Genomic DNA, 71,852 nt, shown 5'->3' on the forward strand with positions numbered 1-71,852 from the left:
CACTCAGTCATGGAGGTGACCCTGGGTGCACGCTGAACCCCTCTTTTCCTGTCCCCGTCTGTGGTCTGTGATGGAGGTGGTCATAGGCTCTTTCTGGGGTGGAGGGTGAGACTTGGGGAGCTGATGGCAGGGACCCAGCCTGGGCTGTGCTCTCAGGCCCATGGGCCACCGGTGCTTAGGGCCTGAGGCAGCATTTGGTTCTAGTAGGTGGGGACAAAGCACTGTCACTTTATTCATAAAGTAAACATTAGGGGAATGCGTTCCTGGCTCTCTCGGGAGCCAAGCTGGGCGCTTCCCAGCCCTGAGTGGAACCCCGCGTCCTGGTGCTTCCAGCACCCTCTGCTGGTGGCTTTGGGAGACTCCACAGCCTACTGGGCAGAGAAGGGGGGCTGAGCTGCCTCTGCTGCCCTTTCCTTTGCGTGGCCAGTCCTGTGACCTTGTGGGGCTGATGATCAGCAGGAGGAAGGCTGATCACAGAGACCTGGGATTTAGCTGCGAACCCATTCACTGTAACTCAGGACTGGCAACAAATTTATTATTATCTTTTGTTAAATATTTTATATTTTCAGAGCATATGTTCTACAAGGGGGGTGGGGCTAGATTTTCTTCCCAGTACATTTTTGTGTGTGCAGTTATGTGACAGGAGAATAAGTGACACAAACAGGTGGTACACATGTGAGAGGGGTCTCAGGCCTGGGCCCCTGCACGCAAATCATGAGTTGCTCCTCTGATTGAAAACAGCCTCTGGACTTCCACCAGGTAAACCTGAGACCCAAATCTCACAGGCAGATGACATCAGAGGAGGTCCACTGGGGACAGTCATACCTGCATTCACCATATCTTAAAGGAACAATACACAACGTGGGGGGGTTCCTGCCGGGCAAGCCCCTGCTCGCTGCACGGCCGCCTGTCCTGCAAGCGTCTCATGGGGTGGGGGTGGGGTGTCAAACATTGTGGTGCTAACTGGGATGAGGGTCTTTCTCCTGCTAGGGGTGTGGGTAGCTAGGGAGTGTGAACTGGGCTGGGGGGGTGGGCCCTGGGCAGAATGGCTCCAGCCTCCAGATGGTCCTCTGCTGTTCTGTGAGAGTAGAGGCTCGACCTGCCTGACTCACTCCCCAGGGCACTGATGTCAGGTACAGATCAGGGGGCAGAAGACAGGGCCTTCCTGGGGCCACAGGGACATCCACTGATTGCCTCCTGGTACAGAGCTATGCCGGTGGGTCCTCTGGGCCAGCCCCAAAGCCTTCCTTGGTGGAACCCACAGTGTTTGCCTCTCATAAGGATGTTCACAGCTTGGATGGTGCCTTGGGTGGCAGATCTAGGTCCCAGAGGGAAGAACCAGGTGATTCTCAAATGGGGCAGCTCTAGACCATCGGGTGATTCTTCCAGTTCTGGGGTAGGCAGGTGAGGCTGGGGACTTTCTACAGAAAGAGGTGGCCACAGTGGGGTCTGTTATGACAGCACTTGACTGGGTGTCAGAGGCAAGGATCATCCAGATTCAGAAAAACCTTCCCTGGGATCCCTTCAGACTGAAGTTTTAAAAAGTAAATTCTTCACAGCAGCTCAAATAGTCTCTGAAGTTCTAAGGAAGAAAACAATGTTGAATAGTACTTCTCAACACGCAGGAGAAGAAGGCTTGCTGTAACTGGCTCGGCACTGCAGAGATGGCTACTCTGAGCTGTTTGGCCAGGCTCAGGAGAGGACACCCCCATTCCCCCCACAAATTTCTCATTTGTTGCTTTGAGGTGGAATGCATCTTTGAGCCATATGCATCTTCTCCTGAGCCTTGGAGTGGCAAGTGAAGAAAGCCATTCCCACGGGAAGAGAGGCTGCATGGAGGGGGCAGCATTTTGGGTGGGTGCTGGGAGACCACAGCTGAACCTTGATTACTATGTGATTCTCAGACCCTCATATTCCTCATCAGAAATCAGGGATCACACCACCCACCATGCTAAGAGGAAGCACCCAAAGAGATATTTCCCATGAGAGTGCCTGACCCAGGGCTGGCCCCTGTGGATGTTGAGCTAAGTGGAATCTGAATCTGAAGGGGAGAAGGGCCCCAGGGATCAGCAGGGTGCTCGTGGGCAGGCATGGTGATGGAGTTCAAGAGAGCCCTGAAGCCTGGGTTTTACTCTTCCCCAGACTGAATGAGATGAGTTCCTGGCCTGGGCCTCCAGCCTTCTGCTCGCTGGCCAGGCATGGTCCCCATCAACTGTTGGAGCCCAGGGTCCAGTGGACCTTGCCCGAAGCTGCTTTAGTAGCTGCTGTCTGTGAAGAAGGGCACTTGGGCAGATGGGATGCCATCGCTCTCCTCTGGTGGCCCTGCCAGCTCCCCGTACTCGCTGTTGTAGAACACCTGGCCCTGGGTCCCTGGGTCTGGCCTCTGCCGCCTCCCTGGGGGGTCAGGGTGTGCCATGGTCACATCCATATTCCTGCCTGGTCCTTTACAGCTGCTGAGACAGGGAAGGTGATGTCAGTAAGAAAAGAAGAGAAGAGTGATTGAAACCATGTTGGGTCTTATAGGAATCACCAGACACAACCGGAGCAATAAGAAAAGCCAATGGAAGCACACACAGACTTGACTTAAATACAAAAACAAACCGATGTGACTGTTGGCAAACACCAGAGCTTTCTTTGTCTCAAGGCTGGGTGTGGGACAATGGAGAAAGCCCAACTTCATCCCCCCAAACCTGCTTCTCTCCCAGTCTTGCCCATCTCTGTAAATGACACCAACGCTGATTCAATGACTCAAGCACCTGGATGTCATCCTTTCTTCCTCCCTTTCCCTCATCCCTTATATCCAGCCCACCCAGAAGTCCTGTCCTGTCTATTCCAAAATGCATCCATGCCCCTCAATCCATGCTCTTCCCCTCCTTTAGAGTGAGCTGCCATCACTGCATGCTCTGGGCTGCCCTAGCACATCTCTCTTCTCTCACTCATGCCACCCTATAGGCCAGCCTTCAGAGATCCTTCAAGTTAGATGGTGTCCTCCTCTTGATACACCCTTCAGTGGCTTCCCATCACCCTCAGAATAAAATCCAAGCTTCTCCCCCTGGCCCAGGAGGCCTTGCTGCTTCCAGTCCCCACCTGCCTCACTGATGGCCCTATGATTCTCCCTCCTTAGCACTCATTTGCTTTGAGATTTTTGAAAATTTGTTTCTTTGCTTTTGCTTCTGTTTTTGCTTTGCATGGTGCTATTGAAAAACCTGATGCCAATCTCTCTCTCTCTCTCTCTTTTTAAGTGACTTGGCCTTTTTGCCTGAATTCCCAGAATGTTTATCTCTAAAGTCTAATAGTTCAACTAGGATATGCCTCAGAGTTTACTCTTCTTGGGCCAGTTTTCCCAGGTACCCTTCCAATATGTAGATTCAGGTCTCCTTTTATTTAAGAGTTATCTTGAATTACATATTTAAAATATTAGTTCTATTTCACTGTTGGCATTCTTCTTCCTCAGAGACACCCATTGTACATATTTTGGATCTTTTCTATTCAACTTCTAAATTTTTCACGTTCCTTCTGACACTTTTTTACCTCTTTACTTATTTCAGTTTTAATTTCTTGACTTCTTTTCGTGTCTATCAAATGTGCCCTCCACTGTAAGTCTGATCATATCTAATTGTCCCTTGGGCACTCTGCTCTTCATTTTTGAGAGGATTTGTGTTTTATTTCAATTTCTTCCATGAATTTAGTCAGCTCCCATTTCATATCTTCACACTGTTCATCCATTTCTATTCTGAATTTTTGAATTTATGATTCATTGTGCAGCTGCTTATTTAATTATAAATTAATTCATGTTGATGTGTTGTATCACAGTTTTTCCATGCTTTTGTTTTTTGGAGTGTTTACAGCTACTGAAAACTTTTAATTCTAATTTTCTTTTTTATTCTTATATGGATAGTGCTTATTTTTTCACCCTGACACCCTGACAGACACAGGTGTCAAAGGTGGAAGTGAACGGTCTGAACACAAGGATCTGAAGAAAAGAGCACAGCTTTATATAGGTAGGTAGGTAGGTATAGACAGGTAGGTCCTGTCATTTAAACAGCTATGAGCAAGTCAACTAGTAAAGTGGATAAGTAGATGTTTAACTACTTTATATATACCCTTAAAAGTTTAAATATTCAGTTTTTTCATTTGTTTCTTTGTTTTTTTAGAGACGGGGGCTATTTTCTTGGGCAAATGGAGGTCACTGTTTTATGCAGGTCACCCCCCCCCCCCCCCCCCATGCAAGCACACAGGAGGATTTCTCTGTAACCATATTCTTATCAAGGTAGGACACCAGCCAGCTCTAGGTCACATGATCTGTGGCCTCCCCTGGCTGGGGGAAGGGTGTTACACGCATTGGGCATGGTGGATCTTTCCTGGTTTCACAAAGAGATATTGTCTGAGCATCTGTCGAATGGCAGGGAGGTTTGGGGACCAGCACCAGGCGTACTGGGTCAGGACAGTGATCAGGGAGAGGGGGCCTTTGGTAAGGCTGGTGGACACAGGCCTCAAGTCCCAGAGTGGCCTGCCTTGAACACACAGAAAAGCACTATGGAGCCATGAAAGGATTCAGGTAAGAGAGTGACAGGCACATGCCGGCCTGGCCTCCCTTCCCTGGCCCCTTCCAGTAGAGGAGGCTCCAGAAGCCCTACCTGAGCCCACTTTCTTGTCTGTGCCTGCTCTCCAGCCGCTCAAATTCCTCGGAGGCCAGCACCATCCCACTGTCCGTCTGGCTATCCTGTGCAGAGAAAACAAGCTAAGGCTGTGGGCCCCAAGGACCTGCCCCGCTGCCAACCTGACACTCATCCTGCGCCAAGTGTGTGGGAAACAGGCATCCGTTCCATCACCAGGGCCTGTAGGTTAGGGTCACGTGCCCCCACCACAGAGGGAGAAACTGAGGCCTGGCGGGGCCATGCCTCACTACTCAGGAGGGTGGCAAAACTGGAACGCCCCACTGGGAGACATAAAAGGTGGCTATACACATGCTCAAGGCACAGGCAGAGCAGAAGCATGGGGAGAAACAAGGAAGTATCGAAAGGATCTGGCAGCTCATAGTATAGAAGAATGATCCTTAGACACATTCCAGGTTTAGGGGGCCTAGGTCACCTTTAACCTGACTTGGCGTGGTTTTCATTTTGATTTCCGTGGAGGGGAACTGCACTCTTGTCAAAGATGGGGGTCCCCCAGCATTTTCATCTGGCCCTGGGAATGGGAGCCCAGGTCTGCATGGCTCTGGTCCAGGGCACCCACTGCCGCCTCTGCACCCAGCCTCCCCTGGGCCTGCGCTCACTCACCAACCCCATCTGGAGGGAGGCTGGGAGGCTGTCTGTGCCTTCAGCCTCACGGAGCTGTAAGAGGTCTACTCTGCTTGACCGCATCTGAGAACACAGGTGGTTTTCCATGCCCCTTACCCCAGCCTCCTCCTCTAGTGACACAATCTCCTCCTCTCTGGCCATGCGGCTTGATGACCAACAAAGGGGGGTCCTGACTCAGGCCGATCCCAGGAGAACCATCTAGAAGGAGTCATCTTTCCACTGGGTTCCTACTGGGGTTTCTACCTTGCTGGGAGAGAAAGGGGGTGCTAGGGAGGTGAGCCCCTCTGTGAGGGAGGTGAAAGTACAGGTGAAAGCAGCAGAGACATGGTGGCACTGCATGGGTGCCCAGACCCCACCATGCCTGAGGCACAACCTGGACTTGACATTTTCAAGCTGGTTTCTGCTGCTGGCCTCAGGACTTCCTGACATCTGACTCCCTGTGGAAAGAGCCCAGTGGGCCTGACCTGGGGTGCACAGGTGCACCCACCCCACTTACCACTGAGGCCTTGTAGGTTGTCAGGGTCATGGGAAATTCTTCGAACGTTTTCATCCTGAAGGGACCCTGGGTCTGAGTCCCCCTGGCAAGGCATCCCGGAAAGGACACACAATTATAATATCTGTGGGGAGAAAACGTTAAGTGCTGAGAAACGCACTCCAGCACCCTTCCTGAAAGCTCTTTCCACCTCTCATTCTGCACCCCTCTCCAGTGGGGAGGGTGTGGAAGGTGAGTGGAGGGCACCCAGCTTATGTGTGACATGGAACTTGAGAGAGACTGGAGGAGGACTTCACCCCAGGATGGGCCACCCTGTACAAGGCAGTCAGTCCCGGTGCTGCAAGCTACTGCCTGACCTGCACGTGCGTGTATGTGTGTGAACATTCGAGTGCCTGTTCGGGGGCTGGTGGAAGGAGCCTGCCAAGAACCAGCTGGGTGTTCCTGTCCTCCAGGCCTGGCTTTGCTCTATGCTGGGGAAGATGGGGTGGGGAGTCTCAGAGTCCTTCTCCCAGCAATGTCAATGGGAATGTGGATACACGACTTTCTTGGACTGTAGACATACACTGGCAAGAGACTTCTGACCCCAAACTCTGGGAACTTAGGCTGCATTCTAAATCCTAAATACAGGTTAATGAGTGACCTGCCCTGTTCCCAGGGTCCCTACCAGTGGCTCTTGAGACTCGCCCCTCTCCCCACCAGCTCCACTTTCTTTCCCTGCAGTGTGGAGCTGGCCAGGGCATTGTGCCTGAGATGGGCACTTCCTTGAAATTGTCAGTGGGAGGGCCTCTCAGGGGCTAAGAGTGCGGGCAAGCAGAGGATGGCAGAGGGAAGAACTGAGGAGGTGTGGAGAAAAGCAAAGTCGCAAGGCTGCATGGCCTTGCGGGGGCCCCGAGACTGACCAGGTCCACCAGGGCGTCACCGACACTGGCACTGTCATTTAATGTCACTTTGTTGAGCTGGTATACAATGGCCTCTCAAGTCCTTGTAGTTCACTTTTCCTGATGACTGATGAGGATAAAACATACTATGTCCCCCTTGCCTGGGGGACCCCTGGACCTGGAGAGGGTGGCTAACCTGGCAGCCAGGCTGTGCCGGTGCAGGCTTGGTGGGCTGTCCTCCATGTCAGCATCAGTCTCCATGACATGCAGGGCCGTGGTGGACGCCTGCAAGAAGCTTCCCTCCTCTGAGCTCTGAGAGCCACAGGAAACCACGCAGTCCTCCTCTTCCTGGCAGGAATGGCACAAATGGCCAGGGTCAGAGGCCCCTGTGCCCCCTTAGCCCCACGCCTGCACTCAGGACTGCTGGAGTTCCTCACCCTTCAAGTGCTGTGCTCAAGGGCACCAAGGACTAAAGGAGCAGGCAAATTCTCTCCACAGCCCTCCCAGGTGCCCCATCAAAGGAGGAGGTAGGCACAACAAGAGCATCCTCACTCCAGAGCCCCAGCTGCTCCACAGCCTCAAGAACCAGCACTAGTGCTTCCCACCCTCTTCCTGGGCAGAAGTGGACCCAAGTGCCAGTCTCCAGCCCCTGAGGCTGGGGCAGCAGCAGCTCCCTGCTCCCTCCTCCAGGTCCCAGGGCACTTGCTGAGGCCCTGAGCTGCCCTGAGCCAGCCCTGAGCTGCCTTTGTTCCCCACCCCTGTGGGGGGAGATACAAGTCAAAGGCAGGTGAAGGGGGCAGAGGGACAGAGAGGGAGGTAGAGGAACACATCACTATTCTGCTGGGAGACAGGGCTCCTTGTAGGCTCCCTGAGGACCAGCCTGGGGCTCTTCATGGGCAAAGTTGGGCTCTGACCATCCATGTGATGGTCCCTGGGTTGGAGCCAGAGGTTGCTGTAGCAGGACAGGGAGAGTGGGGGCTCACCTGATGACCCCTGCCCTGAAGCAGGTCCCCCAGGATCTCCACCAGATCTGAGAATGCAGGCCTCTCTTTGGGGTCTCCGGCCCAGCAGCTCAGCATGATGCGGCGTCTGCGGGTACAGCCGGATGCTGGATTGTGTTCTGAGTGCACCCCTCACCCTACCCCAGCAAACCCCAAGCCCCCTGCCTAACGATCCCTCACACCTGCTCTGCCTCCCTCCCTCCCCAGGGCCTAGGTAGGGCTGTCCCTCCTGCCTGCAGGGAGGAGAGTTGTCAATGGACCAGTGGTGGAGTGAGAGACTGTGTCTGCAGGCCTCCACCCCCACCCCTGTGACTGAACAACCTCCCACCTCCCACCCTTGCCTGCATACCGCCCTTCCCGTGCCCGTACACAACCCCTCTTCCCCTTTCCTAATGCCCACCCACCCCTCTGGCCCCCCAGTGCCTCACGGCTTCCCAAGAGACTCACATGGCAGGAGTGGCCAGCTCTGGGGCCCTCATCCGGGTGCCTTCTTTCAGCCGTTGGCAGAACTCCTCATTGATCTGCACCCCAGGGTATGGGGAGGCCCCTGAGGGCAGGAACAGGATGGGTGGGTGTGTGGGGAGCAGGCTACTACTGTTCAGCCCAGACCCCACATCGCCTCTGTCCTGGTCCTCCATGGCAGAGGGCTTGGCCTGCTGCTCCCCTCCCCCACTGCTAGTTCTTCATCTGGTTAAGAGGACGGTGGCACCCGCTTGCTAGAGCTGCCATGAGCATCACCGCTTATTACAGGCACATTAGCGAAAACATGTCCCATCCTGGGATCATCAGGGTCAGTAGAGCTTCGACAAGCCAGTTGAGCTGTCTTGTCACAATGACCCCTCTTAGGAGAAGCTTTCTCTAATTCTTCCTTAAGTCCTGTGGCTGTACCAGCAAACAGGACCTAACCCTGCCTAGCTCCCTCCTTGCCTCTCCTGACCACGGGAAAAACAGCTCCTGCAAGCCATACAGCAGTGGAACAACCCTTTTAAGACAAGAGTCAGACTGCTCTATCCCTCCCCCAAAACCCTGCATGGCTCCCAGTAGACTTAAATTTCAGGTCCTCAGCCCAGCAGGCCTGCAGAGGCTGCATGAGCCACCTCTCCTAGCTCTCACTGCATCTCCCGATGCCACCTGCTTATACCATGTCCACCTCCAACACGCGGGGACCATGGCCATGGCTAACCCCTCACCCTGGACTGCTATCCTCCCAGGCCCACCTGCCTCTACTCCACCCACCTTCATCAGCCTGGGCCCTCCTGGCCCCTCTGGCTCACACACAGTGCTGTCCTTCCTGCACTCTTCCATGCTCTTTTATTTTTAGTAACAGCATCAGTCACGGCTGCCATTCAGTGTTTTCACTTTCCCACTTGTTTACCGCCTCACCCCTACCCTGGTGCGGGGGGGCTTCACCTTGGTCCCAGCAGGGCCCAGGTTCCCATGTGAGGTTCTTGCAGGTGTGGTCATTGAGTGAGCACCCTGTCTCCTCCCAGCTGCTCCCAGTCCTGCAAAAGCAGGAGCAGCATCCCTAATGGCAGGTGAGGAAGGGGCTCAGCCAGGGAGGGAGAGATCTGGGGGAACTCGTATGGTGTTACCCTCTGTGACCTGTGTTGACCCCAGGGGCTGCTGAGTGAACACAGGGTTCTGCCCTGGCATAGGCTGGAGGTGAAGGGGAGAGGCAGGGGGCTCTCCAACCACCTGCCTCAGAATGACCTGGGCTGCTCGCTCCAGGTTTGCACAGCCCCCTGTGCAGAGGGGCTGGTGGAGTGACCTGGAACCTGTGATCCTGCCTCCCCCCTCCCCTGCACCCTGCCCTGCACTCACCCAGGGAGAAGATCTCCCAGAGCAGCACCCCAAAGGACCACACATCGCTCTGTGTGGTGTACACCTTGTCGAAGATGCTCTCGGGGGCCATCCACTTCAGGGGCAGTCGGGCCTATGGGAGGAACATGTGTCCCCAGTGGGGGAGGGAAGAGAGGGAAGAGGCCAAACGCTTGGGCAGCCCTCCTCCTGCCCCCAGTCTCCCCAGGACTCTGTGGAGTCACATCCCAAGAAAGTCTTTTTGGTTACATCCACCTTGTGTGTATTCAGATGGCTCTTGCAATTTGCCCCTCCCCCATCCTGCAGGTAGGATGCAGAAGCCTTCATTCCTCCCTTAAAGGCTTCTGCCCTGCTACTGTTCTCCTGGGTCCATCTGGGCCCCTCTCTTCCTCTGTGCTCTCCCAGGGAAAACTTGCAGCCCTCCTCCAGCTCTAGACCCTTCGGCCCAGCATCCTGAGGAACACCTGTATCCCTGCACACCCTCACCAGCTCCACCTTTCTCCACTCACTTGGTCCCCAAGCTGGAAGCATGACATCATTCCTGACCTGTGGCTTCTGATGTGCTTTTCCTCCTATGGCTTCTACCTGGGAGCCCTGAGGGCCATGGCCCTTCCAGAATTGCCTCTGCCTCCACCCCAGCACCCCCACTCCCCTCTCCTCATAGCCTGCAGAGGGGGGTGCTTCTGGACGGCACACCTGACTCTTACCTCCACACCCCTGCCAGTTAGAATGAAGGACAAAAGCCTTCACGGTGGGCCTCTCATAGCCTGGACCCATTTTGCCTGTTGACCTCCCTCTAAGCCTCTTCTTTCCTCCCCTGGGGCAAGACTCTAATCAGCGATGGATGCTCAGATGCCTGCCTCTGAGCACCACCAATGAGACACAAGTTGCACCTAGCACCCATGTACTTTGCTGTGACCCTGCTACACCAGGTCTGTCCACCTCCAAGACAGACACCATGTAGGGTCCACCTCTGCATGTCCAGCCCCTCGTGGGCAGGCATGGGGAGTCAGTGCCCACCTAATGGACCAAGGTACGGGGCCAAACACAAGCTCCAGTTGGAGCGCTGTGGTCCCTGTTTGTCAGCTCCTGTCTCCACTCACCTGCTCCAGGTGCCTCAGCAAGGTCACCAGAATCCCCGTAGGCGCAGGCCCTCAGACCTTCCATGTGGATGGCAGTGAGTCCACCACCCTGCTCCATGGCCCCCAACCCCCATCCTTCCTCTGTGGTCTGCACTCACACTGCCCTTGCGCACGTAGTCAGGATCTTTGTAGATGTCCCGGGCCAAGCCGAAGTCACAGATCTTCACCACATCACTTTCTGACAGCAAGATGTTCCGAGCAGCCAGGTCTCTGTGGATGCACTAGGGGTGCAGTGAGGTGCAATGCAGTGATCAGTGCAGGCCCCTGGGGCCACACCCACACCTAGAGCTCCAGGGTGCCCCACCTGAGCCCTGCTCTTTGAGAACAGATTTCTGTGTGCCCCCAGGACTTGCCATGGAGAGAGCTTGTGGAACCGTGTGGACAGCAGAAGAGGCTATGCAGCGGGACAGACTGATTCTATATCTAGCTCTGCCTCTGACTAGCTGGAGACCTTGGGAAGTCAATTCCACCCTTTGGGCTCAGTTTATAACTCTGTGAAGTGGGAGAGATGCGCCTTGATCATAGCTGTGCTGTGGGGTGAGCTGGGACCAAGCTTGACATGCTGGTGAGTTTTGGCCTTTCTCCCCTCTGAAGAGCCTGCTGGGGCAGTCACCTTGCGAGAGGCCAGGAACTCCATCCCTCGGGCCACCTGGAAGCTGTAGCAGACAAGGTCTTCCATGGTCAGTGGGCTCAGCCACAGGTCCTCAGCTGCACAAAGAAGCGAGGTTGGCTCAGGAGGGTCCTTATCCATGACTCCCATCTTCCACCCAGCCCCAAAGGGAGTATTTGTTCACTGAACCTGGCTGCATCCCTCCTGGCCAGGCTTAACAAGCATGTTGGCCCCCTCTCCTGCCCCTCAGCTTCCATTCTCTCTGTGACACCCACTAACCACTTTCCAGAGCAATGAATACTGTTGCCACACTAGACCTCTGTTCCTGCTACTTCTGCCTGGACTGCTCCCCACCATGTTTGCAGGGCAAACTCCTGTTCATGTCTAGATGTCCAAATCAAACATCAAAAGTCTCTGTGAAAACTGTTCCTGAGGTGTCCTCCCTTCCTAAGGTAGAGTGCATTACATGCTCTCCCACATAATTCTCTCCAGGAGGGCCCCAGGCTGGCTTATCCCAGGGTCCCTGATCATGAGGTATGAGTGTGCCAGCCAACTCAGGCAAGGGGAAGCCAGACTCTTACCTTCTTGGACCGGAGGGGCTCGTCCTGCCCCACCCTTGCCCATCAGGAGCCTTGTGAGGAGGGCCCTGTCGCTGCTCCCTGGCCTCCTCCGGTCAGCCTTGGCACCCTCCACCATGGAGCAGAAGCACCTTCGCTGCTCAAGGGACTTCTCCTGCGATGCACGAAGCAGGTCCGAGGGGGAGGAGGCTGGCCATCTACTGCAAAATCACTCCCCACACCTTCTCCCCAGCCTATCTAAGAGCCTTGCTTGCTCACCAGCAGAGCTCTGGCCCCTGGTGGGGCGCCTACCTACCGCGTAGGGGTTGAAGGCCTCCCGCTTGGCACGCAAGAAGTTGGAGAGGTTGCCGTACTTGCAAAACTCCACGATCACCATGAGGGGGCCTGGGGCAGGGCAGGAGCCAGGAGCTTGTTGACTGAGGGTACGCTGGAGGGCAAGCACCACAGCCACGGCCCTGCCCCAAAGCCCTCCTGCGCCCCTCCTCATCCCCGCCCATTCCCAGCCCAGCTGGCCCTTTGCACCTACAAAGACAGAGCACCCTGGGGGACTCACCCTCCCGCCAGGGCACCCGAGCTCTTTACCGTTGGGCTTGGTGCACGCCCCCAGGAGGTTGACCACGTTGAGGTGGTTACCGATGTGGATTAGGATTTTGAGCTCTGACATCAGGGCACGGTGCTCGCTGGCTGTGGCGCCCTCTGGAGGGAACATGGGGGCTTCGCGTGGTGCCCAGCCCACCACCCAGCCCCTGCACGACCCTCTTTCTGCACCACTAGCTTAGCTGAGGCATGGCCAGTGCTCTTGCTGGTGTGGGCGCAGCACATCCTACCTGCCTCTCTGAGGCAAAGGGTTTAGGTGGAACTGGTAAGTATTACTCAGAGATGAACCCCAGGCTCAGCTCTAATTCCCATGGACTCCCTGTAGAACCTAGGGTAAGAATCTGTTCTGAACCTCAGTTTCCCCTCCTGTACCACAGACCCACCAGCCCACCCAGAGCTGCTGATCCTCACCAGCTCAGCCACCCCTTCTACCAGCTGACCCCACACCTTTCAGCATTTTCACGGCCACAGTGTCACAGCTGCTGCCCTTGTTGATGCCAAAGGCCGAGGCTTCCACCACCTTCCCAAAGGCCCCATGGCCGAGGACTCTCCCTGTGGGGGCAGGGAGCCGGTTCCAGGTGAGCTGTATGGGGGTGAGGGTGGAGAGGATTGGGCAGAAGGGACAACCCCTGTGGAGGGCCAGGAAGGAAGGCCCAGGAGGCAGAGGAAAGTTGGGCTCCCCTCTGCCAAACAGGAAGTGCATGGGGAGTGGGAGTGGGAAGAGAGGGAGAGGAGAGGCAGACAGGAAGGCCTGCATCCTCTCCCAGCAGGTGTGATGGGCCCACCCTGCTTAGAGCAGCAGGAAGTGACCTTGGGGGCCTGGGAATTGAGAGCCCCAATCATTGTTCTGGGGATGCATGCCTAGATGGACAGGTCGGGCCAGGTGGGGGCTAGGTGGGACTTTCTGGCATGAGTTCTGAGAATGGAGGGATTTCAAGGCTCTAGCCTGCCCAGCCCCATAGCAGCTGAAGATGTCTCTGCCCAGCAGTACAGGGTGGGTGAAGTAGGCTGGGTGCGGGGTCTCACCGAGGTGCAGCCGTTCCCTGGGGAACTCCCACTGACTGGCATCATAGGACAGGTATTCACACTGCTCCTCCAAAGGCACTTCCCCAGGGTCCATGATGATGGACAAGTAGCCGGTCTTGATGTCTGCATGGGTTGGCTGGGGGTGCGGATGGGGACAGCTCATTGACTTGGCCATACCACCCTGGCTTGGGTAAAACTTTGTCTGGGACAGATGGGAGCTCCTTAGGGACTTTCAATATAGGAGGGGACAGATGGACAGACAACCTCTGGTCCTGTAAGAGCCCAGCATGGAGGGGACAGGGAGGCCTCCCAGGATACAAGGCTTCCACGTGGAACAATATTCCTTAACTTAAGGGCTAGCCAGGGTGGAGAGAGACCACATGAGGAGCTGGGGAGAGACTCAGCTGGGGGAGGAGTGCTCACCCTCCTCATGTTACAGAAGATGAGGAGGAGGAGGACCCAGAAGAAGACGGCGATGACCCCGGTGCCAATAAGGATCACGATCTCCATGTTGCCTTTATCCTCGGAGCCTGAGTGGGCAGAAAGAGGCTAGTGTGTGCGTGTTGTGAGGAGGGAGAGGGTGCACCTTGCGGGAAGTGCCCCTTCTGGTGGGCACAACTAGCAGTGAGGTGGCCACAAGAAGACGGCGCCAAGGGCAGGCGGAGGGTGGGTGGAGGGGCGTGAAGGGGAGGCCGGACCTTCCACGGCCACGCTGGCAGAGGAGTTGACGCAGCCCTTGGTGTTGCACACACTGCACAGATAGCGCCCAGCATCCTCCTCGCGTACGCGCTGGATGCTCAGCCTCTGGTTCGAGTCCGCCAGGTCGATTCCTGCAGCGAGTTGGTGCAGGTTCGAGTTCAGGTAGGTCTGGGGCCTGGCCTTACCAGCTTCCGGACCCCCTCCCTCCTTTACCCACGTCCATCCCCCTACCGGACTCTTCCTCCAGCAGCCTCTCATCTTTGTACCACACGATGCTGGGCATGTGCGCCCCGGCCACCGGGCACCTCATCTCCAAGGAATCGCTCACATTCACCAGGAGGTCAGTCAAGTTCTGCGTGAGCCGCGGGACTTCCAGGGCTGGGGGCGGGGTGGAGACGGAGCTAATTGGAGCTTCAGAAAGCGGGAGGGCCCTCCAGGAAAGGGCCCTCCAGGGCTGGGAACTCTCGAAGCTGAAGGGTCAGGATTTGAGTTCGGGGGTGGGCCGGGCTGCGCACCTCCACAGAAGGGCTGGGGAGGGTGACGCTCTTGCAGGCTCGGGCTCGGGAATGGACCCCCCAGGCGCATGCTGGGCTGGGGGTGAAGGCTCCTTGGGAAGCGCCGCCCTGCCCTGCCCTCAGGCCCTGCCTGCCTCACCCTGCACTGACAGGTACTTCTTGTGGCAGTGCTTGTCGTGGCTGCGCCGGTCCTGCACCTCGCACACGTAGTCGCCTTCATGTTCTGGTGCCACGCTGGGGATGGTCAGGCTGAGCGTGGCGTGGCGCACCCCGGGCGCCGCCTCCTCCAGACTGGCGGCCAGCGGCGTGGCGAATAGGTGCACGTTCTTGCAGTCGAGCAGCAGTGGGTTCCCGTGAGCGTCATGCAACGTGGACAGGTTGAGGCGGGTACCAGCGCAAATGCTGATAAGTGTAATTGTCAGCCCGGCAGCTCAGGCGCACGGCCTGTCCCTCTAGAGGATCTTCTGATGGCTCCGATTCTATGCTGAAGCCATCGGGGATGGCTGGGGAGGGAGGAGGAACTACTATGAAGCTGTGTCACTGTGTTGGCTCACTTACCCCCTGCCCAGGGGCTCTCTCTCCCTTTTTCATTGGCCTTTGGACTCACTCGGCTCTCAACTAAGGGTGTACATCACATGTATCTGGGGCAGGGACACCACTCTGGAGCCCTCTTTTCCCTCTCACTTACAAGAGACCAGCTCTCTGAAGTCATTTCCACCAGGGTCTCCTCCGGCCTTGCCTCCTTCTAGCTTTTTCCTAGACAAGCCCCAACTGGCTGCTGCCCCTACCTCTCCCAGGATCCCAGATCATCATTGAGTTCCTTGCTACCAGGCTCAGCAGGGGCCTAAGTCCCCATTCTCCCTCACTGCTGACCACACTCCCCACCACTGTCCTCTCCTTGAAACAATCTGGTTTCATTAGCTTTTGGCAATGCCTCCCAATTTCCTTTTGTCCCTCTGGCCATTCATTGTCAAGCTCCTACGGGCTCCTCTCCCCTCCAAAGTGTTCTCTTTGGATCCATCTTTCTTCCACATGCCCTCGTCTACACCTCTGGGCCCAGTGACTGTCCTTCCATGATCTTTTTAGCTTTTCTGAGGTCACTAACAAGTTTGAAAATCTGAGGAAACTATGGACCTTCCCCCCAGAGCAAAATGCACATAGGAACCAGCTGCTGTGCAGGATCCAGGGCTTAGGAAGAGGGTGGGAGGGAAGTGGAGTTAGGCGGAGCTGTGGGGAACAAGAGGGCACCCGTAGGGGAGGCACTCCAGGTCTGGGGGCAGACGGTGCCAATCCATCCCAGTGGATTACCACCCCAGTCCATATGCCTATGACCTCCAACTCTATCCCTCCTGCCCAGACCCAGGGGCCCAGTGGACACTGGATATCTCTCCTGGGTGCCTCAAGGTCACCAGAACTCAATGGACCCCAATCTAGGCATATCATCTTCTCCCAGGCCTGTTCTCCTCCTGTGCCCACCTGGCTCCTGACCTCCATCCAGGCCTGCCCAAGTCACTCACTGGTCACGTAGAAGTAGATGAGCCGCTCATCCTGGCCCACTTTGTTGAAGACCACGCACTTGTACATGGCAGACACATTGGCGTCCTGGATCACCAGCTTGCTCACCGTCTGGACAGGACATGTGTCAGGCATAAGGATCCCTTTCCTGCATGAGTTCCCCTACCCCAACCTCCTTTTCTGCATGGAGGTTGCTGTGCCCACCAGAGTAATGGGGAAAACTGAGGCTCTGAGCTGGAGATGACCAAAGCTCAGAGACAGTACCAGGAATGGTGAGGCAGGGAAAAGGTGGTGAGACCCTTGGGCAGCAGCAAGAGGTGGCTCCCCAGAAAACCCAACGAACAGCACTATGGACAGTTGGCCTCAACTGTGGCTGAGGTCAGAGGGCAGCATTAGGCAGGACCAGAGAGACCTCTGGCTGTGGATGGGCTCAGGCTGTGGCCATATCGAGGAGGGGACAGGGGCCTGGTAGCACTGGGATGGTCCAAGCCAGAGTTAGGATTCATGCTCTGGTCACATCAAGGGTCAGCCTGTGGTCCAAGGGGAGAAGCTGGTCACTGTGTGAGATCCTTGTGATGTGCCCATGAACGCCCCAGGGCTTTTGTGATGTGCCCACAAGTGCCCTGGGTAGTGGCAAGGGGAGGGGCTGGGTTCCAGGGCTCCAGAAGGACTCTGGCCTGGGGGAGTAGGAAGCTTGGAAGCAGAGGAGGAGAGAGGGCCATAGGCCCTGCCTACCATCCAAAGACCCCACCCCCCAACCCCAAGCCGGGCACTTCCTGGCCAGCCTGGAACAGGAAGAGGCTCTGGAGGTGTGTAGGAAAACAGGAAGTGACTGTAGGAAGTGGGTGCCTTTGTTCAGTCCTTCCCCTGCCTGGCCTTTTCTAGGCATTGCCCCCAGCCTGAGCCAGCAGCTCAGCAGCCTTTGGTAAGGATGGAGCCGGCCCCCAGCCCCAACCCTCCTAGCCCTGGGTGGCTTGGGCCCATGGCCTTGAATCTCAGCTTCCCTGTCTGGGAAGCAGTTGGAGGTTTGGCCCCCACAGTCTACATGCAGGCAGGGAAACTGATGCCCAGAGACACTGCAGAAAGGTTACTGACTCTCAGCTACTATCGCAAGAGTTCTGCAAGCCCAGTGGAAACCTAGAAGGCCAGGAGAGGGCCCCACCCCGCCTCCTTTCTTCTTCTCCCCCAGCCACTCAGTGGCCTGGTTGGCCCATACCTTATTTTTGCCCTCCACAAACTCAGTCCAGGTGTCCAAGCTCTCAATGGGGTTCACAGCATCCTGCATGGTCACCTCCCTCCAGTCCTGGCACTGTGGCATTTGGTCTCGCTGCTGCCGCCGCTGGCTGTGAAAGACAAGAAGGGGCAAGGGCAGGTCAGGGATACAGGCAGAGAGGGCCCACACTGGGGGTAGGGTCAAGCTTTTCTCCTACTCAGATTCATCTCACATCATGGTGGGTAAGGCTGGCCCTTGGGCTGAAGTGAGGTGGGGAGGCTTTGTTTCTGGGACACTGTTCAGGGCCTGGCGACCCATCCTGCATGAGCTGCCAGACACAGCCTTCCCCAGTAAGCCAGGACCTGCGCCTGCAGAGCACCACAAGCCCGTGGCTCTGCGGTTATCCTCTAGTCTGCTGTGCCTCCTGCTTCTACCTGCATGTGTCCCTTCCTGCAAAGTCCACCCAGATCTCCTAGGGCAGCAAAGTCACCAATCCTGTTACAGGAAGCCCTCTCCCTCCCTACCCCTTCTAGAGCTGCAGCCCCTCCCTGGGCTGGCTGTGCATCCCAGCACCTTTGGTCTCCTGCTGGGATGGGGGTCTGGGGGGAAGGGGTGGCCCAAGGGAGGCTCTTGTCTGTCCCTAATGGAGCAGAGTTGGCCCCAGGGTTCTGTAATCATGCAGAGCATAACGGTAGAGCTTAAGAGGGAAGCACATTTGGAGGTGCCAGGGACCTGCAACCTCGTGGTCTAGAAGAATCTCTTATGAGCCTTGAATGTTGTGGACTGGCCACCCTGACTGAACCGTCCTAACTGATCATGCCAGGGCCACAGCCCCTTTGCCGGTATAAGCCACCCTGTCTCCCTTGGGTTCCCAGCTCCCAGCCTGTGACCCTGCACCCTGCCCATTAGGATCTCTTGCTAAAAGGCAAATGTGACTAGTTACTCCCCTGCTCAACACCATTCACTGGTTCTCTAGTGCCTTCCAGACCACTGACCACCTTGGGCCCTCCATTCCAGGTCCTTGTTTGTCCAAGTTTTCTCTGTTCTCCCAGACTGTCCTGTTGGCGCCCAGTCAGGTAGGGCAGTGTGGCCCAGCAGTGGGGCAAGATCTGCTGCTTATTTTGCCATGACCTTAGGAAAGGTACATCCCTTCTCTGACCTTACTTTTCTCCTCTCTAAGGGGTCATGGTGAGCGCTGCACAGATGAGCTGATGAGCATTGGACATACTTAGTGTGCCTTGGGGCTTGGTACAAGTCTCACAAAACTAGCCTAGGTCTGCCTGTTTCGTGAGAGGTGTCCTCCCTGGTGCCCAGAGGTCCTCTCCAGATATGCAATTGTGTGTCAGGAGGGCTTTGCTTTCAAGGGAGGTGGGTGGGCTGGACCATCCCCAGTGTCCAGCCCGGCCTGACTGATATAAGTGAGCCTTGCTCAGGCGAGGTGAGGTCAGGGATTGGCTACAATCCCTGAATCGCGATAGGGTTCGGGTTTAGAGCAGGGGTCTGGGGAGGGCTGTGGACAGTAAGTGGGGGTTATGACTGAGGTTGGAGATTGGGCTGGGAAGTAAGGGGAGACAGGGTGGAGCCACACTCACAGGCTGCGCTGGGTGAAGGTCTTGCAGGGCGTCCACGGCCGCCAGTGCCACTGGATGCTGAGAGGAGGGGGCACTCCATAGGCAGTACAGGTGAGGGCCTGGCGACTATGGCGGGAGTAGATGCTGGGGGAGGAGGCTTCCTTCTCGTGGATGTGGGGAGGCACTGGGGACACAGGCAGACAGCCAATCAGTCAGCCTCCCCCACCACACCCGCCTATCCACCATCTCCTCTCCTGTCCTGCCCACACATACCATTTACCACCAGCTCCAGGCTGATGTTGCGCCTCAGGCCGGCCGCGGAGTTCCACAGGGCGAGGGTGTAGATGCCCGCACTGGCTTCCGTCACCTCCTTGAGCACCAGGACGTGTGGACTATGGCGCCCCGACACTGCCTTTCTGTCCTTGTACCTGGACCAGGAAGGGAGTTCAGGGGGCTTTGCGGACCCCACCCTGGCCCTGTCCTGGCACTCCTTCCATGAAGCACCCCAGCCCCTACAACTGAGATATACTGTCAGGAGGCAGGAGTGGCCAGGAGCAAGAGGCCCCTCCTGCACCAGACCAGGCTGCTGGGAAGAGTAGTAGGGGTGTGGGCTGCGGCAACTGACTCTGGACTGGGGAACAGATGGCCTAAAGGCTATGGGGATGGTCTCCAGGCTCAACCTACCGGGTCTCACAACACCTATAGGCTCAGGGACAACTGCAGTCCCCAGGGGGCCTTGTCTGTCTCTCATAGGCTTCACCAGTGTGTGCTGTGAAGGGGTGGAGGTGCAGTCCCCAAGGGGCACAGCTCCTTACCACATGGGGGTCCAGGAGCCCTGACCCTGGCTCTGCCCTTTTTGGAGCTCTCCAGATATGGGGACTTCTTGTTGCCCTGCCCCCTCCCCAGGGCTATGCAACTCACTGTCCTGCCTTGCTTGGATGCTAGACACCTGCAAGTCTCCCTCTCTCCTATATTCATATCACCCACTCGTCAGAGAAGCTGTGTGAACCGGGAGCTGGCCCTCGGGCCTGTGCCTGCCCATCTGCATGCTAGTGTTCACACGTATGTCTGTTAACTGTCCGTCTCCCCTACTGAGCTGTACAGGGACTGTCCCCTCACTGCCATATCCCCTACACGTAGAGCAGCGCCCAGCACAAGTAGGTGCTCGACGCACATGTGAATGAATAAATAAACTCACATCCCAAAGGAGACTCCTCCCCAGTACTGTAGGCAGTGCTCCTGCAACCCAAGCTCTGGACTCTGCCTGGAAGCTGCCCTCCCTTAGGCAGGTGCCTTACCCTGGTTTACTAAGCCAGAGAATCACTAGGAGAAGCACAGCCCTCGGGGCAGAGAGTAACAGTGAGGGGGATGCGGGGGTCTGACCCTCAGCTGCAACACCACAGCCCAGTCAGAAGAGACGTGACTTGCCAAGAGTCACACAACAGGGCAGAGCAGGACCAAGGCTGTGAGGCCTGCTGGTCTCTGGTGCAGAATCCTGGTTGCCACCTGCCCCATTTGTGATCCTAGGTGAACTGCTTCACTGACCCAAGCCCCTGTGTCCTCATCTGAAAACCAGGGAAACCAAATGAACCTTCTTGCAGGTGTCATCAGGCCTACCCAAGATATGGCCTTTAGGGTCAGCCCGATGCCGGCCACACAGAGGCTGCTTTGGGAACCAGGACCAGCCTGTCTGTCTGTCCACTAGATATCCATCCATTCACTTACTCATAATCATCACACGATTACCTGGAAGAGTTGGCCCCTGTGGAGCTATGGTCACCGTTAGTGCCCTGGGGCAGGTGTCTCTGTGAACAGTGGGCCCAGCTGAGCACTTCTTGGAGGAAGGTATTGGCCAAGTGAGAAAAGAAAGGCCAGATGTGGTGGGAATGGTGAGAGGCAGTCAGCTGCCAGAGGATCAGGCCTGGGCCAGATCTCTGATGCAACAGAGCTGGCCACCCTCCTAGACAGGGTCAGTACTACTGGCCTTGAAGGGCAGGGTACTGGGCCCTAGGCGTCTCCAAGAGACCGCACCTGTGAGGGAGGCTCCAGACTGCATCAGCGCCCTTCTGGACCCTGTCTCAAGGGTCCCGGTCCTGCACCAGATGCCCCTGATGGACCCCAAAGCCTGTGGCCTCAGAGGTAGGGTCACAGAAGGCGCAGGCCCAGGGCATCTGGGCGCTCTCCCAGGAGAAGCCTGTTTCCAGCCTATGGCCAATGAAGTGGGATGCTGGCTGAGAATGTCTGGGCTTCTGCTTGCCCAGCTCCAGGCTTTCAGCAAATGTCATCCTGCCTGGTGGGAGGTGCTCCTGGCTGGGAAGGCAAGGCTCCTCTGGCCAACTGTGAAAGAATGGAGCAGACTCCTCCCAGGAGGCTCAGGGCTTGGGCAGGAATGCCATTCCCCTTTCCTGGCCTGTTTTCCTCATGTGTACGATAAGGGTCAGGCTAGAGTGTGACCTCCCAGGGTCAGGCCAAGTGGACTGCTCAGATGGCCGAAGGGTGCATGGTGGGGTGCTATGCCTTCCTGAGCTCTCTGGGAGCTCTCTGGGAGTGCCCGGTGAGGGTGAAGCCACCAGTGAGGGACCCCTCACTGACACTTGGCATACCCTGCAAGGGAGACCATACTCTCAGGTCACACACCAGAACTGGGGATCTGGAGCCTGAAGGCCTTCCGGAAGTTCTAGCCCACTGCCACACACATCAGCCCAGGGCCCAGCACCATAATAATTTGTGAAACCCCTGTGACATCTCCAAAATTCTGGTTAGAAGGATCCTGGGTGTGGCAACCTGTTTGGAGAGGGGCCTAGGAAACCTGAAGTCATCCCTCTATGACACCCTCCAGCGGGGGCCCTCAGAGAGGCTGAGTGGGTGCAGGAAACAGTTAGATAAAGCCCTATGTTGTGCCCACACACACCCACACATAACAGGAGACCGGTATTTACACTCTTTCACAGTTTAGCGGCAATTCAGGCCAACCTTTCCTCTAGCCAAAATATCGCATTATGTGCATATTCCTTAGAATCTTCATAAGGGTTCCCTGCCCAGGGTGCAGGCTCTGATAGTGGGGACAGTTCCCCATCCAAGTCTCAAGGAGTAGGCCGTGGTGGGGAGAATGCTGCCCTTCCCTCCCTGTGGTTCTTTTCTGCATTGGACCTGGTGGGTAGTGAGGGGCAGGAGCGAGGGAGGTACCATTGGAACTCCGGCGGGGGGTATGCTGCCAGCTTCACGGGCAGTTTCACCAGCTCGTCTCCTGCCGTGGCCTCCAGGATGGGACCCTTGAGCCACTCGACGCTGATGAAGGGCTTTTCTGCCAGACGGGAAGCATCAGGGTAAAGCTGGGTCCAGCATCGCTGACCCACCACCACCCAGGGATTCACAGCCACCCCCAGTGGCCAGATGCCCTGCTTTCTGTGGTGTGGGAACCGGGCAGTCCGTCCACTCACGGCCCTCCCTTCCCTCTGGCTGGACGCCACACTGCTCAGGTGCACCATGACCTATGACCCTGGGCCCACACTGCACGAGAACCCTTGTTCCCCAGGCTTGACAACTGACCTAGCCCAGGCCATGCTGGGCACAATGACCTGACAGGCCGTACCATGCACAATGACCTCAGTGCTCTCCTGGAATTGCTGGATGCCATTGTTGGCCAGACACACATATGGGCCCAAGTCGTGCTGGCTGACGTTGTGGATGGTGAGGATGCTGGAGAGCTCTGTGTGAGTCTGCTGGGATCGCCGCTCCGGCACCCACTTACCCCGCTCTGCCTGCCCAGGACCAGGGGAAGCATAGGGTCAGAGCAGGCTGGCTCTGAGAGAACTAACCCCCATAGGCACACACCCCAGCCCAGCCAGCAATAGCTCCAGAAGCCTTGGACCCAGACCCAGAGTTTTCCTCAGGATAGGAAAACTTCTGTATCAGACAGGGGCTCCTGGGGCAGGACTGAGCCTGCACCTCTTCTACACAGAGGTAAGTGTGTGCCTGACCAGGGTGAGTGTGGGTAGTGATGGGGATTCCTGGGGATGATTCAGTCACAGCCCCTGGCAGGGCTGCTGACCTCACCTGCTTCCCTGGATAGTCCCAGTCGAAGGTGACACCCGAATTGAACTCAGCCCACACAGTGCAGTTCAGGACCAGCTTTTCCCCAACCAGCAGCTCCAGTGATTTCTTGGGGAACAGCTGGATGTCATAGAGCTCATTTCCTGGTGACACACACACAGTGACCCCCATGTCCCTCATAGGACAACGTGCACAGAGTACAGGGCACCCACTGAGACCAGCCAAACCATGGCACCTACAGCTTCATTACTGTGAAATGGGGGGTCCCTGTCCTCTTCCTGCAGTTCTCCTCCCAAGACATGGGGAGTGGTTGCTGGGTGAGGACCCTACAGCCCTAGGCAGCCCCTACCTGTGATATGCACGAGGAAGGGGTTGGATAGGAAGGCCTGGCCACCCCAAGTGGTCTCACACTGCAGGTACAGGGCATCGCGCAGCAGGGGAGTGGGTACACGCATGCCCCGGCGGTCGTCCCACACCACTTCCTGCCCATCAGGCCACAGTGCTGAGCTTTGCTGTAGAGACATGGTGGCTGTCAGCGCCCAGCTGCCCCCTTCCTCTTGGCCAGAGAAGCAGCAGTTTTCCCAGGGACAGGACTGGAGGGCCAGATCCAGGGTGGGTGTTGGCGTGGGGTTGTACCGAGCGCAGCGTGACGTTGAGGCCGGGGATGGACACCAGGCAGGGCACCCACATGGAGTCCTTCCTGTTGACCAGCAGTGTGTCCGGCTTGTTGATGAATGGCTGCTCCAAGTCTGAGGAGAGGGGGCATGTTGTGGGAGGGGAAGGCGGGGCTCAGGGGGTCTCTGCCCAGGTCTGAGGCTGCAGGGCAGCCCCATGGGGTTCAAAGGCTGGGGGTGGGGGTGCAGGTGCCAGCCACCCCTCCAGGACCCAGGACCCTGCCTGTGGCTCCTGAGTGGCCGCATGGGTGAGTGCTGGACCCCTCTCACCTCTCACAAATACGTAGGTGCTGGCTGCAGTGGTGCCCTCAATGCGAGCCTTGATATACTTGTAGTAGCAGCGGTAGCTGCCCGTGTCATTGGCGTGGGCCTGCTGCAGCAGCAGAACCTTGCAGTAGGGCCGGGCATCTGTGCCCTCACAGTCTCGCACGATCCCCATGTCCTCGCCGTCCTTCTCCCCTGTGACTGGTGCATCCTGAGCCCCTGGCCAGGCCCACTCCAGGGGGTGCTGCCCCCTGGCAGAGGATGCAGGACATCAAGAGGGGCTCAGGCTGCAGCCCTGGGGGACAGTCCCTGTGGAACCTCCTCAGGAGCCAAGCCTGGCCCATAGCTTATCTCACCCAGAGGTCAGGGCAGACCAGCGTTTGGGCACATACCATGAACCTGGGACAGGGTGCTCCCTGAGACCCTTGGGGCCTCTGCCTGGCTCCTGGGCCTGCATGTGGCAGGCTGTCCTGCAGAGAAGCCTGAGCCTCAGATTATAGCTGGGGCTGCAGGGAAGATAACAGGTCTGGGGTCTGTGTGGGTGGGCCTGGGGCCAGTGAAGGGTGGCTGAGGGTGGGTGCAGGCAACCTGGGGTCCATGCAGGATGACCTGGGCATGGGCATGGGGTGGCCTGGGGTCAGTGTGGGGTGACCCAAGGGTGGATGCAGGGTGACTGATCTGTGGTCCATATGAAATTAAGAGGGGTGGGTATGGGTGAAATGGGGGTGGGTGCAGGGTGCCTGTGTCTGCAGAGCAGGGGATGGTCTATGCCTCCAGGCACCTACAACTCAAGCCACTTGGAAGCAACCCTAAGCCTCGAGGCCTCTGCCCTGGGGAGAGGCTGCCTTCTGGGTGCTCCGCCACCATCTGCTTGGCCTTCTGTAGTCTCCTTGGCCTGCCAGGTAGGAGGGACCCAGTCCCCTGCCCTCCTGGCTGAGGGCTGAATACCTGCAGGAGATGGACAGGCTGTCACTGGAGTCGATGACGTGTGTCTCCTCCGTGATGTTCAGGGTTGGGGGGGTCATGGAGTAGCCACTCGCCAGGCCTGGGGTGGGAGATAGGGTTAGCATGGGACTGGGTCATGAGTTCACATGATGACATCCATCCGGTGCTGATGGGCCCCTCCCCGGGCAGGGGCTGCCTAGGCTCTCAGCCCTGAGCAGTACCTATAAGGCCCCAAGACAACTGGTAACCTCCACCTCAGGTTGCCCCCTGGCTGCAGACTGGGCCCAGCCCCAAGTGAGCCCTGATTGAGCCCTGGACTGAACCTCTAGCCCCGCATGAGCAGAGCTGTCAACATGAAGTCAATAGGGGAGACCACAGGCCTCATCCTACATTGGGTGAGGCCTGGAGCACATCTCCTCGGCATTGTGACCCCCACATTTCTGCCTGAAGGCTCCTCCCCCCAGATGCACAGCTACTGTTTGTGAGGGAGACCTGCACAGTGCAGACTGCCAAACATGCACAGAACTCAGGCCTCGGTTTCTCCCTGGAATTCTGCCTGTGACCTCGCCCTCTCCCATGTCCCATGGAGTCCAGCCCACATGTCCTTGGTTCCATCAGTTTCTCTTCACCCCCAAGGCGCCCTCTGGCTGCCCCAGCTCTCCTCTCCCTGCTCTCCCTGCCTCAGCCCCCCATTCCTCCAAAAGGGCTAATCCCCAAACAGGTAACTGCCTCGCCTGGTTAAACACCGTCCTGTGGCCCTCCAGGACCTTGGCCCTGCTGCCCACGCAGCTCCTTACTCCCCATCCTCCTCCCAGCAGGATAGTGTGTGTAGTGTTTGCATGTGTGTGTGCACATGCACGCGTGTGTGTTGTCTCTGTGTGTGCATAGATCTGTGTTTATAGGACTGATATGTGAGTGTTGTGTGTGACTTTGTGTGTGTGTCATTGACATGTCTGCGTGTGCACGCATGTGAATTTGTGTGTGTGTGTGTGATCCTGGGGGAGGGTGGGAGCAGGCCCCAGGGGAGGTCTGGACCTGGAACTCTAGCAGATGCATCCTGCCAGGACCATCCTGAGACAACAGGAAGAGAGGACTGTGTGGCCGGAGGCCCAGGGCTGCGTCCTGTCCCTCCCCCAAGTCCCTGTCCTCCTGGGGGGCACAGCCCACTATCCTGCCCCAGCCCCCAGTCCTACAGGTTCAGCTCCTCTGCCCTTTCCAGCCCAGCTCCCTGAGGCTTGGGGTCTTGCCCTGGCAGCTAATTGTGGGAGGCAGAGGCTGGGGGAATCCCCACCATACTTGGTTCTACACCACCCTGACCCCAAGCTGCCCTAGGAAGAGGCACCAGGACGGCACACTCTGCACCCCAAGGTCTCATTTCAGCATCACCTGGACAAGTTGGCTGCCAGGGCCTGGCTGGCCTCTCCCTCTGTGCCTCCTGCTGGCCAAACTTTTCTAGGTACCCCACCACCGTAGGTCAGAGGCAGAAGGCCCTCATCCAGCATCTAATCCCACTAGTATCTAGTACAGCCAGGGAAACTGAGACCCTCCAGCTGGACTACACCACAGCCCTAAGAAGGCAGCCCTTCATCTAGCCGGATGCTGTGAACACTGAAGTCTCTCCTTAACTCGAATCCAGTGCACCCACTCCTGGCACTCAGGACAGTGGCCCCACCCTGGGGCCCTGATATGGGAAAGTAGCCCTGGGCTCTGCCACCAGGTCCACTCCTCCCCAGGGTGGTACCAGCCCCCGCATCACATCTCCCCACCATGTACCCCCAGGGCTGCTGGGGTGTAGGAGCCCCACAGTGGGTAGGCTCTGCTCTGGTGTTGAGGGGCCAGGAAGGAATCCGAGGCGGACACCACTAAGATGGGCTTTGAAAGAGAAGTAGGATTTTCCAGGCAGTGGAAAGTGAATAAAGCCATGCCAGGCAAACTGGCCTCTGAGCTACATAAGTGGGGGGAGAGGGGAATGATGGACTTGGGTTTGGACTTGTGAGGGGATGAAAGAACTGGCTGTCCCTGTGGACCAGTCAGGAGTCAGGCCTGAGGCTGGCATGTGGGCACCAGAGGAGAGGTGCAGCGGCCAGGACCCACCTGCCCTGGTTTATGTATGCCTGCATGGTGAGGCCTGCAGCATTGCCCTGGGGCCCCTGGGGAGGCCAAGCAAGGGTCCCCTTCTCTGGGGTGCTCCTCCAGGGCACACACCTGGAACCCTGGCAACAGAGCTATGGCATTTGTCAGCCCAGCTTCCTTGTGCAACTCCTCTTTGCTTCTAAGATAAAGTGGGGGACCCCAGCCCTCTCCCTTCTGCCTACTCCCCTTCTCTCCAGCTTCAACTCCTGACACATCTGAGAGGAACAGACCTCTCACCATTGTCCCAAAGTGCCAGGTTTTTCATATCTTGAAGTCTCTGTCTGCTAATTTTTTTTGCCCTGGACATTTGTACTTCCTTCCCTCCTGTGGAGCTCCCTCTTTAGGGTCTAGTTCATGAGTCCCTTCTCTATGGGGCAGTCACTGTTACTCAGGCAGTGTTGGCCTCCTAGGCTCATGGTGTTAGAACACTTATTGGACTGAACTGTGGTTTTCTGGTCACATCCGAACAGAGGCTGTATGTTATTCATCTTTCTAACCTTAATACAAAAGAGGTGCACACCAAAGATTGAGGGTATGGATAGAAGGATGGATGGTCGGATGGAAGATGGATGATCAGATGAATAAATGGATGGATATGTGGGAGGGTGGGTGGGTTGAGTGGATGGATGGGGGATGGAGCCTATAGGAGTTTCCTCCCTAGAGGCCACCATACCACCAAAGGAAGCATCTCCATCAGTGTGCTAAACGGGAAGATCCATAGTGTTTGCCAACCATTTCACCCATCTGAGAGAGCCTTTCCTTTGTTGCCACGTGCCCTGAATTTCCCCAGTGCTTCTCTTTCTTCAGTCACTTCCACTGGACCCTGTGTGATCAGTAGTCTTCACTGCAGACATCACTGTCCTCCTCCATCCTTCCTGCCTTAACTGAAACCTGGCTTTCTGAGGACACCACTGCCCCTGGGGTGATTATTGCTCCCATTGCACACATCAGAGAACTCCTTGCAGTCACTTCCCCTTTTCCAGCAGCACCAGCCACTCCCCACTAAAGCTGTCATCAGCTGCTGTCCTGGTCACTTCCCCTCATTCTCTGCTCCGAGCTCTTCAGGCCCCTCCACCCCAACTCAGGCCATTCCTCATAACTTCGACATCCACACGGGTGAGTCACCAGCACCCTGGCCTTTGCAGTCCTCATCTCCATTGTCCTCCCTCCTCCCTTCAGCCCCTCACTTCCTGGGCATACCCTGGACTTGGTCCCCACCAGAAGCTGTGCCATCACTGAGTGCCTATCTTCTTGCACTTCTCTCCTTGCCTCCTCTGCCTCCTGCCAGGTGCCACTGTCCCACCACTGCTAAGTTCTTCAACCTCATCAAAACTCTGAGGCCAAGGACCCCTCTGCATTGCTACCTCCTCCTGGCCTCACCTCTCTTTTGGCACTGCATGTCCCATGGCCCATCATTCTGAATGCTCCCTTGCCCCTGCTCTCCACCGCAACCCTGCAGCACCCATGTCCCTCAGTGGCTCGGCTTGCAGCACAAAGCCAGAGCCCCATGCTGCTGCCTCCCCTTTCTTTTCCTTTTGGCAGACCCTAAATGACCCCCGGGCTGCAGTTCAGGGTGTTCCCTTCTCTCTCACTCTCAGCACTAATGAAGTAGAGCCATCAGATGGAGACACCTCATCTTCCCACATCTAAATCCCACACCCTTGCCCTAGGCCCTGGAAACTCTCTGACATTCCTGCTCCCAAGGCAAAGCCCTCCATTGAGCTAGGGATCCCAACCCCCCAGATCTGACCACTGTAGATAATTTCTTTCTTTCCTGATTACCAATTTTTCTCTATGGAATCATCCCGCATCTTATAAACAAACAAAAACTCCTCAATTCCTTGATCCTATATTCCCTTCCTCTTTTCTATTCCCATTCCTAGCAAAAACTCTGCTCGCTGACTCCTTGCTCTCACATTTGCTCATCTTCCCATAGGGTGCAGCCCCCTCCCCTGCTTCATGGAGCCACTGGTCAAGGTATCCTGTGACTTCCATGCTGCTGTGGGAGGCCCTCCAGGGCAGAGAGCAGAGCTGTTCCCTCTTCTGCTAGCTTCTGTGAGCTCACTCTCCCCTCGTCCTCCGTCCCCTCTGTCCAACACCAAGTGCTGCAGCTCCTCACTTTCTCTTCTGTACCAGTCTCTCTCCTAAGCGTCCATATACTTGCGAAATCTCTACCTCTAGCCCAGACCCCTTTGCTCAACTCCAGCCTTAAGTATCCAGCTGCCACTTCACTTGGCCATCCCACAGACACCTTGAGTTCCACATTTCTGTTGCTGAACTGCAGACTCACATCCTCTCCACCCCTGCCAAAGCTATCTCCTTGATAGCTCCCATCTCCCCAGATGGGAGCTCCTGTGGATGCCCACCTCTCCCACCCTGGCCCATTCACCCACCACCAAAGCATCCCAGAGCCAGCCCCCACTCTCCTGCTGGAGCCTAACCAACTGCACTCACCCCCACAGTAGCCCCTGGCCCACTCTTGCCCTCCTCCAATCCTTCACACAGTTGACAGTGATAGTTAACGCAAAGGAGACAAATCATGCTCCTGCTTAAATTTCGTCAGTGACTTTCCACTACACTTTAAAGAAAATCCAAACTTCTGACCGTGGCCTGGCCCCCGCCCCCCCTCCACACCCTCTTGGTCCACTCTCACGTCCTATTCTTGTCCTCCAGCCACCATGGCCTCCAGGCTGTGGGGACCCAAACAGTCCTCTTTTCTACCCCACTCCATGCCTAGCACTGACAGAGAGTCAAGGCTCCATAGATCCTTGTTGAATGAATAAACAAATGGACAGATGGACGAATGGATGGATGGATGGATGAGTGGGTGAATGGAAGGTTGAGTGGATGGATGGATGGGTGGAAATATGGAAGGAAAGATGGTTAGCTGAATGGACAGACGGATGGATGGATGGAAGGATGGAAAGGTGGAAAAAAGAAAGAATGGCTAGATGGAAGGACAGATGGACAGATAGATGGATGGACAGGCAGATGGATAGATGGATGAATGGATGGATGGATGGAAGAATGGGTGGATGGAAGGAGGGATGAATGGCTGACTGGTTGGCCTAACAAACCTCTGAGGTCTTTCTTTGGGTTGGAGCTTTGTCAAACCTTGTTGTTCCTTTGGAAAAGATGTTTCTGGTTTTAAAGGCCAGGCTCCCTGGTGACCATGTGTACAGGCTGCTCAGCAGCTGGGGCAGATTCAGCCCTAGTTTGCCATGCCCAGAGGCTCCGTGCTGCCCAGCCCCCACCTGAAACCCCAAAGAAGGCGCATCCTTCCTGCCTGGCTGTTGTCTGTCCCCGCTGTCCTTCCCTTCCCGAAGCAGGAAGCACTGTCATCCTGGCTTCTGCCGCACTCCCCCTGCCTTCCTGTTCCTGACCCAGGAACTGGCTTCTTCCTTCCCCTGGCCAGCAGCCCTGGCCCCCTAGCCTGAGCAGAGCAATCCGGGCAGGCGCCAGGCCGAGGTCAGGGAGGCCAGAGAGCATACCTCCTCTTCTCTGTGCTGTCAGCAGCCTTGGGCAGTGGGACCCTGGGGTCAGCCACAGGCGCTGGCTGTGGAAGCAGCACACCAGGATCCTGGGTGAGGGGCAGGCAGGAGGGGTGGGAAGTCCTGTGGGTTAGGCACTGAACCACAGCCCAGCAGTCACTGCCTCATTTGATCCTCACGTAGCCTGGGAGGGAGGGAGGGATCACGAGTCCAGTCAGCAATGAGGAAACTGAGGCTCCAGGCTCCACATCAGTGATAACCAGCAGCTGTGCAGGAGCCCAAGTCTGACCAAGTCCAGGCCCATCCCTGCCTGGGACTCAGCCCTCACATCTCTCCATCTCCTTCTCTCCCACTGCCACCCCGAGTGCCAGTCTCCCTACCTCTCTGCTCCCTAGCAGTCTCCTTCCTGGCCTCCAATTTGTTGCTCAGCCCAGCGGACACCTTCACTGGCTCCTTGTGGCCCTCTGGAGCTGTGAATGCCCTTGGCCCGGCCTCCAGGGTGATGCCCTGCCCAACAGGCCCCCCCTTCTAACCAGCTTCACCTCCCAATTCTTCTGCCACACAGTCAAGACACCAGCCACACCCAGTATCCACCTGCTGAGCACACCAGGCCCTCACCCACCACATGGGGAAGGTTTGTACCTTTGTGTGGCTCCTGGGAGCCAGGATGTCATTGGCCCATGGCTCTGTCCTCAGGTTCAGCACAACCAACCCAGGGATGATGTCAGGATGGTGTGTAAGCTCAGGGGTGCCCCTACATACTCTGGCAGAGTGTAGCAGTAGTGGTTTTTGCATTTGCAATTCCTTATTTCAAGGAAATGTCATGGTCACCTGGTGGGTGACAGGCACTGTACTGCAGTCCTGCTAGTCTGGTCCACACTCTCCTTAGCATCTGTGCCCTGGAGGACAGAGGCAGCCAGGGCCAGGCCCATGGCTGCAGATTGAAGGCAAGCTGAGGGGAAAGCACTGGGGGCAGGTGAGGCCAGGTTGGGGTCTCCATGCATCAGTCCCAGGGGTGGGCCGAGTTGGAGAGCCGGCTCTAAGGCCCTCTCCCTTCATTCTTGGGGCCAGGCTTGTGCATAGACCTTGGAAGAAGGCTCAGGGGTGTTCTGTCTTGGAGTCCCCCCCCCCCCCACCACCTGGATGGCAGCCTCTGTGCCTCCAGAGGTCAAGGGTGAGGTCAATAGTCCATCAGTCCTCCTACCTCCCACCCTGCAGGGCTGAGATGGGAGGGGCTGTACTGAGAGAGAGTGCCCGAAGCCCCGTGAGCCCAGCTGCACACCCTACAATGTCATTCTGACTAGGACCTCAGGCAAGTCACTTCCCCTGCTCCAAACTTATGAAATGAGAATTGTCCCCAAGATTATTGGGAACCACAGACCACCATAATACCACACTAAGAACCATTGTAAGGATAAACTGTTGCTGGCTCAGGCACACTGAAACCTTCACTGTCACTGTCTGTCCACTGTTTTGTATGTCACAGCAGTTGCATCTCACTGTGACTCTGTGCTTTGGTCAAAGTGCCAAGGTGGGGGACGGTCAGAGAAAGCCTTGCCAGTGGGAGGGAGTGCTCCTGTGAGTTGAAATAGGCTTTGTAGACTGAACAGGAGCTTGCTGGCCCAGGAGGAGGGCACAGAGGGCAGAGGGACATGTGCAAAGACCAGAGTGCAGGTGACCTTGGACTGTCAGGTAGGTGGAACAGATGGAGCATGGTGTGGAGGAATGAGGCCCCAGAGAAAGGCCCCGGGTTACAGGCCCAGCCTTAGGCTCTTGGTGGCTCATTTAACTGGAGCTGCTCAAGGTGCGCTCCTTCCTCCCGGAGGTGGCACAACCCCAGGGCTTCAAGCCTACCTCTGAGCCCCCCACCCTCCCTGGCAGCTCTCCTGAGCTCCAGCCCCAGAGGACTCTGCTTCCCAGATGTCTCCTGCCAGGCGCCCCCAGCCCTCATACCACACCACCCACTGAGGAGAACAATGAGCCAAAGGGCACAGAAGTATCCCCGACCCAGATGAGCAAGTGTTAAAACTATAGAGGATTCCCAGTGTTGGCAAGGATGTGGACAAACAGGCACTCACAGTAATTAAAAAAAAATGCTCATATACTTTGACCCCCAAATTCTGCTTACCTCAATATACCCTGTTACAACAACAGACAACAAGAGCAAACATTTTCTGTATGCCAGCACAGCCTATGCACTTGTGCATACCACACCCCTCTATTGCCCCCCTGGGTACTATTCTTACCATTTTGCGGATGAGAAAACGAAGGCACAGAGGTTAACTTGCTAGTCAGAGGTTATCTTTGGGGGACAGGATTATGGGAAGCTGCTATTTACTCTATACTTCCTCAGAACCAGCACCAACAGCAGCGTGGCTGGAAGCACCAGGCCTGCCCCTCTCCTCTCCCTGCCACTTGGCAAAGTGCTTTGCACTCGCAGAGCTCAGACGCTTAGCAGTAGATGCCTTCCAGCCCGAGTGCCACCCCTAGACATTCTGGGGCTGCCTTTTCCAGTCCCCTTCTTTGCCACCCCACTGCCTGGCCAGCCTCAAAATCCCTCCTCTGGCTCACCACACCAGTGTCTCCCCACTGGTCCAGGCCTTTCCCAGTGGTCAAAGGAGTCTTCTAGAACACAAATCACTCTTCTGCCTAAAACAATTTCCTGCCTCTCCGCTACTTAGGGATGGAATCTGATCTTCTCAAGGGACTCACCAGTCACTCTCGTCACCTGCCTGGTGCCTGCTCTAGCCCCAGGGTCGCAATTTTAGGTCCCCTCCTGGGGGCTTCTCTGCATGTTTCCACAGCTTCATGCAGCGGCTTGACTCACTGCACTTGACAGTTCCTCAGTGCAAGGATGAGAGCCTTTCCAGGGTGGCATCCCCAGCATGGACTTGACCCTGGATTGTTCTTGACTGGCTTTGAGGATCCAGGGAACAAAGCAACAGCACACAGTGTGTGGGCAGGTGTGGAGGCGAGGGATGGAGGTGCAGATGTCCTGCCCTGAAGTAGGCACATCTGCCAGGGGTAGGCCTGGGGGAAAGCAATGTGTCTAGTGGCATGCTGCTTTTGAAAGCTGTACAGGACATCAAGGTGAAAATGTCCATGAGGTGGTCAGAAATTTAGGACCCCACATGCCCACCTCTCTAGTGCTTTCCCTGGAAAATGTGGACAACACCTGCCATGCCTGCCCCTTCTTGCCCCTCAGCCCCTATGCTATCTGGCACCAGGCACCAGACACTTGTCACTTCCCTCAAAGCTGCTCTAGCATCTAATGAGCCATTTCATTCCTCTGGCCTTAATTTTCTAATCTTTAAAATGGGCACAATAGCCTATGTCACAAGGTTAAAATCTTCACACATGCTAGTGTGAAGAAATTTGATTAACCATTTCACTGGTAGACACTCCAAGTGTGTGTGCGTGTATGTGTGCACATAAGTGCTGCTTCATACAAACAAAACTCCATTTGGTAGAATTCAGGATAGCTTTGAGGATGGTGCTTTAGGTTGGATAAGGATAAGAGCTTCCCCTGAACCTACCTGAAAGCCTAGATTCTGTGCTCCTGGGGCACACAGGGAGTGGGAATGAAGCCCCCCTCCCGCCCTAGTAGACCCCTCCCACTTGGAGCGGCATAACCTTCTGCCTGGAATTCTCAGTAGCCTTCTGCATGTATCTGGAGCAGGAGAAAGGTCATGTGCTGAGGCTGGGGTATGTGATGGGTGCAGGCTAGGTGGATGTCAGGCTACATACGGCTGCCCTTGGGACCCTAGCAGGAGGGCCTGTACTATCAGCCCAAGAGGGGCCGGCGGGGGCGGGTGGCCCGAGGAAGGCTCAGATCTTTGTTTTAGAGTGGTCCTGCTGAAGCAGCCTAGAGGCAATTTTGGGAAGCAGGGAGTGTTGGAGAGGCTGAGTGGGACCGTGGGCTGCCTGAGTACCCCCTGGGGGTGAGATGGGGAGGAAGGGCACCCTGGTAGATGTGGAGCTCCCAGTGCAGCACAGCTGTGGGTGCAGCCAACTGTGCCAGGCAGTTGCCCTGGCCTTTCTGGGATCAGGGCTCTGCTCTGTGGCAGCGGGACGGGTGGTGTTATCAGACAGCCCAGCTGGCTCAGAGGTGGCCCCCCAGCGCTGCTAAATCTGGGCCATGGGCTCCTGCTGCAGGAAGAGGGAAATGCAGGCAGGATGTCCTCTCCTGTGGCTGACAAGTCCTTTCCCATGAACCCATGCTGACCTCGCTGGCCACGTGGCGGGGCTCCCCCACTTGCCATCCTGAAACCTGTGCCTGCTCACTGGGCCACCCACACCCCAGCCAGGCCTCGGGGATGGGGGTGGCCTGGGGCACCAGAGCCAGGCAGCAGCGTGCCTGCTGTCAGCCACACCCAGCCTCAGCGGCAGCCAGCGCCAAAGCCCGCATCTTCCTGCTCCCAGGCTTCTCCCTTTGGCGTGACCGGAAAACCGAGATCCCAGAGGAAGCCAGTGTCTGAAAAGGATCGAAACTCAGGAATCCCTGGCTCCAGCTGGACACGTCGGCTGTGTCTTGCTCAGAGGTCGGTGCAAGGAGTGTGAGAGGCTCTCCGGACCCCTCTCCCTACGCATCCCCCCTCTCTGAGGGGTATCTCAGGGCTGTGGGGCACAGGCTAGGCCCTAGTGGAGAGAAATCTACAATGGCGGGGCGGTGGGGGGACACCCAAGCGGCAGCAGGAGGGGTGTAAGCTAGACATAGAGAAGAACTTCCCCTAATGGCTGAGACCCCACTTAATTTCCCTGGGTTCCCCGACTCCCCTCTGCCTCATCACACTCAAGTGCTCCCAACTTTCCTCCTCCCTGCCTTCGACTTGAGGCCCTGCCTCCCTAGTGGAGTGTCTCATCTTTCCCCACATTTCCTCCTCTTCTTAGGGTCCCCATCTGGTAAACAATTTCATGACCTGTTCTGTTGCTTAAGCCAGAGACTGGCACTTGTCCCTTTCTCTCCACCATCCCCTGCTACCTCCTTCCCTGGCGTATCTCCTGGGTTCACCCACAGCCTCCTTGCTGTGGGCTTGCATCTGGTTTTACCCCTCCGGTGATGCCTTCAGGGGAATCTGACCAGGTGACTCCCTGCTCAGACCTCCCCTTTCCAGGTGTGCTGCTGGCTCCTGCCACCTCCACTTGCCTGTCTCCTCCATCTCATCTCTCCGCCCCTAGGAGTCTAGCTTCATCTGATCACCATCTGACTCTTCTGCCTCTGGGCCTTTGAGGGGGTCTTTGCCCTACCTGGAATCCCTTTCCCTGGAGTCTGCAGACCCCTCCAGGAAGCCCCAAGCTAGAAGCAGCCCACAGCCACCAGCTGGGCCCCACTGGGTCACTGAGCACTTTCGCCCCTGGGCTACGATACCATGTTTGTGTTCCTGCTAGTCTGGCGCTCAGGAAACCCCTGCAGGATGTGCTTGGTCCAATCCTCCCTAGACTGCCTAGAGCAGACACTATACCTTTCAACTTGCACAGAACTGCAGTCCCCTTCCCCAGGTTGGGGTGCCACTGCCTGGGGGTCAGGGTGGGGATGGCACAGCAAGGAGCTGGCCAGACAGTCCCCTTGTTATACCTCATGCCCAGTCTGGTGCCTGGCCATGTGGGCACTGGGCTCTGGGGAGGCAGAGAGCCTTCAGCCACACTGACCTGGTGCCTCCGGCATGCTGGGGATGTGAGCAGCACCTACACTTGAGTCCCCAGAGCACTGAGCCACTGATCCACAGGCACCAAGTAAGATGGGCCCAGCCCCCACATTCTGCCTGCACTGACTTGCATCCACAACCCCCCCCCCCCCCCACACACCTGGGTCTGGCTCAGGGCTGAGGAGCAGGGACAGCGAAGAGCTGGGATGGTCATGTGTGCCTCAGCCCATGGCAGGAGCCAGCAGCCTCAGGCTGGGCCAACCAAGCTTCCCAGCAGTTGCCTCCTTCCCCACCATGTCCCTGAGCTGACTGCCCACTGTTCAGAGGCACAAATAGCCTCACTCTAGACTAAGCTCCAAGAGACAAAGTCTGTTGGAGGTGACCTCTGCCACCTCTACCTTCTCTACAGGGACACTACTGGGGCAAAAAGCCCAACCCCAAGCACAGCCCCTCAGTGCTTGCCAGCTTCTTGCACTCCTATGCATGGGGAAACTGACGCACAAGGAAAGGAAGAGAGGAGCCCAGGTGATATAGCAAGGAATTTAGGGGTAGAGTTAGGACAAGAGTCTCGTTCTGGGACCAACATCACACCTTTGAAGTCAGCTTCACGGCCAGGCTGCTCACCTGCCAGCACTTGGCCTCCTACTCTGGCTGCACTGACACTTGGCTGCACTGGAGTGTTTATGCTTCTGCTCCAGTATCCCCCATCAGGCTGGCAGCTCTTAGGGCCCTCCTCAGCCCAGAAATGGGTGGTGCAAATGCAAGGCTCAGGGACAGCGGCAATGGTCTGTTTTCCATGGGACATCTCCCCACGAGCCATGACCTAGTCCACCCCCCTTCCAAGGGCCACTTAGCTTCATTCTCTCTCTTCCCCTTCATTGCCCAACTTTGGTAAGAATCACCTGCACTCACTGCAAGACTGACCTCATCCCCGCTCCCTCCTCCACCTTCCACTCTGCTCCACTCAGGAGCACCAGGACACAAGCCTCTCCTGGTTTTCCTCAAACCCTGCATGCCGAATGTTTCCCGTCTCCCTGGAAGCCTCTCCCTCTCTGGTCCCCTCCTTGGGGGAGAGGTTCCCATCCTAGACCCTTTGGTCTGCTTCCTCTCCAGCTCTCCAGCCCAGCCTCTCTCCTGAGCCTTGGACACTACACCCAGTGCTTGCTGGATGTCACCTCAAGGTGGGATCTCCCACTCCTCTGCCCCAAAGCCCAGCCATGGCACCATTCAACTCTTTCCCCACACTCATTCAGTCACTTAACACATGCTGAGCACCTGTGAGAGCCTGGTCCTGGGCAGGGTGCAGGGAAGCGAGGAAGGGCCAAGTGGCAGCCCCTCTGCTCAGACCTGCCCTGACTTGGAGGCCAGATAGATGTCTTCCTCCCTCCTCCTCCCTCTAGGTTCACCCACGCCTTCCTCACCTCCACTATCCTCAGCTCTTCAGCCCATATAGGCACAGAGAACAGAGCTCTGTTATTCCAAAGACCTGGGTTGACAACTTCCCTTACTACTGGCTTCCCGGGGACTTTGGGAGAAGTTATAAGTGTCCTTCGTCTAAGTGTTCCCATCTGTAAAACGGGTCTAACACTCCCTTGTGAGGATTAAAAGAAATGAAGCATGTAAAGCCACTATTCAATGCCCATGGTGTTTAAAAATAGCGAGGTCCCCATCTTTCCCTTCAGACCTCCCAGAACTCCTCCCTCAACCACTGGGGACCCATTACCCCTCCTCCACCCTCTGATTTCCACGGTCACCAGATCTTGCATGGGCTTCCAGCTCATCCTCCCCTTATTCCTGCTGCTTTATCCTGACATCTCCGAACAACCATACCCCTCTGCTCCCTCCGTCATCCCCCACACTCTCTTCCCTCCAATCCCTCAGCAGCAACCTCCAGTCATGTTCCCATCACAAACCAGACCTTGCCTCTCCTGTGTTTAAGACCCGTCCTTGTCGGCCCCTGCCTTATGATCCAAGATCCTTAGATTGGCCTTCCGGGGTCCTACCCCTCAAACACGGCGAGGGCCGGCCTTCTGCCTCTTCTGCCATGCTGATCACTTACGAGTTGCCGACTCAAGATTCTCCTCAAGTTCCAACAGGCACCTGCGCCCAATCCGCCACACAGCGCCTATCTCCCACGATCCCGAGCCCCTGCCCCCGCAGTCCTTGGCCTGGGGAAGGTAGACACCAACCAGAGTTCCCTCTGGAGGACCAATCTCGAGCGCAGACTAGAGGTGTCGGGAAGTGCGCACCCAGGTCTACGACTCGGCGGGGATTGCAGCCTCTGCGCGGGGGTACAATCCCCAGTGCTCTCGGGTTCGAGGACAGAACAGTACGGTGCCTGGACTTCGCGGAAAGCGTGTAAGCAAGCGAAGGATCCAGGCTGAGGGTGCAGCGCGAAGGGGCCCAGGTCCAAGGGAGCTGAGCCACAGACTGTGGAGCGCAGTCGGGGACTGAGCACCACCTCTAAGCTGCGGTGCAGCCCCGCGCCCCGTCCCCGCCCTTTCCTCATCCCGGCAAGCCCGGCCCGACTCGCCGTGCTCCTTCCGGTGTCTGAATCCCTGGCTCCCGACCCTGTCTCGTGCCGGAGGGTCCCGCGGGCCCTGTCCCCCGCCCGTCTCCCATCGGTGAGGTCCCACCGTTTGCCCAGGGAAAATGTCCCCCCTCGTGGCCAGCTGTACACTGGGGCAGGCGGAGGGCTCACCACGCTCGCTGTCGAGCAGTCCGAGGCAGAGCCACAGGCACAGGCACAGCGCGGCACCCCGCTGCATCTCCGGCCGCTGTGGCTCGGGTCAGATGAGCGACCGCGGCTCGGGCTCTGAGTGTGGGCGCGGGGCAAGGCGCGGGCGGGGCCGGGGCGGGGCTGCGGCCGGGCCTGGGCGGGGCCTGGGCGGGGCTCCCGGGAAAGGGCCTGGCATCTAAAGCAGCCCTCGCACCTCTCAGTCCCGCCCTGCAGCCTAGGGAGAATCCCGCCTAGACAGGAGGGTTGCTGGCTTTGCACTGTGGAGGGAAGGCTGGTCCGTGCCCCACTTCCAAATCAACCGCAGCCCTTCATGCCGGCCCTGGGGCTGCTCCGACCAGTCCTAAATTGTGCGCTAAAAAGGGAATGAATCCCGCTGTCAAGGTTGGACAAGATGTGGCACTACGTATTTTTCTGTGATTTTCTTCCATCAATAAATGCTATGTTTACCACTAGCTATCTATTTTACGTTTGGTAGTGTATATATGTACATGCCACTCGCAGCCGCACAGCACAGGGAGATCAGCGCCGTGCTTTGTGACCACCTGGAGGGGTGGGATGGGGAGGGTGGGACGGAGGGAGACGCAAGAGGGAAGAGATATGGGGACATATGTATATGTATAGCTGATTCACTTTGTTATAAAGCAGAAACTAACACACCACTGTAGGGCAATTATACTCCAATAAAGATGTTAAAAAATAAATACTATGTTTAAAGTAAGAAAAATGAGCAATAAACATATTTTAAAATAGCAATATATCAAATATTTGAGAACATTCAGCAAACTTTATGTTACCGTCTACGTGGTGTAGATGGAGGCTGTACCCTTGAGCCAGGCACCCAGTATAACCAACCTCCATCCTGCAGGCATGTCCTCTTTAGATTTCCTCCAAATAGTTTTGCTCTGAGCTCATTCATAAGTCCTTTTATCAGGTGACACTTTGCTCTCTGACTTGGCAAACCTCTCACAGACTTCCTCTCTCTTTTCGGTTCTGTCTCTAGAATTTTCCTATTTAAAAACAAATCCCATGAGGATGACTATCTCCCACTCCTGCTTTTTTATTTACACTTTTACTATCCCTCCCCTTTACCCACCCCTCGCAAAAGTCCATTCATCCTTGCCAAAAACTATTGTTGATAACAACAGTTACCAAATCTCAAGTGCAAGTAAGAATGGAATATATTAAGTTGTAATCACATATAGATGGTTTAATAAGTAATGTTGGGGAAAGTAGGCAACCAAATAAACGAAGTTAGATTTTTTTTCTCAACCATATATTGATTTTCTTTCAATTTTTGTCTAGTTTTAATATACCGAAAGTATATATCAATGTATTATAAATGTAAATTTTAAAGCAAACACCTATGTTTCAACCCTCCAGATCAAGGTATATAGAATGGCACTAGCTTTCCAGAACCCCTCCCTAACCCCCAAATCCTGGCTTTATCTTTTCCCTGCTTTTCTTTATCATTTTATTGCCCAAATATGTTTTACTTGTTTTTTAACCTTACTTAAATGGATTCATCACACATATATTCTTTTGCTCAGCATCTTTTGTGAGATTAATGTGTACTGCTATGAAAACCTATACTTCACTCATTTTCATTGCTGCATAGTCTTCTGTGTGATACAGCATAGTTCACTTGTCCATCTACTGTTGATGGAAGTTTGAGTTGTTACCAGTTTCCAACTTTTGCTGCTACAAACATGCTTTTATATGTTTTTTGGTGTACATGTGCCCTCTTCTCTAAGTTATGTGTCTAGGAGTGACACTATTAGGTCGTAGTATATGTATCTTCAACTTTGTAGATGGTACCAACTATCTTTTTCATTATTTGTATCATTTTGCACTCCACAGCAGTATAACTAGCTCCCTGTGCTCCACATCTTTGCTGACACTTACTGTCAGTTTTAATTTTTAAATTTAGCCATTCTAGTTGGTTTGTAGTGGCATCTCTTTATGATTTTCGCTAGCTTTTCCTTAATTAATGTTGAGTTTGAGCACATTTTTATAATGGTCCATTTGGATTTCAAGTCTTTTGCTTCTTAGTACTACCTTTTTCTTATTTATTTGTAGTTCTTTATATATTCTGGATATGAGTCTTTTGCCACTTCTCATTATTATTGTTCTGGTTATCATTGCTGTGCATCTCTTTGTTTTCTGACTTTAGGGTTTATGGTATACATCTTTAACTCATAGTGGTCTACCTTAAACTGATAGATATACCACTTCATGTATAATATAAAAACCTTACAACAGTTTACCTCCATTCTTCCCTGTCAGCCCTTATGCTATTGTTGTCATTCATTTTATTTGTACGTATCATAAACCCCACAATATAGTGTCATTACTTTTGTATAAGCTAGTTACTTATCTTTTAAAGACATTTAAATAAAAAGAAAAGTATTATATATTTATTATTTATGATCTCATATTTTCATCAGGTATCATCAGGTATCAATTTCCTTCTGCCTGGAGGACTTCTTTTAACATTTCTTTTACTCTGGGTTTGCTAGTGATGAATTCTTTCAGCTTTGGTATGTCTGAAAAGTATTTCTTCTTCTATATTCTGGGACTTTGATGATATGAATATTATGAATGTTAATAACTTGATATTATCCCATAGTTTCCTGAGAGTCTCTTCATTATTTTCTAACCATTTTATTTTTTTTAATTGTGGTAAAATACACTAAACAGAAAATTTAGAATTTTTTTCAATTTTTATTTAAAAATTTTTTTATTGAAATACAGTTGATTTACCATGTTGTGTTAGTTTCAGGTGTACAGCAAAGTGATCTATATATTTTTTTTCTTTTTTAGATTCTTTTCCATTATAGGTTACTACAAGATATTGAGTATAGTTCCCTGTGTTGTACAGTAGGTCCTTGTTGGTTATTTATTTTATATATAGTAGTGTGTATATTTTAATCCTAAACTCCTAATTTATCCCTCCCCCCTTTCCCCTTGGTAACCTTAATATTGTTTTCTATGTCTGTGAGTCTATTTCTGTTTTGTAAATAAGTTCATTTGCATCATTTTTTTAGATTCCCTTTATAAGCGATATCATATGATATTTGTCTTTCTCGGCCTGACTTACTTCACTTAGTATGATAATCTCTAGGTTCATCCATGTTGCTGAAAATGGAATTATTTTGTTCTTTTTTATGGCTGAGTAATATTTCACTGTATATATATACCACATCTTCTTTACCTGTTGCTACCATTCACCTGCTGATGCATACTTAGGTTGCTTCCATGTCTTGGCTGTTGTAAATAGTGCTGTTATGAACATTGGGGTGCATGTATCTTTTTGGATTATAGTTTTGTCCAGATATATGCCCAGGAGTGGGATCACTGGAACATATATATCAAAGATATATATTTTATATATATATATATATATATATATATATATATATATATATATCTTTGAGTCCCTGTTTTAAATTCCTAAAGGAATTGCTAGATCCTATGATAATTCTATTTTTAATTTTTAAAGGAACCCTCATACTGTTTCCATAGCAGCTGCACCATTTTACACACCTACCAACAGTGTACAAGTCTTCCAATTTCTCTGCATCCTCGTCTATACTTATTATTTCTTTTTTTTTCCCCTGATAGTATCCATCCTTAACGGGTGTGAGATAGTTATCTTCTTGTCATTGTGATTTGCAGTTCCTTCATGGTTAGTGATGCTGAGCATCTTTTCTTGTACTTACTGGCCATTTGTACATCTTTGGAGAAATGTCTATTCAAGTCTTTTGCCCACCTTAAAAATTGGGGTTGTGTGTTTTTCCTTTAGCCTTTTTTTTCTAGAGTGTTTCAGTTGGATAGTTTCTATTGTTGTTTTTCAAGATCCCTGTTTTTTCCTTCTGCTAATTTTCTATTTAACCCTTCCAACGAATTTTTCATTTCTGATATTATAATTATTAGCTCCAGAATTCCAATTGATATTTTTATATATCTTCGAGTTCCATGCTCATTGTGTTTGTTTGTTTTTCTTTTAAAATTCTTCAACATATTTATAACTTTTTTTAAATTAATTTATTTTGTATATTTATTTTTTCACACACACACACTGTGTTTTATTTTTACAAGAGATAAATAAACTGACACCAAGCATTGTAAATGGATGACCACAACAAAAGCAACAATGATTGCAATTACCAATCATGAAACACGCTCACACTATGTCATAATATTGACATTCAGTCCAGTAATCCTCCACTGTAACAGCTCCTTTACTTTGCAGTGAAAATTGATTTGTATATTTTTTGCCTCATGAGTCCTTGTGGGATTTTTTTTTTTTTTCAAACAGAAAGTCACAGGGCTTCCCTGGTGGCGCAGTGGTTGAGTGTCTGCCTGCTGATGCAGGGGACACAGGTTCGTGCCCCGGTCCAGGAAGATCCCATATGCCGCAGAGCGGCTAGGCCTGTGAGCCATGGTCGCTGAGCCTGCGCGTCCAGAGCCTGTGCTCCGCAACGGGAGAGGCCACAAAAGTGAGAGGCCCACGTACCGCAAAAACAAAAACAAAAACAAAAAAACCCAGAAAGTCACAGAAATTGTAATCATCCTCATCAGTTCACTCAGTCCCATGTAATTAATTTCTTTTTCATCTTGATCTTTTGTTAGCACTTTTATGAATTCATCAGTTTTCCATTAGAGTTCTGAAAATGCTTATTCATGCAGTTCAGCAGTATAGTCAGTTAACAGACACCTGTACTTGTCAAGAGTCTTTTCCATGAATTCCTTGTCCCTTTTATAGGAACATTTTTGCAAAAGCATCAGAATACACCCAGAACTGTCTGTAAATGCCAAAAGACTTAAAAATGACCATGGTTAAAGAATTCATGAAAGTTATTAATAATGTAATGGTCAATATATCTTTCCTTGTCAAGGAAATTTAGTTATTTCTGAGATATGCATTTTAACATAATAACTAGAATTAAGACTTATAACATTATATCAGAACAAGTAAGATTTTTAGAAATTTCATGTAATGTCTGAAACATTTATATTAACATATTTCCATACAAATAACCCAAAGATACTTTAGTATTAGTTGTTTGTTTGTTTGTTTGTTTGTTTTTTCATACTGCAGGTTCTTATTAGTCATCAATTTTATACACATCAGGGTATACATGTCAATCCCAATGGCCCAATTCAGCACACCACCATCTCCACCCCACCACAGTTTTCCCCCCTTGGTGTCCATACGTTTGTTCTCTACATCTGTGTCTCAACTTCTGCCCTGCAAACTGGTTCATCTGTACCATTTTTCTGGGTTCCACATACATGCATTAATATACGATATTTGTTTTTCTCTTTCTGACTTACTTCACTATGTATGACAGACTCTAGGTCCAACCACATCTCAACAAATGACTCAATTTCGTTCCTTTTTATGGCTGAGAAATATTCCATTGTATATATGTACCACACCTTCTTTATCCATTTGTCTGTCGATGGGCATTTATGTTGCTTCCATAACCTGGCTATTGTAAATTGTGCTGCAATGAACATTGGGGTGTATGTGTCTTTTTGAATTATGGTTTTCTCTGGGTATATGCCCAGTAGTGGGATTGCTGGATCATATGGTAGTTCTATTTTTAGTTTTTTAAGGAACCTCCATATTGTTCTCCATAGTGGCTGTATCAATTTATATTCCCACCAACAGTGCAAGAGGGTTCCCTTTTCTCCACACCCTCTCCAGTATTTGTTGTTTGTAGATTTTCTGATGATGCCCATTCTAACTGGTGTGAGGTGATACCTCATTGTAGTTTTGATTTGCATTTCTCTAATGATTAGTGATGTTGAGCAGCTTTTCATTTGCTTCTTGGCCATCTGTATGTCTTCCTTAGAGAAATGTCTATTTAGGTCTTCTGCCCATTTTTGGATTTGTTTGTTTGTTTCTTTAATATTGAGCTGCATGAGCTGTTTATATATTTTGGAGATTAATCCTTTGTCTGTTGATTCATTTAAAAATATTTTCTCGGGCTTCCCTGGTGGCGCAGTGGTTGAGAGTCCGCCTGCCAGTGCAGGGGACACAGGTTCGTGCCCCCATCCGGGAGGATCCCACATGCTGCAGAGCGGCTGGGCCCGTGGGCCATGGACACTGGGCCTGCACGTCCGGAGCCTGTGCTCCGGCCACAACAGTGAGAGGCCCAGGTACCACAAAAAAAAAAATATATATATAGATAGATAGATTTTCTCCCATTCTGAGGGTTGTCTTTTCATCTTGTTTATGGTTTCCTTTGCTGTGGAAAAGCTTTGAAGTTTCATTAGGTCCCGTTTGTTTATTTTTATTTTTATTTCCATTACTCTAGAGGTGGGTCTAAAAGATCTTGCTGTGATTTATGACAAAGAGTGTTCTTCCTATGTTTTCCTCTAACAGTTTTATAGTCTTACATTAGGTCTAGAATCCATTTTGAATTTATTTTTGTGTATGGTGTTAGGGAGTGTTCTAATTTCATTCTTTTACATGTAGCTGTCCAGTTTTCCCAGCACCACATATTGAAGAGACTGTCTTTTCTCCATTGTATATCTTTGCCTCCTTTGTCATAGATTAGTCGACCATAGGTGCATGAGTTAATCTCTGAGCTTTCTATCTTGTTCCATTGATCTATGTTTCTATTTTTGCACCAGTACCATATTTTCTTGATTACTGTAGCTTTATAGTATAGTCTGAAGTCAGGGAGTCTGATTCCTCCAGCTCCGTTTTTTCCCCTCAAGACTACATTGGCTATTCGGGGTCTTTTGTGTCTCCATACAAATTTTGAGATGATTTGTTCTAGTTCCTTTAGCATTTGTTGTAGAGCTGGTTTGGTGGTGCTGAATTCTCTTAGCTTTTGCTTGTCTGTAAAACTTTTGATTTCCCCATCAAATCTGAATGAGATCCTTGCTGGGTAGAGTAATCTCGGTTGTAAGTTCTTCCTTTTCATCACTTTAAGTATATCATGCCACTCCCTTCTGGCTTGTAGAGTTTCTGCTGAGAAATCAGCTGTTAACCTTATGGGAGTTCCCTTGTATGTTATTTTTCGTTTTTCCCTTGTTGCTTTCAATAATTTTTCTTTGTCATTAATTTTTGCCAGTTGGATTACTATGTGTCTCGGCGTGTTTCTCCTTGGTTTATTCTGTATGTGACTCGCTGCGCTTCCTGGAGTCGGGTGGCTATTTCCTTTCCCATGTTAGGGAAGTTTTCGACCATAATCTCTTCAAATATTTTCTCTAGTCCTTTCTCTCTCTCTTCTCCTCTGGGACCCCTATAATGCAAATGTTATTGAGTTTAATATTGTCCCAGAGGTCTCTTAGGCCGTCTTCATTTCTTTTCATTCTTTTTTCTTTATTCTTCTCCGCAGCAGTGAATTCCACCATTCTGTCTTCTAGGTCACTTATCCGTCCTTCTGCCTCAGTTATTATGCTATTGATTCCTTCTAGTATAGTTTTCATTTCAGTTATTGTATTGTTCATCTCTGTTTGTTTGTTCTTTAATTCTTCTAGGTCTTTGTTAATCATTTCTAACATCTTCTCGATCTTTGTCTCCATTCTTTTTCCGAGGTCCTGGATCATCTTCACTATCATTTTTCTGAATTCTTTTTCTGGAAGGTTGTCTATCTCCACTTCATTTAGTAGTTTTTCTGGGGTTTTATCTTGTTCCTTCATCTGGTACATAGCCCTCTGCCTTTTCATCTTGTCTGTCTTTCTGTGAATGTGGTTTTTGTTCCCCAGGCTGCAGGATTGTAGTTCTTCTTGCTTCTGCTGTGTATGTGCCCTCTGGTGGATGAGGCTATCTAAGAGGCTTTGTGTAAGTTTCCTGATGGGAGGGACTGGTGGTGGGTAGAGCTGACTGTTGCTCTGGTGGACAGAGCTCAGTAAAACTTTAATCCACTTGACTGTTGATGGGTGGGGCTGGGTTCCCTCCCTGTTGGTTGTTTTGCCTGTGGCAACCCAACACTGGAGCCTGCCTGGGCTCTTTGGTGGGGCTAATGACAGACTCTGGGAGGGCTCACGCCAAGGAGTACTTCCCAGAACTTCTGCTGCCAGTGTCCTTGTCCCCACGGTGAGCCACAGCCTCCCCGCCCCCCGCCTCTGCAGGAGACCCTCCAACACTAGCAGGTAGGTCTGGTTCAGTCTCCCCTGGGGTCACTGCTTCTTCCCCTGGGTCCCGATGTGCACACTACTTTGTGTGTGCCCTCCAAGCGTGGAGTCTCTGTTTCCCCCAGTCCTGTCAAAGTCCTGGGGGAAATCAATTCCCACTAGGCTTCAAAGTCTGATTCTCTAGGAATTCCTCCTCCCATTGACAGTCCCCCAGGTTGGGAAGCCTGACGTGGGGCTCAGAACCTTCACTTTAGTGGGTGGACTTCTGCGGTATAATTGTTCTCCAGTTTTTGAGTCACCCACCCAGCAGTTATGGGATTTGATTTTACTGTGATTGCACCCCTCCTACCATCTCATTGTGGCTTCTCCTTTGTCTTTGGATGTCGGGTATCGGTTTTTTTTTGTTGTTGTTTGTGGTATGCGGGCCTCTCACTGTTGTGGCCTCTCCTGTTGCAGAGCACAGGCTCCAGACGCGCAGGCTCAGCATCCATGGCCCACGGGCCCAGCCGCTCCGCGGCACGTGGGATCTTCCCGGACCGGGGCACGAACCTGTGTCCCCTGCACCAGCAGGCAGACTCTCAACCACTGCACCACCAGGGAAGCCCTGGGGTATCTTTTTTGGTGAGTTCCAGTGTCTTCCTGTCGATGATTGTCCAGCAGCTAGTTGTGATTCAGGTGTTCTCGCAAGAGGGAGTGAGAGCACATCTTTCTACTCTGCCATCTTGGTTCCTCTCTATTTATAACTTTTAAAGCCACTGTCTGCTAATTCCATCATTGCTCTCATTTAAGAGTTTGTATTCTGTTGACTGTTTTTCTCTTGGTTTTGTGTCACATTTTTCTGCTTCTTTGCATGTCTAGTAATTTTTATTGGATGTTTTACATTTTATATATTATACTTATGAATGTCTGGGCTTGTTATGTTCCTTCTGAGGGTATTAATATTTGTTCTGGTAGACAGTCAAGTTATTTGTAGATCATCTTGTTTCTTTTGACACTTATTTTTAAGCTTTGTTATGGAGATATAGTATTCTCTTACTAAGGCTTTATTATTTTCTGGTTTCTACTGAATGTCTCAAGTGTTCAAAAAGGTCTCTTCTGGCTGTTGCTTCCAGCCCTTTGTGTGTTCTTGGAAATGCTTGGCCCATAGCCCTCTTCCCAGCCTCTTGGATTTTTGCCTATGCAAAGGCAAAGGCAGCTTAACACTCAGCAAAAAACTTGAGGTGACTCATTTACAGATTTAAGGAGTACTTCTTATGCATAACTTAATCTTGTCCTGAACCCTGTACCACAAATTCAAGCTGCCTTGGCCTCCCTAATTCTAAGGTATGTTGTCTTAACTCAGCAGGTCTACTGTGCTTTATTTGGGTTTCTTCTCCTTGTGCCATGATCTAGAAAGTTGAAAATTTTGCATGACTCATCCAGTCAGACAGTTGGACTATTTGTAGAACTCACCTGGTTTGTTGTCCAATATTTGAAAAGCATTGTTTGATACATTTTGTATGGTTTTCTAATTGCTTATAGTCAGAGGGATAATTTGTCATGGTGGAATTGGAAGTCTTCTCATTTTAGCTGAATTTGCATTTATGTGTATATTGGTTATTTGGATACTCTCTGTTTTGAAGTTTCTGTTCAGTTCTTTGGAATATTTTCTTATGTAGTTGTCTTTTTGTTTTTAATCTGTAGAACTTCTTTATGTATTCTGGATACAAATGATTTGTTAAGCATTTACATTGCAAATATCATCTACTCAGTGATTTGCCTTTGCATTACTTTAACATTACCTTTGGTAAATGGAAGTTATTATTAAATTAATTTCTATTGGCGTATGGAAGTTATTTTTAATGTAGTACATTTTAAAATTTTTTCTGTTGTGCACTTCTGTGTGTTCTATTCTAAAAATTTTCTGCTTACTCCAAACTCATAAAGGTATTTTCTTCAACTTTTTTCCTCAATGTGTTAGTTTTCTTTTTTTACATTTATATTGACAACTCATCTAGAATTGATTTGTGTATGGTGTAAGATTGGTATCAAGAGTTTTTTGTATTGCTATTTAGTTGATTTAGATTATTTTTTGGAAATAACCAGCCTTTTCTCACTGCATTGCAGATGCACATTTATTATAAACCATGTCACCTTATATGGATTAATCTGTTTCTGGACTGTTATGTTTCATTTGTCTGCTTACCTGCCTTGCCCAGTACCACACAGTTGTAATTACTGTGGTTTTATAATAACTTTTAATATGTAGTAGTGTTGGTCCTTGAAATACATGCTTTTTTTCCCAGAGTGTCTTACTTTTTATTGGCTTTTTGCATTTCTGTATTAACTATAGAATCACCTTGTCAATTTTAAAAAATGAAAAATATGCTAGAACTTTGATTGGAATTACATTGAGGAATTTTGAGGAATTGTCATCTTAACAGTTTTCACTTATGAATATGGTATGCCCATGCATTTATCTAGTTTTTCTTTTATTTATATCTATAATGTCTTGTAGTTTTCCTTTATTTTATTGTAAATCAGATCATACAATTTTCTAATTTCCAGTGTTATTTCTTCATTGAACTATGGGTTATGTAGAAGTATGTTGTTTAATTTACAAATACTTGGGGACTTTTTATTTCTAGTTTAATTTTATGTGATCAGAGAATGTATTCTCACTGAGTTCAATACTATGAAATTTGTTGAAACTTGCCTTTAGGCTCAGTATGTGGTGTATCTTGGTAAACTTACCAACCTTGAAAAGGTTGTTTGTGTAGCATGACACTATACACGTTCCTAGATCAAGTTGTTTAATCATGCTGTCCAAATCTTCTATCTCCTTAACTTTCTATTTGTTTTCTTGTTCTTTTCAATTACTGAAAGAGGTATGCTAAAATTCTAAGTATAATTAGGATTTGTCAATTTTCCTTTTAGTTTTGTTAATTTTTGCTTTACATAATTTCAATTTATATTATTACATGTATATGTATTTGTTTTCTATGAGTTAATGAAGTTTTTTTGCTTTTTAATGGATTAATCAAGTATTTTTTATTATTTTTTTTCTCTTCTATTAATGTGATAGATGGCAAGGGTGGTCACCATCCTCTACTTCTCTATCCATGCCCTTTACAATGTGACTTGGTAGCACCTATCGTCAATTTTATGTATTTTGAAAGAATATTATTAGAGACATACAAATTTAAGATTGTTTATATCTTCTTATTGAATTTACCCTTTTAGCTGTGTATAATATTTGTAACTTTTAACTCTTGAAATACATCTTAACTAAGTATAATTTGTCTGACATTGTTATAGCCACACCTGCTTTCTGTTGGTTTTAATTTGTGTGGTTTATCTTTTACTTCCAACCCACAATCAACTCTGTTTTAATTCAACATATGGGTTCTTAAAATTCATCATTCCATACAAAAATTCCACAATTGAAACCATAGAGTGTATGGGGGAAATGGGACAGGGGCATAACACTCAAAAACTTCATCAGGGATACATACAAAAGATAGGAACCTAGTAAAAATGGTAGCACAGATTCCACTGTTATGGCAGTATGAGGAGCTCTATGGACACTATTGAAAATTATTTTAAAACAAATATTTAAATTCTTTAGAAATGGCCTGAAGCATACAGAAAAGGAAGAAATATTTATTCAAGAAAACCTGCTAAAATTTGGTAAAAACAGTGAGAGTCTATGGCAACTGAAGCACAACCTGCTCCCTCCCTCCCTTCCCCCAGCTCCCTTCCCCCAGTGGAAACTCCACTCCAGACAGTGCAGCCAAGAACACATGGCATCCTCTTCCTCATCCCCCAGTTGGAGGCCTGGGAGGGGCAGGGCATCAACATTTCTCTTCTTGCCCTTGGCTGTCCATTGTAGAAGCTAAGTTCCTGGTGAATGTGGTCAAGAGGTGGGGGCTCCCATATTCTGTTTAGTCTCTACTTGTACAAGAGGGGCTCTACCTTGAGTGTGGTCCACTGAGATTACAATGGCCCTAATGGCCCTCACCCCAGCTAGCATGTGAAGTGCAGATTCCATACCAGGAGAGGCAAACCAAGACCAGAGGCTGCAGCTTGCCCTCCTCTTCCACGGAGTACCCTCTTCTTAAAGCAGATGTTTTTCTCAGAGAAAAGCATGCCACTGTCCCCACTCCCAGCTCTAGAGCTGAGGCTCAAAGATTTTTCTCAGAGGGAGAGGTAGGTGTCAAACAGAATACTTTGAAGCTTGTCCAAAAGGAACTGAGCTTATTTGCAACAGAAAGTAGGATTATTCAAGCCTAAAGACTGTTTAGCATTATGCTAAAAAATAATAGAGCTTGTGGTGAAAAACAATAAAAGGGGACACTGCTAGATTTATTAGAACTATAAGCTAAGCCATAGGGTGCCTAGTTTAACAGAGACAACCAGGAAATGAGACCACTAAGAATAGCTCTCCTTAGGTTCTTTGTTGTCAGAACAAATCTCAAACACCGACTTCAAAATCTATCCCTGTTCAGGAACCCAAATTTAATTTGATCAGACTGTGCAGCAATTTAAACCCCAGGGCATTATTAAAAACAACAGAGCAATCAGTCAGCAATTAGTGTAGCTCAACATCTGGGTATGGGCAGGAAGAGAGACAAAGAGGCTAAAATCATTATCTTCCCAGGGTGAGTCTGCACATGCCTAAGGCTGCACCCTCCAAGTCTTCACACTGAAGGGGAGAAATTTTCACTAAAATAATTGTGAGTCACTAAACAAATAAACAGCAAGTAATGACAACAAGTCCTGGGGACACGGAGGACAGAGATCAGTACCCAGAATTGCTATAATATATTACCTAAAATGTCTGGTTTCCAACAAAAAATATTTCATGAAATGGAAAAAAACAACCAGGAAAATCTGACCATTACATGGAGAAAAATGCAGGCAACAGAAACTGCTTGGAGAAAGGACAGATGTCTGATTTAACAGACATATACTTCATAGTAGCCATTATAAATATCTTCAGAGAACTAAAGAAAACCATGCTTAAAGTAAAGGAGGTATGTTGACAATATCTCATCAAACAGAAAATATCAATAAGAGGTAGAAATGATTAAAAAGAATCAATGGAAATTCTAGAGCAAAGTATAATAACTGAAATGAAAAATTCACCATAGTAGGCTCAACAGCAGATCTGAACTATCAGAAGAAAAATTAGTGAGCTTGAAGATAGATCAACAGAAATTATATCAGCTGAAGAATAGAGATAAAAAAGAATAAAAATGAATAGAGCCCATAGAAATGTGGGACCACATTAAGTTCATCAACATATGTGTAATGAGAGTGCTGGAAGGATAGGAGATAGTGAAAGCAGAAAAAATATTTGAAGAAAAAATGGCTGAAAATTTCCCAGATTTGAGGAAAAACTTTACACATTTGAGAAGCTCAATGAATTGTTAGTAGGATAAACACAAAGAGATTCACAAGCAGACACATCATAGGAAAAATGCTGAAAGCCAAAGACAAAGAGAAAATCTTTAAATCAAGAAGAGAAAAATAAATCATCACTTACAAGGTAACCTCAGTAAGATTTCTTTACTTCTCAGCAGAAACAATGGATGCCAGAAGACATTTGGATAACATAGTCAAAGTGTTCAATTAAAAAAAAATTGTCAACCAAGAATCATATACCCAAGAATGTTATGTTTCAAAAATGAAGACATAACAAAGACATTCTCATATAAACAAAATTGAGAGAATTTGTTTCCTGAAAACCCATCTTACAAGAAATACCAAAGGAATTTCCTCAGGCTGGAAGCAAGTAATCTCAGATAGTAATTTAATTCCACATGAAAAAACAAAGAACACCGGTAAAGGTAATTATATTGAAGATAGTATAAATGCATATTTCCTTTTCTTTCTACTCCTAGCAGAACTAAAAAACTTGTATAAAATAATGTGTATATATTTGTGTTTTGGTCCTTTAGCATATAGAAACAATAGCTCACAGGAGGAGTATGGGAACAAATCTGTGTTGGGCTAAGGAAATGACTGCAGATGTTAACTTGAAGCCACAGGAACAAATAAGAGAACCAGAAGTGGTAAATTAGAAGGCTAATATGACAAAAGCTATTAACTATATCTTTTTATCATTATTATTTTTAGAAGATGTTGGGGTAGGAGTTTATTAATTAATTTTATTATTTATTTTTGCTGTGTTGGGTCTTCGTTTCTGTGCGAGGGCTTTCTCTAGTTGTGGCAAGCGGGGGCCACTCTTCATCGCGGTGCACGGGTCTCTTGCTATCGCAGCCTCCCTTGTTGCGCAGCATGGGCTCCAGACGCGCGGGCTCAGTAGTTGTGGCTCATGGGCCTAGTTGCTCTGCGGCATGTGGGATCCTCCCAGACCAGGGCTCGAACCTGTGTCCCCTGCATTAGCAGGCAGATTCTCAACCACTGTGCCACCAGGGAAGCCCTATTAACTATATCATCTTTGATCTCCTTTCTTTTCTCAGCTTGTTTAAAAGACATAAAATTATATAAGGTAATAATTATACAATATATTGTTATATTTTTAATATTTATAGATGAAATTGTGTATAAAAATAATACCATAAAAAAGGGGAAAAGGAATAGAGCTATATAATAGTAACATTTCTATATCTCATTGGAATTAAGTTGCTATATATCTGAATAGATTCTGATTGACTAAGATGTATATGTAAGCCCAAGGGCAATCACTAAGGAAATAAAAATATAGTGTAAAAAATCATTAAAGAACTTAAAATGTTACATAATTATGTAACATATATAAGCATGTAACTTAAATATTACATAACGTAACATAGTCACGTAATGTAAGAGAAAGTAGAGGACGAATAGAAGAACAAAAAAGACATGAGACATATAGAAAAAAATAGATGGCAGACATGATCCAATTGTATAAATAATAATGTTAATTGTGAATGGATTAAATGATCCAGCCAAAAGCAGAGATTGTCAGGCTATATAAAAAGATAAGATTCACTTGTATGCTATCTATAGGAGACATGCTTTAAATTCAAAGATACAAATAGATTAAAAGTAAAGGATAGAAAAAGATATATCATGTAAATAGCAGCCATAAGAAAGCTGAACTGGCTATGCTAATAGACAAAACATACTTTAAAATATCAATAAATAATGTCTCCAGAGATAAAGAGGAACATTTTAAAATGATTAAAGAATCAATCCAGGCACTTCCCTGGTGGTGTAGTAGTTCAGAGTCCTCCTGCCAATGCAGAGGACACAGGTTCGAGCCCTGGTCTGGGAGGATCCCACATGCTGCCGAGCAACTAAGCCTGGGCACCACAACTACTGAGCCCGCGTACCTAAAGCCCATGCTCTGCAACAAGAGAAGCTGCTGCAATGTGAAGCCTGCACACCGCAATGAAGAGTAACCCCCACTCGCCACAACTAGAGAAAGCCACAGCAATGAAGACCCAACACAGCCTAATTAATTAATTAATTAATTTTTAAAAAAAGAATCAATCCATCAGGAAGATATAGCAATCACAGACATAGATGCCCTTAACATCAGAACATCAAAATATATAAATAAAAAACTGGCAGCAATAAAGGGACTATTAATGGCAAAGTTAACGATTTTAATAACTTACTTTCAATAATGAGTAGAACCAGTAAGCACAAGATCGACAAGGAAATAAAAGACCTGAACAACACTATAAACCTAGTAGACCCATAAAACATATAGAACACTCTACCCAACAACAGCAGAATCATGCATTCTTCTCAAGATCAGATGTAAGAGTCTTTAGAAGAGATGATATGCTAATAAAATTTTTAATGATTTAAATTATACAAAGTATGTTCTCTAACCACAATAAAATGAAATTAAAAATCAATCACAGAGAGAAATTTGGGAAGCTCACAAACGTGGAAATTAAACAACACATTCCTAAATACCCAATGGGTCAGAGAAGAAATCAAAAGGGAAATTAGAAACTAATTTTAAATGATTGAAAGTGAAGACACAACACACCAAAACTTATGGGGTGCAGCTAAGGGAATGCTTAGAAAGAAATTTATAGCTGTTAATGCCCATATTAGAAAAGAAGAAAGATCTCACCTGTAACCTAACCTTCTACCCTAAGACACTAGAATAAGAATACACTAAGCCTAAAGCAAGAAGATGAAAAGAAATAATAAAGATTATGGTGGAAATTAATAAAATTAAGACTAGAAAAACAACAGAAAATTAATGAAACCAAAGTTGATTCTTTGAAAAGATCAGCAATATTGACAAACTTTTAGCTAGACTAAGAAAAAAGGAGATAATGCAAATTAGTAGAATCAGAAAAGAAAGATGGGCCATAACCACTGAACTTACAAGAAAAAAAGGATTATGAAGGAATATTATGAATAATTGTATGCCATTAGATAATTGAGATGAAATGGAAAATTTCCCAGAAAGACACAAACTATCAAAACTGACTTCAGAACCTATAATAAGTAAAGAGATTGAATGAGGAATAAAAAACTACCCACAAAGAAAAAACTCAAGCCCAGATGGCTTCACTAGTAAGTTCAATTAAACATTTAAAGAAGAATTAATACCAATAGTTCAGAAACTCTTCTGAATATAGAAGAGGAAGGAACACTTACCAACTCATTTTATTGGGCCATTATTATCCTGGTACCCAAACAACAAAAACATCACAAAGAAAGAAAACTATGCCCCAATGTCTTTTACAAATATAGATGCAAAAATACTCAACAAAATACTAGCAAATCATCTCCATCAATGTATTAAAATAACTATATACCATGACAAGAGATATTAATTCTAGCAATGCAAAGTGTAACATCTGAAAATCAATTGTTGTAGTATACATATAAAGAGACTAAAAATCAAAATCCACAATATCACCTTAATAGATGCAGAATGCACATTTGACAAAATACAACACCTTTTCATAATAAAAACACTAAAAAAATAGGAATAGATGTGAACTTCCACAACCTAATAAACAGCATCTATGAAAATCCCTCAACTAACATTGTTCTTAATGGTGAAATGCTGGATAATTTCTCCCTTAAATCAGAAATAAGAGAAAGATGTCTGCTCTTGCCACTTTTATTCAACATTGTACTGGAGGTTCTAGCCAGGGAAATTAGGCAAAAATGAAATAACAGGCATCCAGATTGTAAAGGAAGATGTAAATTTTCTTTATTCACAGATGATATGACCTTGTACATAGAAAAGCCTAAGTACTCTTCTAAAAAAAAAAAGTATTAGAACCAAAAGCAAGTTCAGCAAGGTTATAAGGTACAAGGGATTATAAGTTCACTCTACAAAAATCAACTACCAATAACCAATTGAAAATGAAATTAAGAAAACAATTATATTTACAATAGCATTAAAATAAACAAAATACTTAGGGATAAATTTAACAAAAGAAGTGGAAAACTTATACTCTGAAAACTACAAGACATTGTTGAAACTTTAAAAAAGATCTAGATAAGTGGAAAGAAAGATATTTCATGTTCTGGGATTGGAAGGCTTAAATTGTTAAAATGACAGTACTCCGCAAACTGTAATGTAATCCTTGTCAAAATTCAAATGGCCCTTTTGAATATATGGACAGGCTGACATTAAAGTTTACATGAAAACCCAGGGTACCCAAAATTGCCAAACAATTTTGAAAGAGAACGAAGTTGGACTACTCACAACTTTGTTTTCAAAACTTACTACAAAGCAACAGTAATCCAGACAGTGTGGCACTGGCATAAGGTAGATATAAGGATCAATGGTATAGAATTGAGAGTCAGAAATAAACATTTATCCATGGTCAGTGGATTTTTGATAAGGTAGTCAAGACATTCAATGCAGGGAGGAGTAATCCCTTCAGCAAATGGTGCTCAGATAACTGGATAGCCACATGCAAAAGAATGAACCTTTACCTCACATCATATACAAAAATTAACTCAAAACGTACCAAGACTAAAATATAACAACCAAAACTATAAAACTCTTAGAAGAAAACATAGGGATAAATCTTAGATTTGGCAATGGATTCTTAGTTATAACACCAAAAGCATAAGCAATAGAAGAAAAACATGGACAAATTGGGCTTCATTAAAATTAAGAAATTTTGTGCATCAAAAGACACTACCAAGAAAGTGAAAAGACAAACCACTGAATGGGAGGAAATATTTGCAAATCATATATCTATCTGATAAGGGACTTGTATCTAGAATCTATAAAGACCTCATAACTCAATAATAAAAAGACATATAATTTAATTAAACATGGCAAAGGATCTGAATAGACACTATTCCAAAAAAGAGCTACAAAAGGCCATTAAGAACATGAAAATGTGCTGAACATAACTAGCCATCAAGGTAATGCAAATCAAAGTCATGCCTATTAAGACGGCCATAATCAAAACAATGGAAAATAAGTTTTGGTGAGAAAGTGGACAAGTTGGAATCCTTATACCCTGCTAGTGGGAACATTAAATGGTGCAGCCACTTTGGAAACAGTTGGGCAGTGCCTCAAAAAGTTAAACATAGAGTTACCATATGACCCAACAATTTTACTCTTAGATGTATATCCAAAAGAAATGAAAATATATGTCCACACAAAACTGTGTAAACAAATGTTCAGAGCAGTATTATTCAGAAAAGCTCAAAGATGGAAACAACTCAAATATTCAACTGATGAATGGATAAGTGAAATGTGGTATATCCATACAATGGAATGTTATTCTGCTCTAAAATGGAATGAAGTACTGATACATGCTGCAACATGGATGAACCTTGAAACATTATTCTATGAAAAAAGCTAATCACAAAAGACCACATATTATATAATTCTTTGTATACAAAATGTCCAGAGTAGACAAATATATAACAGCAGAAAGTACAGTAGAGGTTGCTTACGGCTGGGGGTTGGGAGCATAGGAGAGTGATAGCTAAAGACTACATGGTTTCTTTTCAAAGTGATGAAAATATTCTAAAATTGGCTGTAGTGATGGTTGTATAATTGTCTGAATATACAAATGCCATTGAATTATATACTTTAAATGGATGAACTGTATGATATGTGAATTAATAGCACAGTTTTACACACATTGAATGGTTAAGAAATAAATGGTTAAGTAACAGTATAATAAATATGGCATTTTACCATGAACAAAATTTTAAGGTTGCTTCTGGAAGTGGTTGAAGGAAGGTTATCTGAAATAAGATGGAATGGAGAGTTGTTATACCAAATGTGGATGGCTGTAGTTCATAACACATACACATAACACAGCTGGTGGGCAATGGAGGTATGTGCATTTGTGCTTTTTGTGCACTTCTACATGACTGAATCAGCTGAAACTGGGTATACTTTTCTGCATTCACTTTTGTTTCTTGCAGATGAAATCATACATGGGCAAATGCAAAATTCATGTTATACTCAAATTTTTCCCTAATATATCAATTGTGTTGGATCAAAGTCAAATATTTACAGCAAGCATTATAACACAATTGACTGTAGCTATTCCCTTATATTTAAAATGTCTTTGGTAAATAAACTCAAAATGGATTAAAGACCTAAATGTAAGACCAGACACTATAAAACTCTTAGAGGAAAACATAGGTAGAACACTCTATGACATAAATCACAGCAAGATTCTTTTTGACCCACCTCCTAGAGTAAGGGAAATAAAAACAAAATAAACAAATGGAGCCTAATGAAACTTAAAAGCTTTTGCACAGCAAGGGAAACCATAAACAAGATGAAAAGATAACCCTCAGAATGGGAGAAAATATTTGCAAATGAAGCAACTGACAAAGGATTAATCTCCAAAATATACAAGCAGCTCATGCAGCTCAATATCACAAACAACACAGTCCAAAAATGGGCAGAAGACCTAAATAGACATTTCTCCAAAGAAGACATACAGATGGCCAACAAATGCAGGAAAAGATGCTCATCATCACTAATCATTAGAGAAATGCAAATCAAAACCACAATGAGGTATCACCTGCACCAGTCAGAATGGCCGTCATCAAAAAATCTACAAACAATAAATGTTGGAGAGAGTGTGGAGAAAAGGGAACTTTCCTGCACTGTTGGTGGAAATGTAAATTGATATAGCCACTATATGGAGGTTCCTTAAAAAACTAAAAATTGAACTATCATATGACCCAGCAATTCCACTACTCGGCATATACCCTGAGAAAACCATAATTCAAAAAGAGGCATGTATCACAATGTTCATTGCAGCACTATTTACAATAGCCAGGACATGGACACAACCTAAATATCCATCAACAGATGATTGGATAAAGAAGATATGGCACATATATACAATGGAATATTAGCCATAAAAAGGAACGAAATTGAGTTATTTGTAGTGAGGTGGATGGACCTAGAATCTGTCATACAGAGTGAAGTTAAGTCAGAAAGAGAAAACCAAATACCGTATGTTAACACGTATATATGGAATTTTAAAAAGCAGTATTGATGAACCTAGTGGCAGGGCAGGAATAAAGATGCAGACGTAGAGAACAGACTTGAGGGCTTGTGGGGAAGGGGAAGCTGGGATGAAGTGAGAGAGTAGTATTGACGTATATACACTACCAAATGTAAAATGGATGGCTAGTGGGAAGCTGCTGCATAGCACAGGGAAATCAGCTTGATGCTTTGTGACGACCTAGAGGGGTGGGATAGGGAGGGTGGGAGGGAGGCTCAAGAGGGAGAGGATATGGGGATATATATATACATATAGCTGATTCATTTTGTTGTACAGCAGAAACTTACACAATATTGTAAAGCATTTATACTCCAATAAAGATGTGAAAAAAGTAAAAGATAAAATGTCTTTGGTAATCATATAGTTAGCTTAAAAAAAACTAGACTGGTGGCACTGTGGTTGAGAGTCCGCCTGCTGATGCAGGGGACACGGATTCGTGCCCCGGTCCGGGAAGATCCCACATGCCGCGGAGTGGCTGGGCCCATGAGCCATGGTCGCTGAGCTTGCGCGTCCGGAGCCTGTTCTCCGCAATGGTAGAGGCCACAACAGTGAGGGCCCGCGTACCAAAAAAAACAAAAACAAAAACAAAAAACAAAAAACAAAAAACTAGACTGACAATCTTTGACTTTAGTTCATTTACATTTAATATAATAACTAATATATTTAGGTTTATGTCCACCATCTTGCTATTTGTTTTCTATTTGTTTAATCTTTTTACTGTTGATTTATTTCTTCTTTCTTTTTATGGATTAATTTTTTAAAAAATCGACTTTTGAAGAGGAATTTTAGGATCACAGCAAAATTGAGTGGAAGGTACAGAGATTTCCCTTATACCTCCAGCTCCCGCACTGCATAGCCTTCCCTATAATCAGTATTACCCACCAGAGTGGCACATTTCTTACAATGGATGAACATACATTGACACATTATTATCACACAAAGTCCATAGCTTACTTTAGGGTTCACTTGTGGTGGTGTACATTCTATGGGCTTAGACAAATGTATAATGACATGTATCCACCATTACAGGGTAGTTTCACTGTCCTGGGAAGGTCTGTGTGTCATATGTAGACAGGAGGAAGAGGAGGGACTGGAGTAGGAGTCTCCTGAGTCCTGGGTCCTCAGAGGGACTTGATGTCCCCAATACTTGGGCCATACCCCAGGAAGGGGTCACAAGATGATTATTGGGGGGATATCTCAGGGCACAGAGGCAGTGCCTTGTTTGCTTGGGGCTGGCCCAGGAATAATGTGGACACCACAGAGATGCCCATGTCCAGCACAGTGCTGGACACCCCAGCCTGTGCAGAGTAGACAAGCGAGGCCCAAGGGAGATGCCTGCAATAACAGACCCAAGGTAGCCTCCCAGAGATAGCTTTGTACGGTGCATGCCAGGAGGGCAAAACAGAGGTCCCGGAACTGGTTACCATAGCACATACCCAGCAGGTATGGCCTGGAGGAGCTGTGGTCACATTTGGAAGCCACAGCGGAGAACTGGACTGGCCAGCCACATACCAGTGGTCCAAGACAGGAGATTTTAAGCCTGCTGCTGAAGCATGAACTTCAGGGAGCCTCTATGACATTCAAACTTAGATCACCTTCAGGGAGGAGGGGAGACGATGGAGAGTGAGGGAAACCTTGACAGACCAAGCATTTACTAAAAGGAGATTGAGTTAGCTTGGGGGAGGATCTGAGAGTCAGTCTAGAAATGGTTTAACAAACGCGTAGGCACAGGTTTGTTTACAACGTCTGTGGAAATGAGGATTGGTGCTTGAGAATAATTTCATCCAATTATGGGTAAAAAAACATATTTCTGTGCCTCTGAGTTACAATCTGTGTATGGCAAAACCTCCACATTTTCAAGATAGGAGCCCCAAGAAGAGATTTTTGTTAAATAAATTAATATAGCTGCATGGCATGGAATACCAGGCAGCCATTAAATGGAGGAGATTGCTTTATATGCGCTGAGAAGCCCATGAGATATTGTTTGGTGATAAAAAGCAAATGGCAGAGAAAAATGTATAGTGTGATCCCCTTTAAGTAAGAAAAAGGAAGGAAGGGAGGGAGGGAGACAGGTGCGGAGGATGAATGATAAGGACCTACCACTGCCACATAGTCAGGGTGCTGCTGCTCCAGGCCTTGGGCCCATCTGAGTGGAGGAAGAGGAAGACCCCCGTAGTAGAGCCCCCGCACATACCAGCAACCCTGACCCCACCCTCACAGGCCACCCTGCCTGTTGGTCCCCATGCCCTCCCACTGCAGAGGGCATGCCTGTGACTTCATTTCCCCCAAGATTGGCCCACAGTACCCCATCTTCAGATCGCTAATGGTCTGTTGTGGGAAACTAGATTTGATTCTTTCTACCTGGCTTTGGGTGACCAATTGGAATACAATCAGGTTTTCAAGTGGTTCCATTTTGTTTGAAGTAATGTGCTTTTGAAGACCCTGCATAACAAAAATATACATTTTTCAAGACTAATTTTTCCCTTAGACTTGGGTATGTGTGTGCTCTTGGTGTTCACTTATCTGAGGCTATTGTCATGCATTTCTACTTTAGTACTGTCTTTCCTCTTCTCCACATTGTCTCTTATACCTTACAGACTCTCTTTCTTGGATTATAGCATGGCTTACTGTGGTAGAAGTTTTGTCTGCTTCATAACATTTTACCACATGTAATTTCAAGCGCTGATTGTGTTTCTCACCTCTGGCACGAGCGCTGCCACTAATGGATACCAAGCTTACACTGTGATAAGAATTTTAAAACTGCATAGTCACAGAAACCACTTACAGATCGTGAGATGCAGGGATACAACCAACAGTCTGGCTTACAAGATTCTAAACAACTATGGCAACAATTTGGTTACTGCCTAAATGGTGCCACCGTGTGGCCATATTGTGCTCTGGGACAATGTGCTGAATACTGGTGATCTTTGAAGATCATAACCCCAATTAATTTTTTTAATTTAGAGGGATTCACATTACCCTCAAAAATTGTTCACAAGGTGAGGATTTATGAATGATTTTTAGTATGAAATTTCAAATTTACATACTTTATACCTTTAGAAAAGAAGAGTGCACGAGGAGACTTAAACTTTGAGAAGAGCTGTGTAGACAGTGTGTCAAGAGGATCTGTTTTTCCTCTTTCCACCTGTGCTGGGGTGTCCAAAGAAGAAAACCCTTCATTAGAGCATGTGACAGATCCAGTAATGGTCATTACATTTATCAGGTACTGACTGTGGCCAGTCTCAATGCTAAGCACTCCATGCATTTATTTAATAATTTACTTATTCATTCAACTGTTATTTCTTGCATTCCTACCAGGTGACAGGCACTCATGATACAGGGAAGAATCAACAGGAGTTCCTCGTGTATATAATATACACTATATAATCTACTGGCTTCACCACAACCCTGTGAGGTAGGTACTATGTTAATCTTTGCTTTTTGTATTGGGAAACTGTGTCATGGAGCAGTGACTTGAATCAGTGGTTGGGAGATGCCTCTGCCATCCATGGTCTCCAGCAGAGGCCATCTCCTGGGGGATGGAAGGGCCACACATGGGAGGAGCACTGCCTGGCACGCCAGGAGATCTCCATGTCTCCATCTTCTGTGGATTTTCCACTCACTCACTCACTCATTAGCTTCTGTATAAGGAGCTCTTGAAGACACACATGAACAATCAATTAGGGCTACTTAGTGGGAACCTTAAGTTGGAAGGGCCTTGAGAGGTGATTCAGTTCTCCCTCCAACCTAGCACAGCATCCACTGCAGGGGGGCTTCTGCTTTGGCTTGTGTATGTTCAGTTTTAGAGGACTCAGCCCTTGTAAAGCAGTGGATGAAACAAGCCAAGCTTCCCTTTATAGTTGAAGAAAAACATAGAAGTCCTATAAAGAAGTGAATCTTCAATTTCAATTAGTATTTTGTCCACTCGTGAAATTAAGACTTAGATATTTCTTTGCCTAAAATGCCAAATACTTAAAACATATAGATTGAGTAGTCCCTTCAGACCCTCAGAACTGTCAAGATCTATCATCTACTATATATTGGGGAACTGATGGAATTGTTGCATATGAGCTAGGTCTATTTCCGGGCCCTCTGTTCTATTCCACTGGTCTATTCATCTATCCCTGTGCCAGTACCAAACTATCCTAATTATTATGGCTTCAGAATATATCCTGATAGCTGACAGAGCAAATCGCACCTCTTTATTTTTCTCTTTGCGAAGTCTCTTGGCGATTTCAAATAAATTTTGTGTGTCTGTGTTAATATAGGTTTTATTATTATTTACCTATGATGAGATGACTGCTATTGAAAAGATCCCAGGAAGAGGGAACACACTGCCACACCATGGGGGCTACAGAGGGAAGCACGGGCATCAGGGATGAGGCAGAAAGAGGGGGAGAAACTGTGGACACGAGCCTTTATTGTAGTTTTTGCAGAAAGAAATCAGTAAAGCAGGATAAGCAGATTTAGGATTGGCTAGTTTGAATAATTTCAGTGAGCTCTGGAGCATAGGGGTTCCCCTAGTTGTACAGTACCAGCTCTGGGTGATTAGGGCAAGTGGACCAGAGTGTGAGAGCCTATAAAGGAGGTGGATTGGGTCATTTGAATATGAAAGAAATGCTCTCAGGTGTGGTGTTTATTATCTCTAGGAATTGGCTAACCCTGGGAGGGACAGTCCCTCCAGGGTTAACAAGACCTCAGATATCAAAGCATCAGAATCCAGAAAATAAAAGATATGAGTAATACCATATCCATTTTAAATTATTTTAAAATTTACCTGTAATAAATTCTGTGATATATAGTTTTATAAGTTTTTCAAATGCATACATGGGTGTATCAATTACCAGAATCATGACACACAACAATTCCATCAGTTCCCCAAATCTTTCATTCTGTTCCCTAGCCCCAACCCCTGGCAACCACCAATCTAATTTGCCTTTTTCAGAATATCGTATAAATGCAATCACACAGTAGGTAGGTAATATTTGGAGTGGCTTCTTTTACTTAGAATAATGCTCTTGAGTTTCATCTAACTTATTGTGTATATCAGTAATTAGTTCCTTTTTTAATGAGGTAGAATTCACTCAACAAAATTGACTGTTCTAACCATTTTAAAGTGTACTATTCAGTGGGATTTAGTACCATATAATGTTGTGCAGTCATCACCACTATCTAGTTCCATAACATTTTCATCTCCCCAAAAGGAGATGCTCTACTTATGAAGCAGTCATCTCCTTCCGCCCTCTCCTCATCCCTTGGCAATTACAAATCTGCTTTTAATCTCTGTAATTTGCTTACTTTAGATATTCATACAGATAAAAACCATGCAATTTGTGACCTTTTGGTCTGGCTTCTTTCACTTAACATATTGTTTTGAGGTTCATCCATGTTGTAGCATGTATCAGTACTTTATTCCTTTTTGTGACTAAGTAATATTTTATTGTATAGATAGAGCACATATTGTTTACTTATTCATCCATTGATGGATTTGTGTTCGCCTTTGGCTATTGAGAATAGTGCTGCTCTGAACAAGTGTGCACTTGTATGTGTTTCATTACTTGTTTTCAATTCCCCTGTGTACATACTTAAGAGTGGAATTGCTGGGTCACCTAGTAATTCTAGCTTAATTTGTTTAGGTACATCAAACTATTTTCCACAGCAGCTGCACTGTTTTACATTCCCACCAGCAATGCATGAGGGCTCTAATTTCTCCAGGTCTTGGCCAACGTATGTTATTTTTTGTTTTGTTGATTATAGTCATCCTAGTGCATAGTGTCTCGTGATTTTGATCCGCATTTCCCAAATGATTAATCACATTGAACATCTTTTCATGTGCTTGTTGGTCATTTGTATATCTTCTTTGGAAAAATGCCTATTCAAATCCCTTGCCCATTTATTAATTGAGTAGTTTGTCTTTTTGTTATTGACTTGTAGGAGTTCTTTATATATTTTGGATACAAGAACCTTATCAGATATATGATTTGCAAATATTTTTTCTCATTCTGAGGATTGTCTTTTCACTCTCTTGATAATGTACTTTGAAGCATAAAATTTTTAATTTTGATGAAGTTCAGTTTATATTTTCTTTGTTGCTTATGCTTTAGATGTCATTTCTAAGAAACCATAGTTAAATCCAAAGTCACAAAGAATGACCCCTTTTATTCTATGAATTTTAGAGTCTTAGCTCTCACATTTAGATCTTTGATCCACCTTGAGTTAATTTTTATTTATCATGTGAGACAGGAATCCAATTTAATTCTTTCACATGTTGAATATCTAGTTGTCTTGGTACCATTAATTTAAGAGACTATTTTTCCCCATTGAATTCTTTTGGGCACCCAGGTTGAAAATCAATTGACTACAAACATATGAGTTTATTTCTGGACTCTCAATTCTATTTCACATATCTCTGTATCTATTATTATGCCAGTACCACACTGTGTTGATTACTGTTGTTTTGTAGTAAGTTTTTTGTTTGTTTGTTTGTTTTTAACACCTTTATTGGAGTATAATTGCTCTACAATGGTGTGTTAGTTGCTGCTGTATAACAAAGTGAATCAGCTATACTATACATATATCCCCATATCCCCTCCCTCTTGCGTCTCCCTCCTACCCTCCCTATCCCACCCCTCCAGATGGTCACAAAGCACCGAGCTGATCTCCCTGTGCTATGCAGCTGCTTCCCACTAGCTATCTATTTTACGTTTGGTAGTGTATATATGTCCATGCCACTCTCTCACTTTGTCACAGCTTACCCTTCCCCCTCCCCATATCCTCAAGTCCATTTTCTAGTAGGTCTGTGTCTTTATTCCCGTCTTGCCCCTAGGTTCTTCATGACCTTTTTTTTTTCCTCTTCCTTAGATTCCATATATATATTATGTGTTAGCATACGGTATCTGTTTTTCTCTTTCTGACTTACTTCACTCCGTATGACAGACTCTAGGTCCATCCACCTCACTACAAATAACTCAATTTCGTTTCTTTTTATGGCTGAGTAATATTCCATTGTATATATGTGCCACATCTTCTTTATCCATTCACCTGTTGATGGACACTTAGGTTGCTTCCATGTCCTGGTTATTGTAAATAGAGCTGCAATGAACATCGTGGTACGTAACTCTTTGAATTATGGTTTTCTCAGGGTATATGACCGGTAATGGAATTGCTGGGTCGTATGGTAGTTCTATAAAATGGCATCTTTCTGAAGTCCATGATGGTCACTTTATCTACAGACAGACACTAAGTAAAAGCTGTGGCGAGGCGGTCGGTGGGCCCGCCGCAGCGGGCGCAGGTGAGGCGCTGGGACTCGGCGGGCTCCGCAGCAGCCGCCACCGCCGCCAAAATAACACGGCGGCGGCCGCCGCCGCCCGCCGCCGCCCGCCGCCGCCCGCCGCCGCCCGCCGCCGCCGCCCGCCGCCGCCCGCCGCCGCCCGCCGCCGCCGCCGCCGCCGCCGCCGGCGGGAGGGGCGGGGCCCGGACGCTGGTTGGGGAAGCCCAAGCGCCGCGGCCTCCGAGCCGGCGGGGGCCGGGCATGCGCGGACGGCGGCGGGCGCGAGGGCCACCGCGAGGACGCTGCAGTCCTTGTAGTAAGTTTTGAAATCAGGAGGTACAAGTCTTCCAACTTTGTTTTTCTTTTTCAAGATTATTTGGCTATTTAAGTGCCCTTGCAGTTCAGTATGAATTTAGGATTGGCTCTTCCATTAATTTTTTTTTTTTTTTTGCGGTACGCGGGGCTCTCACTGTTGTGGCCTCTCCCGCTGCGGAGCACAGGCTCCGGACGCGCAGGCTCAGCGGCCATGGCTCACGGGCCCAGCCGCTCCGGGGCATGTGGGACCTTCCCGGACCGGGGCACGAACCCGCGTCCCCTGCATCGGCAGGCGGACTCTCAACCACTGCGCCACCAAGGAAGCCCTCTTCCATTACTTTTTTAAAAAGCTGCCATGGGATTTTGGTAGTGATTTCATAGACTATGAGGATTGCTTTGAAGGGTACTGGCATATTAACAATATTAAGTCTTCCATATCATGAACAGCAGGCATCTTTTTATTTACTTAGGTCTTTAGTTTCTTTAGCATTTTTTTTTCAGTTTTAATTGTACAAAACTTACACCTCCTTAGCTAAAATTTTTCCTATGTATTCTTTTTGATGCTATTGTAAATTGAATTGTTTTCTAAATTTCATTTTTGGGTTGTTCATTATTAGTGTATAGAAATACAGCTGATTTTTGTGTCTTGATCTTGTACCCTGCAGCTGTGCTAAATTCACTTATTCGCATCAATATCTTCGTGTGTTTGTGTTGATTCTCTAAGATTTTGTATAAATAGGACCCTGTCACCTTTGAATAGAAATAATTTCAGTTCTTCCTTGTTAACTTGAATGCATTTTATTTGTCTTTTTGACCGAACTGCTCTGGCTAGAACTTCCAGTACTATGTTGGATAGCAGTGGTGAGAGTGGCAGTCTTATCATGTTCTTGACACTAGGGGGAAACTTTCAGTCTTTCATCATCATTTTTAATTGAAATATAGTTGATTTACAACATTAGTTTCAGGCATACAACATAGTAATTCAGAATTTTTACAGATTTATACTTCATTAAAAGTTATTACAAGATAATGGCTATAATTCCCTGTGATATACAATATATCCTTGTTACTTATCTATTTTACACATTGTAATTTCTCTTAATCTCATACCCCTAACTTCCTCTCCTCCCCCACTTCCCTCTCCTTTTTGGAAACCGTTAGTTTGTTTTCTATACTTGTGAGTCTGTTTCTGTTTTGCGTATACATTTGTTTGTTTTATTTTTAGATTCCACATATAAGTGATATCATACAGTATTTGCCTTTCTCTGACTTATTTCACTAAGCATAATATTCTCTAGCTCCATCCGTGTTGCTGCAAATGACAGAATTTCATTAATTTTTATGGCTGAGGAATATTCCATTCCATACCACATCTTCTTTATCCATTTGTCTGCTAATGGGCACTAGGGTTGCTTCCATATCAAAATATCAGAGTGTTTTGCCTATGTTCTCTTCTAGAAGTCTTATAGTTTCAGGTCTTATATTTAGGTCTTTAATCCATTTGGAGATTATTTTTGTGTATGGTGTGAGGAAATGTTCTAATTTCATTGTTTTACATGGAGCTGTCCAGTTTTCCCAGCACCCCTTGTCAAAAAGACTGTCTTTTCTCCATTGTATATTCTTGTCTCTTTTGTCATAGATTAATTGACCATAGGTGTGTGGGTTTATTTATAGGCTCTCTATTCTGTTCCATTGATCTGTGTGTCTGTTTTTGTGCCAGTACCATGCTGTTTTGATTTACAGTAATCTAGTCTAGTAGTCTAGTCTGAAGTCTGGGAGGGTGATATCTCCAATTTTTTTCATTTTTCTCAAGATTGATTTGGCAATTTGGAGTCTTTTGTGGTTCCATATGAATTTTAGGGTTATTTGTTCTAGTTCTGTGAAACATGTCATGGGTATTTTGATAGGGATTGCATTAAATCTGTAAATTGCTTGGATTTATCAAAATTGTATTTTGATAGGGATTGCATTAAATCTGTAAATTGCTTGGAGTAGTATGGTCATTTTAACAATATTAATTCTTTCAATCCAGGAGCATGAGCTATCTTTCCATTTCTTTGTATCATCTTCAGTTTTCTTCATCAGTGTTTTATAGTTTTCAGAGTATAAGACTTTTGTCTCCTGGTTTAAGTTTAGTCCTATGTATTTTATTCTTTTTGATGCAATTGTAAATGGGATTTTTTCTTGCTTTCTCTTTCTGATAGTTCATTTAGTGTATAGAAAAGCAACAAATTTCTGTATATTAATCTCCTATCCTGCAACTTTTCTGTTTTTTTTTTTTTTTGTTTTTGTTTTTGTGGTACGCAGGCCTCTCACTGCTGCGGCCTCTCCTGTTGCGGAGCACAGGCTCTGGACACGCAGGCCCAGCGGCCATGGCCCACGGGCCCAGCCGCTCCGTGGCATGTGGGATCCTCCCAGAGCGGGGCACGAACCCACGTCCCCTGCATCGGCAGGCGGACTCCCAACCACTGTGCCACCAGGAAAGCCCTCTGAATTTATTATTTAATTCTGATAGTTTTTTTGGTGGCAGCTTTAGGGTTTTCTATATATACTATTGTGTCATCTGCAAATAGTGACAGTTTTACTTCTTCCCTTCCAATTTGGATGCCTTTTATTTCCTTTTCTTCTCTTATTGCTGCAGCTAGGACTTCCAATATTATTGAAAAGAAGTGGCTAGAGTGGGCACCCTTGTCTTGTTCCTGGATTTAGAGGAAAAGCTTTCCTTTGAGTTTTAAATTAGTTGTAGTTTTGTCATAAATTATCTTTATTATTTTGAGATATGTTCCCTCTATACCCACTTCGATGAGTTTTCTTTTTTATCATAAATTGGTGTTGAATTCTGTCAAATGCTTTTTCTGCATCTATTGAGATGATGTGATTTTTATCTTTCCTTTTGTTGATATGTTTTATCACATTTTGATTTGCCAATGTTGAACCATCTTTGTGACCCAGAGATAAATCCAAATTGATCAAGATATTTGATGATTTTTATATGTTATTGATTTCTGCTGGCTAATATTTTGTTGAGGATTTTTGCATCTATATTCATCAAAGATATAGGCCTGTAATTTTCTCTTTTTTTGTAGTGTCTTTGTCTGGTTTTGGTATTAGAGTAACTGTGGCCTCATAGAATGAGTTGGGAGTGTTGAATCCTCTTCAATGTTTGGAAATACGTTGAGTAAGAGAGGTATTAATTCTTCTTTATATGTTTGATAGAATTCTTCTGTGAAGCCATCTGGTCCTGGACTTTTGATTCTGATAGCTGTTTTTTTTAAATTACAAATTCAATTTCACTGCTAGTGATCAGTCTGTTCAAATTGTCTGTATCTTCTTGATTCAGTCTTGGCAGGTTGTATGTTTCTAGAAACTTGTCCTTTTCTTCTAGGTTGTCCAGTTTGTTGGCATATAGCTGTTCATAGTATTCTCTTATGATTTTTTGTATCTCTGTGGTATTAGTTGTTGTTTCTTCTCTTTCGTTTCTTATTTTATTTGGGTCCTCTCTCTTTTTTTCTTGGTGAGACTGGCTAAGAGTTTATCAATTTTGTTTATCTTCAGAAAACCACCTCTTGATTTCAGTGACCTTTTCTATTGTTTTTTAAATCTTGATTTTATTTATTTCCTCTCTGATCTTGATTATTTCCTTCCTTCTGCTGACTTTGGGCTTTGTTCTTCTTTTTCTGATTCTTTTAGGTGGTAGGTTAGGTTGTTTATTTGAGATTTTTCTTATTTCCTGAGGATGGCCCATATTGCTTATAAACTTCCATTTTAGAACTGTTTTTGTTGCATCCCATAGATTTTGGAGTGTTGTGTTTCTGTTTTCATTTGTATTGAGGTATTTTCTGATTTTCTCTTCAATGTTTTTGTTGACCCACTTTTTTTTTAGTACCATATGGTTTAGCTTACATGTGTTTGTTCTCTTTCCATTTTTCTTTTTGTAACTGACTTCCAGTTTCATACAATTGTGGTCAAAAAAATGTTTGATATAATTTGTCTTCTTAAATGTGTTGAGGCTTGTTTTATGTCCTAGCATGTGCTCTATCCTGGAGAAAGTTCCACGTACAGTTGAAAAGTATTTGTATTCTGCTGGTTTTGTATGCAATGTCCTATAGATATCTGTTAAGCCCAACTTGTCTATTGTGTCATTTAAAACCAATGTTGTCTCATTGATTGTCTGTCTGGATGATCTGTCCATTGATGTAAGTGGTGTTTTTGTTTGTTTGTTTGGTTGGTTTTTTGGCTGTGTTGGGTCTTTGTTGCTGTGCATGGGCTTTCTCTAGTTGTGGCAAGTGGGAGCTACTCTTTGTTGTAGTGCACAGGCTTCTCCTTGTGGTGGCTTCTCTTGTTGCGGAGCATGGACTCTAGGCGCCATGGGCTTCAGTGGTTGTGGCACATGGGCTCAGTAGTTGTGGCTCACGGACTTTAGAGCACAGGCTCAGTAGTTGTGGCACACAGGCTTAGTTGCCCCATGGCATGTGGGATCTTCCTGGACCAGAGATAGAACCCATGTTCCCTGCATTGGCAGGCGGATTCTTAACAACTGCACCACCATAAGTGGGGTTTTAAAGTCCCCTACTATTATTATATTATTGTCCATTTTTCCCTTTATGTCTGTTAATATTTGCTTTATATATTTTGGTGCTCCTGTATTGGTTCAACATTGTAATGTCCTCTTTTTATACTGATCCCTTTATCATTATATAATGCCTTTGTTTTTCTTTATAGACTTTGTTTAAAAGCCTATTTTATCTGATAGGAGTATTGCCATCCCATTTTCTTGTCATTTACCTTTG

General features: G+C 48.1%; 1 protein-coding gene across 1 annotated transcript; it reads right to left on the bottom strand.

Annotated features, from left to right (window-relative positions):
* Positions 1 to 3,859: 3,859 nt before the first annotated feature.
* On the bottom strand, positions 3,860 to 38,993 carry FLT4 (fms related receptor tyrosine kinase 4). The gene is given in 30 exon segments (XM_067732630.1): positions 3,860 to 4,723; positions 5,797 to 5,917; positions 6,868 to 7,019; positions 7,655 to 7,760; positions 8,120 to 8,219; positions 9,494 to 9,605; positions 10,731 to 10,853; positions 11,246 to 11,340; positions 11,824 to 11,974; positions 12,116 to 12,204; positions 12,403 to 12,516; positions 12,865 to 12,969; positions 13,444 to 13,579; positions 13,867 to 13,973; positions 14,142 to 14,273; positions 14,374 to 14,520; positions 14,797 to 15,043; positions 15,045 to 15,160; positions 16,175 to 16,283; positions 17,389 to 17,515; positions 18,978 to 19,140; positions 19,230 to 19,384; positions 22,143 to 22,260; positions 22,549 to 22,717; positions 23,013 to 23,152; positions 23,359 to 23,521; positions 23,646 to 23,758; positions 23,954 to 24,198; positions 24,896 to 24,992; positions 38,863 to 38,993. Coding segments are annotated over 30 exon segments (3,909 nt in total). The 5' UTR covers positions 38,930 to 38,993; the 3' UTR covers positions 3,860 to 4,633.
* Between the last annotated feature and the right edge of the window lie 32,859 nt (positions 38,994 to 71,852).

This window comes from Pseudorca crassidens, chromosome 3, assembly GCF_039906515.1.
Source record: "Pseudorca crassidens isolate mPseCra1 chromosome 3, mPseCra1.hap1, whole genome shotgun sequence".
Taxonomy (NCBI): domain Eukaryota; kingdom Metazoa; phylum Chordata; class Mammalia; order Artiodactyla; family Delphinidae; genus Pseudorca; species Pseudorca crassidens.